Below are 72,089 nucleotides of genomic sequence, written 5' to 3'. Positions count from 1 at the left end.
CCCTCTTCTCTTCCCATCCGCTGCTCCCCTTCTTGTATTTTATTGGTCGTCCTTCTAATCTAATTATAGATTTTTAAAAATTAGTGAGATATATATATATATATATATATATATATATATATATATATATATATATAAAGGTATTTTATTTCTTATGTGGAAGGTAGACCAAAATAAGGAAAATGGGGGGATCCCATGAAAACAGAAGGGAGAACAGTGGAGTAGAAGAAAATTGTGACTTTTACACAAACGCTTGGCTTAAGAATCACTCAAAGATTCTGACTCTATGTATCTATCAATCATCTACCTACCTATCAATCTACCTTTGTGGCCTTTATAGCTAGAAATTTTGATTCAAAATTAAGAGTTTGGGATTAAGAAATTTGTATTTTAAAAATATTCCCCAAGTAATTTTCAAGCAAAGATAGACCTGGGAATGACTGTTTTAATAGAAAATGAAGCATAGCACCACATATTTAATTTGGCTGTAGGTTTTGTCCTTGGAACTTATTGCTATGATTCATGGTAGCCAAGGCAAGGTCAACAGTGTGGAATATGTCATCATCTTTGTTAAAGGAAAGCAACATCTCATATCAGATAATTTCATTTTCTTTTATAGTGTTATGGTTGATTGTGCTCAGTCCCACCAGATCAGACTCACTGGGAAGAGTCCGGTCTGTTTGATCTGAGTTTACTACATCCACCCAGATGTTATAAGCTGCCAATTGTTTAGTTTTCCAAGCTTCTACCTAGTATATTGCCAGTTTCCCATCAGTCCCTGAGTAGCAGAGACCCAGCATAAATCTGTATCAGAAGAGCATCAAAGCCTTCCCTGAATGCTCTGAGGCATCTGCTATCAATTTTATTTTTCTGATATTTCAATCCAAACTAAATAACTCAGCTCCAACTGGCAAACTGAGTATTCAGCTTGCCATTGACCATGAAGATTCGGAAAATGGCTTTGTCTGGGAAGTGCTAGGATCTCCTGACTAAAGGCTTGTAAGGTCATCCCTAGGCTTCCTGTGAATCCCATTTTATTATTGCTGGGAGAGGTGAGGCAGTGATCAGACAAAATTCAGTAGTTTTGGCCTCTAAGTGTGAACCCTCAAGTGTTCTGGAGGAGCCTGTGGCTCCCCAGTGGGAAACACCTGCTGGAGAGACTTCCCACTTGCAAAGAGCACTTTTGAAATTGGCTGCAGGGCAGAGTTGCTGGCTCTGGCTGTGTTAGGCTCACTGCTGGGTCCTGCTGAGGATTTTCTGCACATTCTCTTTAAGTGGCTTGTTGCAGTCTCAGTTTCTCATCCAGGTCTGAGAGCCCAGCAGCATCAAGTGCAGGAAACATCTCTGCCAGTTACTGCTTATATCAGGGGAGTCAGCAGAGGTCTTAGAAGCTGTGTGACAGTGTGCAGGTTTGTCACTGGGAGCCCCTTTCCGAGATCATTTATCTGAGCTGTACAATGGGACTCTGAGGTGAGATGGCCATTTTCCTGAGTGTGTCATGTTGGTAGATGAGATGATTTTGTGTGGTTGAGGGATGGTATATTCTTTTTCATTGCTATGTGTTTATTTTCATAGCTATTCCTATTTACAGTAAGTTTTGTAAATTGTTAATAATTAGTGGTCTCTTTAAAATATATTCAAATTTACAATGTGGACCTTTTAAGTGAAAAAAAATCTCAGACAATCAAATGAATTATCAGAGATAGGCATATGTGGAAAAAATATTGAGGGTGCCCTGAGAAAGATTGCCAAACAGAAAGCAATGAACTGAAGGGCCGCTGAGAATTGGCTCACCTCCTTGACATTCTAGAACATTCACCTCTCCAGGACTGCTTCCTTAGGTATAAGATGCCAAGGTTGGAGCAACTGTTCTTCCCAGAACTTCTGCTCTATGACTAGGGGTGTAGCCCCATCAGGCAGGTGCTCCAGAGCCTGAACTCATGGTCCTGGTACGTTAAACCTCATGATACCATGTGACAATAGGAGAACCCTTAATGGAGTGGTAGTTTACTAGTGTATTAATAATTTCCCCCAGTTTCCAAAAGGGATCTATTTAACAATTCAGTGGAGAAGTTGGAGAATTGGCTGGGGCAAGAACACAGAAGCAAGAGTCGAGTCTACTGGAGAGTAAATTGCCTCCACCACCGAAGGTGTTTAACAAGGCAAGTCCCTGGATCTCCTTGTCCCATGGTCTATTTCTTTGTCTATGGGGTGAGAGCATTTATGAGCCACTTCTCTGACAGCCTTGAGAGTCCAATGGGATGCAGGATTCAAGAAATTTAGGGGGTGCTACGTAAATGAGACATGTTTTTAACTGTCTGGATTGAAACACACACACACTCCATCCCAGGAAAGGGGCCCTCTATTGCCCAAGCGTGTAATCACAAGGATTCCTTCCATCTTGCATATGTATTTAAAAAGCTTTTAAATGAGTCTACATGCCATTTTTAAAAGATTCTCCTATAGTTTAGCAATTTATATACTTGGCCACTTTGAATGATCTTAAAGAGAAAAATGCAGCTTGTCTAAATCCAAGCACTTTTTGGACTAATGCTCGCAATTATCCTTCTTCTTCCCCACGCTTGACATTTAAAGCGATAACTTGCAGGTTTCTCCACTGCTAGCTATGCAGGCGCCATCCGACCCCTCGTGCCTCTCACCATCTGTGAATTCTTGTCAGTTGAGAGTAAACTCTGCATAAATTTCACAATTGGAGGTTGGTAATAGCGGAGACCTCTGGCTCCTCCTTCCTTCCTGCTTTCTTTCTTTAAATGCCATCCATGATTGTCCCTTATATCACTAAGGGGCTGCTATCATCCCTCATCCATATGCCACTGTAAACAGCCACCGAGGGTGCACTGGAGGGCCAGGCTGCCAGAAGTCATAGGCCCTTCCCTTCCCTAACAGCAGGGTCAAGCCGCTCCCTTCCTGAGCTGTGGCACCTGCCTCTAAATCACTCTTCCTTCTCCGCCAACTGAACTCTCTGTCTCGGCTCTTTCCTCTGCTCTGGCTCCCACGCAGTTCTGAAGAAAGCTCTTCCAAATCACTGAAGCTCCGTTCTGTCACTATCCTAACTTGTCTGCATGTTGCCACTGCCTTTTTTTCTCTGCCCTTTCTTCATTGGGCACAGAGTTGGTTCTTCACTCGTAACTTTTGTGTCTCTCTCTGCTTTGAACTGTCAGCATTCCTACTTCCTTACTTTTGGGTGTTCACTCTCTCTGAGCTTTGCCTTCCCTTCTTATCGGTGAACCCCATTAACAGCTTCTGCAAGTGACAACGAATGTGACTTCCTCTCTTCTAAAGTACTGGGGCAAACGTCAGCTCTCAGAACCAGACAGATCTGCGATCTGATCCTAGGTATCGCAGTCTGTGTCTCGTTTGACTCAGCTGTAAAATGGGGATAATAACATCTTCCTCTTAGATTTGTTGGCAGTTCAGTTCAATAAAATTCTCACTTTCTTTTTTTTTTTTTTTTCTCCTAGAAAGTTGTCTTCATTTGGTTCATCTTGCCTCCTACCATTTAGGGAAAAGCCACTCTGTTGCTAGTACACTGTAAGGTGCATGAAGTGACAGAGACAAATGACAAAACATTCCCTTGAAGTTGTTGTGAAGTTCAGATTTATGCTGGCAGGGAGAAGCGACAGAGCACGTGTGCACTCACACATGCACGCCTTTCACCCAGGTGTGAGGAGCAAACAGAGAAGGCTTTGCAGAGGAGACAGTGTTGAGCTAGGAATTTTTTAAAAGGGCAGCTTTGCAGCTGGACCATGGTAGAGGATGAGGAAAGGGTAGCATAGCCTTGACCTGAGAATAGCAAGAACGAATATGAGAAATCTGGGAAAGAGCAAGTCTAAGAGCCTGTCCGTAACAGTGGAGGAAAGGGACAGTATAGTTAATTGTGTAGATGCCAATAGTTAACTGGCATTAACTGATGCCAGAAAAGGCATTTATCACAACTTCGTCTGAATTTGCTTATCTATCTGTTAAGGGTACTGTATTATGTGAATATTTACACAAAGTGATCAACACAGTGCAAAGCACCAAGAAATAACTCAAAAACATTATTTTTTTTAATGGTTCCAGAGACTGAACCAAGGGGCACTAAACTACCAAACCGCATCCACAGACCTTTTCTATTTCATTTTAAGGCAGGGCCTCATTAAATTGCTCAGACTAGCCTTGAATTTATGATCCTCCTGCCTTAGCCTCCCAAATCACTGGGATTGCAAGCATGTGCCATCACACTCAACAAAACTAGTAATTTTTTGATGTCATGAGGTAGAGAAGATGCAACCTGAATCAAAGCCCAGGTAATTTCTTAGTACTCAGTCTGCTACTTTTTGAGGCCTGGAATTGAAGAGGCCCAAATTCTTATCCTGTTGTTGATGCCAACTTGCTGTGTGTCCCCAGGGATAACTTCCCCAGTGAGTCATAACTCAGCTTTGAAATCCTATCACTTGCTATTTGTTTTGCTTTAAACACTTTCCGGGAATTGGGGTAACTCCACCCTTTCAAGAAATAGGCACACATCCTAGAATGTTACAACATCAGGATTGAAGCACAGTTTTTTTAAAGCAAGTGCCTTATTGGCTGTAAAATCATTGTTAGTTGCAGAAAAGGGTTATGAAATTCTCCTTCCCTATTTTTAGGCCAAAATGTCAGAGATCTTGTGACATGGCAGTTTGCTCCCCAGAGTAAACAGCCCAGTTGAGCAGAACACCTGGACCTTTGCCTCCACTGAATCAGCAGAGATTATTCCTTGAACACAAAGTGCTACTCCAGACGGGCTGAAGGTTCAAACAGAAGAGACCACTGACCCCCACTCTCCTAGAGATGCCACGAGATTTGCAGAGATAATGAGAAACACCAGAAAAACAAGCCGGATGCAGTGGGGCGTGCCTGTAATCCCAGTGGCGTGGGAGCAGAAGGATCGCAATTTCAAAGCCAGCCTCAGCAACTTGGCAAGGTCCTAAGCAACTTAGTGAGAATCTGTCTCAAATTTTTTAAAAAAGGGCTGGGGATATGGCTCAGTGGCTAAGCACCCCTGGGTTCAATCTCTGGTACCAAAACAAACAAAAAACCCCAAACAAACAAACAAATAAAATCACTAGAAAATCAAATGTTGCAGGTTTTTCTATATGAGGGGGACATTGGTACCACAGTCTCCGGCCGCCCCCTGCCTCTCTCAGCTAGCTTCCTGTGCTGCCTCCTGTCACAGGGGCGGCAAGAGGTATGGCCTGGACATCAGGCAGATCTGCCTGCTCCTATGTGGCAATGCTGGCTCTGTATAAAAGGGACTCCAGGGTAGCAGTGACGGTGAAGGCAGAAGCAGGAGAGCAGAGATATTAATACTGTTACTGCTGACATTAATAATGGAAAAACAGGGAGACGGAGGAAAGGGGAAACAAGGAGGTGTCTGGAGCTGTTCTGCTCAAACCTACTTTGCGTTTTGAGCTTCTTGTTAAGTGTTTAGCACTGTGGTCTGAATGAAAGAGTAGAACCTATATGTGCCTGATGGCAAAGGCGGGGCTCTTCAATCCCCCAAATCCAAAGGCCGAAAGTCCTTTCTGATAAGTGGATGCTGATCCATGATGGGGGGTGGGGGCGGTTCATAGGAAAAATGGAGGAACTTTGGGCAAAAGGGAGGGAGAGGTGGGGAGGGGGCATAGGGGTAGGAAAGATGAGATGGACATCATTACCCTAGGTACATGTATGACTGCACATATGGTGTGATGCTACATGGTATACAACCAGAGAAATGAGAAGTTGTGCTGCAATTGTGTACAATGAATCAAAATGCATTCTGCTATCATATATGCCTAAAGAAATAAATACATTTTTTTTAAAAAGGCAGGGCTTTTAAATCCTAGCCTGAAATATCAGATCTCACTAATTAAAACAACAGTAACAACAATAACAACAACAAAAAACCAACTTTTGCCCTGGGGTAGGGATACTACAACCCCGTTGGGAAAAGTTCCCTGCGGAGTTACTACCTTTTCTTTGTCTTTCTTTCTTTTTTTCCTTTTTGTTACCAGGGATTGAACCCAGGGGCTCTTAATCACTGAGCCACATCCCAAGCCCTTTTCATTTTATTTATTTATTTTTTTTAATTTTGAGACAGGGTGTCACTAAGTTGCTGAGGCTGGCTTTGAACTTGTGATCCTTCTGCCTCAGCCTCCCAAGTAACTGGGATCACAGGTGTGCTTCATCGTGCCTGGTCATAGTTACTCCCTTTTCTAGACTGGCTGTTTCTCCCTCAGTAAGGAACACTTGAGACTCCCTCACCTGGAGGTAGAAAATGCTACACAAGTACCCAAGTGGGTCCCTTCCTCTGGAAGCTCCATGAGGAATGTGGTCACCTGGGTTCACCAGTGTGTCCTCAGTACACTGGACAGCTGTAATATGTTTCCATTAAACAGGCTGCCCTACAGCACACACTCAGCACGGTGCTTGGCACTGGGGGCCTGTACCATCCTAACATGTGATTAGTGTCAATAGGTTGCCACTGAGAAAATGTTGAACAAGGCATGGGGAAGCCCCAGAATGTCATTCTGATATGCACAGACACTAGAAATGTAACTGTGAGTCTCTTTCTGGTAACCTTCTTGACCCTCTAGCCCAGATGGCAGAATAGGCATAATGCAGGACACTGTGGTTACTAATTAAAAAAAAAAAAAAAAAAAAAAAAAAAACAACTTGACTGAACTATCTGCCTGGCCCTGGAGGAAACACAGCAAGAACCTAAATATAGCATGGCCTCCATGCTTAGGAGGGTCGGTTCATGTCAAGCAAATGGAAAAGCACTGTGAGGGGTACATCTATAGAAGCATGTGCAAAGTATTTTGGGCCATCAGGCAGGCAACTGTCAGTCATAGCTATATCTGTGGAAAGTTTCCTGCATGCCCAGCACTTTATAAAGTGTTTAATTGGAGGTAGCTCATTTACTCCATCATACAGATGGGAAACCAAGGCAAGGCATGGAGTGGCTAAGAATTTAGCTCTGGATTGTTATAGATCCAGAGGTTGCAGAAGCATGATTTGAACTACTCTGGAGCTATACTTACACTCCTAGCATGTCTCTATTTGCTTTTAGGAAATAGAATATAATATCTCATAATTTGATAAACATTTATTGGCTGATTACCATGGCTCTGTTCCAGCTAAAGATGAAAACAAGAAATAGCTCTGAAGTTGATGACTGAGGTAGAGAGACGGACATGCCAACATGTGGTTACATTATGCTGCGATATGAACAAGATAATGTTGAGTGATTTAGGGTTTAGTGAGAGACAGCTAGGCATAGTGGTGCAAGCCTATAATTCCAGTGACTTGAGAGGCTGAGGGAGGAGGATCTCATATTCCAGGCCAGCCTGGGCAACTTAGTGAGAACCTGTTTCAAAATTAAAACTAAAAAGGTCTGGAGATACAGTAAGTGGTAGAGTGCTCCAAGGTTCAATACCTAATATCACATTAAAAAAAAGAAGAAGAAGAAGAAGAAGAAGAAGAAGAAGAAGAAGAAGAAAGAAAAAAGAATTTAGCAACAAATCTAACTCTCATATTCATCACTTAGAAGCTGTGTGACTGACCTAGGACAAGTTACTTAAACCCTCTATTCCTAAGTTGCATCATCTGGTCTGGTAAAATGAATATAATACAGATACTTGCCTCAGAGAATTATATTTGGAATAAATAAATAAATAAGTATATTGAATAGAAAATAATTGGCACACCATCACATAATTTGCAATATCTATTTATTACTGGCACACTGTCACATAATTTGCAATATCTGCTTATTACAAGTATTTTTAATAATGAAAATCTGGATGAGATAAAGAGGAGAAAATACAGGAAAGCAGATCCAGAAAGGACTTCAGTGTCTCTTAAGGTGTCGGGAAATGGTGAAGCTCTTTGTGTTAGGGCTGTAGTGTGAGCATTGAGTGTCCCCTAAATGCCCACATTGTAAAGGCTTGCTTCCCAGGGTGCACTCTCAGGATGAACTTTTAGGTGGTGAGACCTAGTGTTGAGTAACTCTAATAAGTCACTGGGGTTGTACCCTTGACAGAAGTTGTAGAACCCTGGGCGCTTCCTTTCCTCTTGATTTCTATCTCTTGAGAAGAATGTTTTGCCTGGACACATCTTCCTACCACGATGCTCCACTCTCAACAAAGGTCTAGAACCATTAGGTCATTTGATTTTGTACTAAAACTTTCAGACCATGGGACCAAATAAACATTTTTTTTGAGGCAATTGCCTCAAGCATTTTTGTTAGAATGATGGAAAGCTCACTAACACAGATAGAAAGGGACAAAATAAAAAATGAGTTTTATGTGTGTCACTTAAGAGATGGTAGGGTGGAGAGATCAAAGTGGGGGAAAGACTGAGCCAAAGACCCGTCGGAACACAGTGAATCTGCTACTGCTCTGACTGTCACAGAGACTCCTGGTCTTGTTACAGAAGGAATTCAAAGATACAGAGTCGTGGAAACCTTAGCCTTGTTCAGCTCTGCCCATAAAGCATAGCATGGGAACTTCAGGGCCAGAAACACAATCTGTTCTTTCTGGGAGGAGGTAGCAACTGGGATGTCTCCTGTGGCCTGACCCAACAACTTGGGCTCAACTCATTTATCTCAATAGTTCAAGCCCTAGATATATATATATATATATAGAACCGTGGTGACAACAGACAGAAGGTAATTTAATTTGAGCAAAGGCCCCGAGTGGGAGAGACTTGGGGAATGCCTCATATGCACGACTTGTTTTTTTTTTTAATTATTTTTATATCCCCCAGCAAAGGCTTATCTTGTCACATCTTTGGTTGCATTTGGCCAAACACCAGAGGGAAAAAAGACACAATCTAGGCCAGTAGTTATGAAAGAAACCATTTTTGGAAAAGTATAAAATAAAAAAATAAAACAAAAAACTTGTCTCTCGGTCCCTTGGAGGATGCAAAGAGGAGAGTGGACTTCTCAGTAATTTTCAAGTTCTTGTTCCTTCCTGTGAGCTGACAAGTCATCCTCTCCTGTATCTCCAGGACTTCTCCCAGAATATATTAGCCAGGGGCTCCAGGACAGGCTCGCTTAGATCATAATAAAGGCTTGTGCACAGTCCTCTGGGTGTTTCCCCCACCCCCACCCTTTTATCCACATATTCTCTTTGTTTCTTCTGCATGGACTGTTGTGTAGATATGTGTTTTTTTTTTTTCTGGGAATCAATTACATGTCTCAAAACTCCTGAGATACAGAGGCAGGCCCACTTTCATCCAAATCCTGATCTTTCCTATTTTCTGTACAGGTGGCCTTGAGGAAGTCAAAGGACCTTTCTTGTACTCAGCTTGGATTTATACATGCCAGATCTCCACTCAGTGACAGGATGCTTCCTATTACACCCTCATGGCTTTAAAATCCTGTTACCATACCATGCCCACGGGCTTCTTCCTGTTTGCCAGGCCTTTGCAGAGGTGACTTCTTGACACCAGGGTTGTTCATTTAATCCATCTGCCACACCAGGAGGGTCCAATCTACAACTCATTTCTGATCTTGTCTCTTTCTAGAGTAAATGGCTTCACCATTTCTCAACACCCAATTTCCATCTCCTTAAAATCTTTTAGTCCTTTGAGGTTGAGGTAAAACTTCACTTCCCTGACCAGAGCGGCAAGTAATGTGTGCTGGGACACTGAACTCCAGTAGGATTTCTGGTCTCTAAGGTGCTCTTGGGTATGTTCCAAGCACTTGCATGATGCTAGGAGCTGACCTGAATTATAGTCTATTGTGCTTGACCCTGAGAAATGGGCTAATGGTGACGGATGGACATTATGGAAGGACAGGCACATATGGATTCAGCATAAACCAGAGATTTCATGGAAACCAGACTTTATCAGAGTTGGAATGAATTTCCTTGCAAGGTACTGATGTCCCAAACTGTGCTTAGCCTTTATTATCACTGATCCCAAATGCAGTTTAGGGTCTGGCTCAAAAAACACATCCAGGGATAGGGCTGGGCCTGCAGTTGAGTGCAAAATCATCTGAGTTTGGGCAGATACAGAATTTGGATATAATCTGGAAGTCACCAAACCTCAGTGCTGGTCACCAAGATCTCAAGGAATGGGTTGCTTTGAAAAAGATGCATGGATCCCTAATCCATAGGGACTGAATAAAACTTTTCGAAGAACAGGAAGTACCTACTTTTTGCAGCTCCCAGAGATTTGATAATTAAGCATATTTGAGAAGAACTTATAACACCCATACATCTTATTCCACAGGAAGGAGACTGAGATCTCCATACTGCACTGTCAGTCCTCTTCTGTTCTAAGAGGAGATCATGTATGTTATGTTCAAATGTTCCAGCGTTTGCAGTATTCATGTTAGTTATTATGGTAGAATAATCAGAAAAGGGGGCTTTGCTTCCTCTAACACTTGCCTTTTCTGTTCAGGCTGGCACATGCATCTGGTACCAATCCCCCAGGCCCAGCTCTTAGCTAGCTGTAGTTATAGAAGGCAGTATGCACTGAAAAATCTCTGTGTCCCAGGTCCTACACAAACCACTCAACCTGCATTGCTTCACTGAGTGCTCCTGAATTCCTCTGAGAAACTTTGCTATTATCCTCATTTTACAGATGAAATTGCAACAGAGAAGTTAATTAATTGAACTAAGTTCCTTGTAAGGGGTAAAGCCAAAATTTATAAACCCTGATGTATTTGTTCCAAAATCTATTCTCACAAATTCCAAATTTTAACACAAGTAGCTGAATATTTGTTGTCTGAGATCATGTTTGGACATGTAGCTTCATAGGTTATACACAGCCATTTCCCAACATCATGTTTTTCTCTAAGACAACTTAAATCTTCTTCTAAATAAATCCTTTGTACTGTTACAAGAAAGTATTTATACAGCTATAATTATATGTGTGCATGTGTGTTTTGGGGAGAGCTAAATATATTTTTTAAAAATGATATTTTCCCTTTTCCATTATATAACTGAGATCAGACATTTTCCACCCAGATGGAGTACATCTGTTGGTGATCTACTGAATATTTACAACCACTATTACAATATTACAACCAATATTCTGGGATGAGAAAGGGGCAGTAGAAAACTTGGACAGTGTTTGCCCAGTTCCGTGGTGTAGATATTCCCACCGTGGTTAATTTCAAAGTTCTGACGTGATGTCAATGAACATGGAGTTGGCAAAAGATGCTTACAGTCAGCTCTCAGAAATTATAGCATCTTTCCTTCTGTCTTCTGAAGTTTCTATTCTTACTCACATAAATCACATCAACTTTCCAGGTCCAATTTCTGCCTACGTGTAATCACAAAGACGAATGTTTATGGAGTGATCCCTCTTCCAGAGGCACTGTGAAAATGACTTGATAGAGTTTAACATTGTCACCTGTTGTACTGTAACATCAAAGAGGATGATAACCAGAATTTCCAAACTCCTGTTGCTCTTCTCCTGGGACTGGTAGAGAGCCTGCCAATGGTGAGAGAGGCAGGTTGAAATCGGGGTCAGCGAGTGCTCTGGATTTAGGCACACGTCATCCTTGTCTAAGCCCCAGCTCTATAAGAATGTTCTAATAAAGAAGGTTCCCCTTGAGCCTCTGGAATCATGTCTAAACATGCTGACTACACAAGATCATTAGGAGTATTGGATAACAGGCCCTGCGTAAAATACCCGGCCTGCTCCAGATGATCAACAACTATTAGCTACCAGCCCCAAGTTCCCTCGTGAATCTTTAATGTCTTCTCCATCTCCATTGCTACTTTCTTATGAAAGTTATCTCCACTTGCTGTTTGCTCAGAGCCCCCATCCTTCCTTTCCTTCTTGTGTTGGACGCTCCTGACGCTGTTTCTCTGTATTTGTGCGATTCTATTTTCATCCTTCAGGCCTCCCTTTCTAAGCCTGTTGGCTTTTCTTCTTTGTGTTTCTGCATTTTTCCTCCCATCAGGCTGTAACTTCCTCAGTCACACATTTCTCCTTCTTCTGGGATGTGTGCAGAATCACCAGTGGGACTTTTAGTCTCAACACTTTGCTTTTCCCTCCATTAATTTCTTACAATACCCCTCCCCATTTCTCCTCTGTGGGTTTCCGACAAAGCTCTCTTCACTAAAGTGTGTTCTGTTTGCCTCTCTATACAAGAGCAGTCTTGGCTGTCTTCTTTATTTCTAGCATCTTGTACATCCCTAGCTTTTGCCTACCCTCTCCCTCCACTCCTGGGCTTGCTCTGCTTCAACCTCAGATCCACTGCCTTTATTTTCCTATTTCAATCCCAAAGGACTTCTGTTTCCTTTTCCATCAGCCCATTATTTTTTCTTTCCCTTTCATTTTTCCCCAAAACTCCTCTGGCTGAGCACATTTTCCCTTTCATGATGCAAAAGACTCAGAGGCAATTTGTATTGATATATCTATTCACACCATAAGGGTAACATTATTTAACTATAACATTCTTTTTCGAGGCTGCAGAGCTCAGTTCTTGTCACTGACTTGTGGAAAAACAAAACAAAACAAAGAAAAACACTTCTGTCTCTACCCAAAATCTCTTTAGTGAGTTCCTGTGCAGAACGACAGTGTGGGGCAGTGGGAAGAACACGGCTGTGGATCTAGTTTCAGACCAAGTCGCAGCTGTGTGATTTGAGGGCATTGGAATTCACCCTCAAGCCCTGTTCTCTCCATCAACCAAATGAGGGGCAGCAAGGTAGAGTCTGAGAGAGGGGCTTAGGGATGGACACTGTTTATTACTAGCTCATTTTATTAGCTATGCAATCTAAGTCACCTGTGTCTCCATCACAAGAGCTTCTTCTTTTAAATAGTCAGGTATTCTCAGAGATGAAGGGAGGATTTGGTGGGATGGCAGGTGTACAATACCTAAGCCATTGCCTCACTCATCACAAGCGCTCAGGGCTGGGATTTATTATTGGATTTTCCTACTTTTCTGAGAAGTGACATGGGTCTGACATGTCTGACTTTGCTTATGCCATTTTCCACCTGCTAAAGTGACTTTCCTGACTCACTCTTGGCATCTTTGGTAAAGCCTTCTCCAATCACCCCATTGCTCCAAACAGCATCAATCCTACCCCACTATCTGTCCTCTATGATTTTGTCTGGGTTATGTTTATAGGTTTAATCACCTTACTTTGTAGATATGTTTATTTAATGGTCCACGTCTTGAACATCAATCTCATCTTTGAACTTGTAGAAAGGTAGCTATATCTTTTTTTTTCTCTTAAATTTCTAATCAACAGAAACAATGGCCAACAAATAATAGATGTTCAATATATATTTGCTACTATGTGGAAGAAGTGATAAGGACAAATGATAGTTGGTCATTCTAAGTTTGTATTGAGTAAATTAATGAGGAGAGAGACCAATTCCCATAATCAGGCCACAAGATGAGGGCAAAAGCACAAGCCATCAGCCAGCAACCCACAGAGTAGGAGCAGATCAGACTGGGCCCCACATCCTGATTTGCTGCAGAGGCTCAGAGCTGCTGATCTGGGACCTATTACATGTCTGTGCAGGAGACACCAGACTTGTTTCCAAGTGTAAGCACAGGGTTAAATGGCTCCAGTCTGGAGTATGAAAGCAAGTACAGAGAGGCAGGCAAGTCAGCAGAGTAATCTAGTTTATTTGGCTCTCTCAAGCAGTAATTCCTGGACAATTTGGAGACTTGACACAGTATCATCTTTCATTTTATTTCCTTATACTTCTACTTATTTTTTCATACTTATGAAAATGACACAGGGGAAAAAATAAAGTATAATGGGATTTTTTTGAAAGTGAACATAAAATTGCAAGGCCTCTCCACCCGCCATTCTTTGCTGACACTTCTGCGGATAAGACCGGTACCATCTGACTAAGATGTATCAGGCTTTTATCACATGGGTTGTCTTGTTTCTAAGAACACAATTTAATCTAAGAAACAGAATGGTTCAACTATTCATTCCATAAGCATTTATTGAATGCAAAGTAGGATGCAAAGTATGTACTAGGTACCATGTGACATATTGAGAATAATAAAAAGTGATGGCTTGGGAGACAGTCCTGAAAGAGAAGTCAAGGGCTTGAAATTCTGTTCTGTGGCTCTATCTTTTTATTATCTCTGTAGCAAGTCATGTGGGCCCCTTGAGTCCCCGTTTTTGCATACAAGAAATCAATATGATAAGAGTTGCCTTCTCTCTGTCTCACAGCATGGTTGTAAAGGTTGAGAGAAACAATGTATTGAAGAGCTTTGAAAACTGAAAAGTGTTACAAAATTACAAAGAATGACATGAGGGGCTTTGGTTTATTTTCCCATCATTTATCATGGGCGGCACATTGAGGAAATTGGTGTAAATCAAATGTGAGATTCAAGAATGACGCTGGTAAAAGGAGGCCTGAGATGATCCCCCATGTTCTGACTCTGGTACAATGCAGTTCACTCCCCCTGTCTTGGCCTCAGTTTCCCTCATCTTAAAAAATGAAGTGGCTGGAGAAGCCCAGCTTTGAAGTCCCCTCCAGCTTCCTTCTGTGATTCCATGACAATGTCTACCATTTGTCTGAACTTACTAGTAAGTTATCTAACTCTGCTCACCTGGAAAGAACAGATGGCAAGGTTGAATTCTTTAGGCCTGGGAACCCACCTGATGGATGGAGGGCTCAAGAAAGTAGAGGAGTCTCATGTTCAAAACCCAACATGGCTGCTGGGTTTCCAGGTCATATTAAGAATTCTGGAGCCCTAGGCACATTTAACTTTATGGGTTTCTTCCTCCATTAAACAAACAAACAACCATATTATATCACTGCATTGGTATAAAGGGGAATATTATGCAGCAACAACTATTTTTTTTTCTTTTGACATAAAGAACATTAAAATATACTATGATCCTCTAAAAAGCATCATGGACCACAGACACCGTGCCTCCTGTAACTGATGGATAAGATGGCTTGCTGGCACCTCATAAAAATGATGGTAAGTTTTGTTCATGGGGCATGCCAGCCACTGCCAGTCACTGAAGTTTGACTCTCTGCTGGAGCAGGGTTGCTCAGACTCAGCACTATGCGTATTTGGATAATTCTTTGTGGTCCTGTTCACCCCTGAATTCTATTCACTCAGGGCTAGTGACACACCTGTCCCAGCTGCAAAAACCAAAAATGTCCCAGACATTGTCAAGTGTCTCCTGAGAGATATAAATCTTCCCCAGTTGAGAACTGCTATTCTAGAATATTCTTCTATATGTTTTTCTATTTCTAATAGCTCATGATCTTCTAACAGCATATATCAACATTGGTGAAAGTTAGAGTCCTTATGTGGAACTATAATGCTCTTCCTGACCTCTCCCAACTTCATTTCCTACCATCCTTTCTATTACCAATGTGGCTCCAACCTGTGTCCCCTTGGCTCTGCCCTGGGCCTGATGGACACACTATGGCCCACTGGGAACTTTGAAATATTTCTTCACTCTGTGGAACACACTTCCTTCAGCTAATATACTTGTTACCTCTCTTACCTTCTTTGTTTTCTTTGTTTAAATATCACTTATTTGATGAGGCCTATCCCAGCCATCTTCTATAAAACCTACAACCCCAACCCTTGGCATTTCTCTGCGCCCTTCTCTCTCTCTTCTTCTGCTTATCTGACTCTCTTTCTCTCTCCCTCCATAGGCATTCCATAGGTTTTCAACTATAATTTTCCCCCCAGATTATAGTAAATGTATGTAATTTATACTATTTAACTTATTTACTTATCTTTCTCTCCCTGTTAGAATATAAACTCCATGAGGACAGGGATCCTTATGTTCTCTTCTTTGTTCATAGTGTATCCCAACTGCCATGTAGTAGGTGTTCAATAAATATGCATTGGATTGAGTTGAATAGAACTGAATCAGAGTTGCCCATTCTGTCTTTGAACATGCCATGAGAAACTTCTTCCTTCTTTGACCCCCAATTTATGTCTGTGTCTCCCTTGCTGTGTAACCATTTCTTCTTCAGGGGAGTTTGGTGTAGATTTTTTTTTCTCACTCTGCCTGACCATACTTCTGTTTGTGCCCCCATCTGCTCCCACTTTGTCCCCTGGGCTGCATGGAACAGCAGAAAGGAACCCTGGATGCCCAAGATTTCAAACAGCTGACTTCTCACTGCTGATAGCTATTCTATCTGTAAAAAGGAAAGATTGAAAAGAGACTTGAAAAAGCCAGACCTTGCCACCCCCATGAGTGCAAAGAGTGACCAAGAGAGCAGAGGAGCCCCTTTAAAATCTTTATGTGGGGAATTATTTACCACCAGAGCTGCTGAATAGAAAGACCAGGCAATGGGGTCATAATGTCCTCCTCTCCAAGCTGCCTGGGAGAGGCAGCCAAGGTATCTTGCAACCAGGGCTGGCAAGTGGGGACACCAGGAGCCCCTATCTTGCCTGAGAGGCAGCCCTTGCTGACCCAGTTTCAGCACAACATTACCTGACACAGCACTGCAATCCGCAACTTTAATAACTTGGTGACATACAAAGCAGTTTTGATGCAAAGTGGAGCTGACAGAGCAGCAGAGGAAAGGCTTTGCTTCTCCCTGAGCTGCGTGGGGAATCCACTCAAGGTGACTGCAACCTTCGAGGCCCGCTGACAGGCTCAGCCTGCTCTTGCAGACAGGGAAGCCTGGCTTGTTTGCTAGGAGGGCAGACAGAGGGGCAGCAGACGGTGAGTGGGACCTGCTAGGAAGGACCTGTGGATGCAGCCTGTCTCTTCTGCTTTGATGCTGTGTCCCTAAAACCCCTGCTCTCCATCACCCCTGCTGCCTCTGCCTTTATTCACGCCTCTATCACTTGGCTAATGTAACAGCTGCAAAATGTGTTTCAGGCTTGTCCCTCTTTATTCCATTGTGTTCAGAGTCAATAGAGTGATCCTCAAAAAAAAAAAAAAAAGCAACGATATCAATGATCATGTCACTTTCTACGTCAAACCTTCCATGCCTCCATTCCTGCAGAAACACTGCTAAAGCAGAACAGCTGATACCTGTGCTCAGTCTAAAAGCTATAATTTTGGCTTCTCTCACTTGATCCTAAACATTCCTTAATCACTTCTGGCAACCACCACCTCAAACTTCAATTTCCTCTTTGCAATAGTTTAAACATACACCAAAACTTTCATTGCCTAACGTCCCTGGGTGCCCGCTCACGCAACTCTCGCTTGGATGCCTCCTATGCTGCAGGACTCACTTTCTCATATGGCAGCCTTTGCTAATATTGAGCAGCTATAAAGCTCTGCATGTCTTTGCTTATGAAACACAATTCTGCTGCATAACTATTATTTGTTGCTCCTGCACCTGCCCTGCAGAAAATGTTCTGTCTCAAGACACTTCTCAGAAGTGATTTCAGGGAAACACGATTTAAAAACATCTTATCTGAGCCAGAAGTTCCAGGGTCCTCTAACCATTTTTTTCATATGTATGATTTCTCCCATCCTCACCCACTCTCTTCTTCCTTCCCGCACCTGCCTAATACATCCAGACTCCTCTCAGAATCAACATGGGGATTTGTACAATGAACTCTTGAAGATAATCATAATAATTAGAAACAATAATAATAACATTTAGCAACTGTTCTTGGCATATGGAAATGGGTGTTTTGACCTGGGTTGTATGATTTGAATTATTTATTCTAGTATTTATTCATTAGCAAAGAGGATATACAAAGTAAAGCACAGCCCCTGCCTGCCTATGTTTCAGGGTCTGGAGGGGGTGCGTAATCCTGGAAGCAGCTATTACAGCTCAGTGTGATAGAAGCATGTGGGCTTCAGGGAGCAATGAAGAGGTGTCCCTAAAACAGTATGGGGAGATGGAAAAACCCAAAGGGATGGAGAAAGTCCTGCAGAGAAACTGCTGTCTACATGGAGATTTAGCACATAATAAGAGATAACCAGAAGAAGGGAGTGGGCAGGACATTGCAGGTGGCACACAGAGCAAGAACGAAGGTACAGAAACAAGGCAGCATATACTATTACTCAGAGGCTTCACAGGTTTTAACGAATTCTTATCAGGGCAATGTGTATTAAGAGGTCAATTCTGTGTCCAAACTAAAGTTCAAATAGAGTTCTAGAAGAGAGAGATTACTGGAGCTTGAAGTTGTCAGGACAACCTTGATGGAGGGGGAGGGTCCCAAAGTGGGGCCCGAAGGAAGAACACATTATAGATAGCAGAGAGGAGGAGAGATAGATATCTATATGCAAATATGTCCGCACACATACATCTGCTTCATATGCATTTAAACCTTAGATTGACTTTCACTTGCCTTCCACTTTGGTTTCCATAGTAACCCTAGCCACTTATTTTTCTTTTAACCTCCTTTTCATTGTTTCAGGATAAGGTGGGCTCCATGAGGGTTAACCAGTCAGGGAAAGACAAGATATTTTAAAGCAATTATTTGGATTTGAAAAAAAAAAGATAGAAAATCTCCAACTTTGCAATTTAATGCAAACTGTCTCTGGTATATTTGCCCTGAAGGATGCTGTAGGGAGAAACAGGAGCCAGAATTCTTCTCGTCCCCTCCTCCCTGACTTCTATTATTACCGTGCACTTACTGCTAATACAGCATCTAAACTTGCAATCTCGGTAACTATGGCAATAAAATGGGTGAGATTCCCTTCCATTATGACTTGAATTGTTAGGACTTTGCAAATAGCACGTGCGTTTGCACAGGGGAGGAGGAAGACACACTCTGGGGAAAAATAGTGATTTCAGCTCCCTGTGGGGAGTTGGAGATCGTTGTCAATCATTCCACATCCACATGGAGAATTATCACTGTCCCCATGTCAGAGGATGCAGACACAGTGCCCGGTGGGTGCAGTGTACATCCAGAGCTAGCAGAACTCCTTTGCACAGCCAATAAGGCCAGGAGGCCAGGGCTGCACTGAGCTTAGAAGAGTTGGTAGGTAGCAGGCAAGAGAGGAGGATCTAATCCAGGGGCCAGCAAACTTTCTTTATAAAGGGGAAATCTAAGGCTTGAAGGTATTGCAGTCTCTGTTGCCACTACTTACACTGTTGCATACAAGCAGTCACAGACATAATGCAAGTAATTGGGTAGACTATGCTCTAGTAAAATTTTATTTATGGATACTAATATCTGAATTTAGAATATGCTTCACATACCATATTTTTTCCTTTATTCTTCCCAACCATTTAAAAATGTAAAACATATTCTTAGTTCAAGGATTCTACAAAAACAGGTGGTAAGCTGGATTGAGCCATAGACTATAGTTTGGAATTTCTCATTCCTCTCTGCCAACAACTGTGCATACCACACAGGCAGGTTTTGTTATGAATTCATAACCTTTTAATTTATCATTATTATAACATTTGTTATTTTAGTAGCATTAGATATTGCTGCCACTATTGGCTATGATTTTTATTATTGAGTCTATCAAGAATTGTCCTAAGTTCTGCGTATTTCATATTATTTAGTCATTACCAAAACTCACTTCACAGATGAGAAAAAAGATTGAGATGCTTAGGCTGACACTTACAGAAGTATTATTGACCTGCCAGCCTTTAACCCAGGAGAGTCTCTGCATCCACCACGTTTTGGGCCTTACTCTCAGAGGGCCGGACCATCAAACCTAAAAATTCCACCTGTGAGTACAGCCCAGGACTGTCAAAAACCTTCTTTTGCAATGAGTGCAATGAGCTGGGGTTCATGGGAATTCAGTGGGAGTGGGACCTCTGCTGGTCCAAGTCCCTGATTTGCCTTTTGCCTTGGCCTAAGTGACAGCATAGTCATGTTCACCATCTCCTGACTCTGGCTGTCTGTCTGGAAGAGCCCTCAACATTCTCACCTGCCTCCCGTAGCTTTGCAGCTTCTGCTTCCTCGTTTCCTTGCTGTGCTGCCTTGATGCTGACAGCGGAGCCCCTGGGTGCACAGTCTTCCATCACTGGCCTGCTATTCTCAGTCCTCCTGCCCCACCTCCATCCTCTCCAGGCACTTTGAGGAGAGGCTCTGTGGACTTGGAATGCTTAGTCAGGAGAGAAGAATGCCCCAAAGCTGGGGAAGAAGATCACTGTCTTCCAATCTCTAAGGAGGCAGGAGATGTTAACTATTCAGGACAGTCGCAGAGAGAAAAACTAGGAATCCTGAACAGAATTTATAAAGTAGCTGATTTGTGTCTTACGGATATTATTCTAGGTCACTAAATATACCTACTGCTACAGGCAGCTGTGATGCCGTGGAGATAAGGTTAGATGGGGTCTGAACTTCAGTCTTTTCCCAGGACTTTAGTCTGTCCCATTTTAATAGTTGGGCCCAACTGTTCCATTTCTGCCTTCTGCCCTGAGCAAAGTGTCTTTATGACTTTGTGAAAAAGTTTGGCTGCAGCTGCCCTTGATCTTCTTGGCAGGTGATATGACCTTGGAAAGTCAGGTCCCTTTCTGGGCCTTATTTTCCCATCGGTGCCACGTGAATGACAATGCTCTCCCACTCCAAAGATCACCAATGTCAGGCCTTTCTGCTCAGCTCCTGAGGAGCAGGCACATCTGGCTTTTGGATCCATTACTTTTCATACTTTTATGAGATTTCCCCCGCCCCCAGTCCCTAGGAAATTACTGCTGTTCTTTCTTTGGAAAGAACATTCGCTGGGACCTGTGCTAAGCAAATGCATTCGGCTTCTCTCTATCTGATTTCTCTTTTTCTCATTTGTCAGCAAAGGAGAAACCTCCTAGCTATTAATCAAACTCCTGGCTGTGGATAGCTTTAATTGCAGAAACCATCGCTGGATGAGGAATGCCCAACTTTTCCAAAGAAAGCCGACTGCCTAACACAGAAGAGAAACAATTAATTACCTGCTTCTCCTGTCCCCAACAGAGATGCAGATGAACTAACAATATTGCTGCTGGCACCAAATTCTCCCTTCCCAAGGTGGAGGAAAGCTAATGCAAACTCAGACAACATTCATGAGAGTGGAATATCGAAATAGTTCAGCTATCAGGCCCTGGTGAGAGCAAAAGTTTTGCATCTGGCTGGCATTTTTAAGATGGTCACAGACACACTTGAGATCTCATTGACAGTTATTGGGATGTGTTTAAAAATCATATTCTCTGGGGAAAGATCTTGCATATGAAAGATATTTGAGAGAAGCAAAATGTGGAGGGTAAAATTTTTTAAAAGTCATAATTAAACAGATCAACATATTTTGTATATCACAGCTGACTGAAGTAGAATTGTGTGTGGAATTTACACTATCACATCAGAAGAAATATCAGGGAGGTGGACTTGCAGAAAGAGCTGCTTTCCCAAATGAAGTTAGATTTATCTCTGGTGGTATTCAAGAATACTTTGGGGATGTTATAAATAAATCTTTGGATTGTACGGGAGGTTTATTTAAATGATTTTGAGTAGCTAACTTCCCCTCCTTTGAGTCTTTCTTATAATGCCTTTGGCTTACTTCAAAGGCTATATAGAAAAACCAGTGACAGAGAGAGAATTGAGCTTAAGTTTAGAATTTGTTTGAAAAAAAATAAAGGTTGGTATTAGAGCACTATGGAAACTAATACTAGAATACATTTTTTAAAATCTTTAGTTGTCACAGGAATATGATTATATATATATAAAGCCAGGCTGGGAACTCTGTTGCCTTTTGTGCATTCACAATATCTAGCAGATACCTACACAAGGGAAGGATTAATGAAGTGTTTGTAAGCACTGAGTCAAATTAAAACTTGCATTCTGATTTGAGTCCTCAGAAGTGATGTTGTCAAGTTATAAAGAGAATGAGCCCAAGTTAGACTGCCCCAGGTCTAGACCTTAGTTCCTTGTTTGCTAGATGAATTAACTTGAGCAGGTGGCATAAACTCTCTGTGCCTCAGTTTCCTCAAAACCTTCTCCTGAACTCAATGAGGTTATAAATACAAAACACAGCAGAACTTTTGAAAGGAATAGCAGGCATTTATTCAGTACATGAAATGTTTGAAGCACTGTTCTATGCATTTTGCACACATTTATTTTAATCTTCATGCTAACTTTATTGCTGAATGAATCTGAGGAACTGAGTGGGTAACTGATGTGCCCAAGGCCACTCGCTAAAGAGATGGTAGCACTGGGATTCTGGGTCAGTGCTCTCCATTGCAGATGACAGCTACTTCACAAGCATCACAAAAATGATGATGACCATCATTTTTGTCTTACTGTAACTCCAACTTTTCTCCCAACTGGTTTCTATCCATTCCTCTCTACCTGTGATTGCCCGTACTACTTGTCTACTGCACAAAAAATTGCCTGAGCTGAGTTTTTAGGACCCTGTTTGATTTCTTAGAATTTTTGCCATAGAGCTTTATGTGGGCTTTGAATTTGATAGATGCTGTTTCTTTGTTGGCTGAGTTGATGACTAGTATAATGATCTCATTTACTCAACAGGGCCATGTTATCTGGACAACAGTCTGTGGATCTGCGTAACTGCTCCAATCCTTTAGTGTGCTAGGTTAGAACTCCATCATGGCCAGCTTTTCCGTTTTCTTTCTGTATTTGTTTATTTATGTATTTACTTATTTATTTCCAGGTAGAGTGGCTGTGTTCACATAGGTAAGTGACCTAATCTCTCTGGGTTTTGGTTTTGGTTTACATAAGTAAGTGACCTAATTTCTCTGGACTTTTGTTTGAGTTTCTTTTCTTTTGGTTTTGCCAACCTGCTGTGGGGGGGGATTCAGCAATGATATTGGGGACGTGAATTCTTTGGAGTGCTTTCTCCCAAGTTAGTAATTTGCACATTTACTTGTCAACCTAAAAAAGCTACTAAGGGGGAAGGTCACCGCAGTTCCGTTGGTGATTTACCTCTTAATTCCTCTGGTTTGGTTTATCTCCGTTCCTGGTAAGACCAAGACCTCCTTCTTTCACGGAATTAGCTCTTTTACTGTAGTTAGAATGTGGTAGGTCAGTGAAGGGGGTAGTGAAGCTCTTGGTTCTTTTCAGTTGTTTGAGTTTCTTTTCTTTTTGTCTCGAAGTGTTTTCCTTTTCCTCACTGCTCTTTTCTTCTCTTGCATCTATCAGGCTCTCTCAGCAGCTTCAAATGGAAAACTTTGAAGTAAGTGAACTTAAAAGAAGACTGAAAGCTCAGTAAGATGTCTGGCGATCCCTCGGGCAGCCTTGCTACACCGCTGTTGGTGGCAGAGCTGATCCTGGGCTGTCAGGCTCGCCCCTCTAGGCTCCGGGCGCCCCGGCCTGGAGCAGTCAAGGGCTGCACTGGCGGGGGGCTGGACTCGCCACCAGGCTGCAGAGCAGTCCCCAGGTCTGCGCAGCCCCGCGGGGACTCAGCGCACGGCGTCGATCCTGCAGCCCGCGAGGCCCCGCGAAGGACTTCTGAGTAGCCTTTTAAGCTGCCGGCTGCTTTCAAAATGGGTCTTTGAAAGGGTGGGCTCCGGTGACTCTGCACTGGGGGACGGAGCTCCGCTTTTCAGGGAGGACCTGCGGGCGCACACGTGCCCGCCTCGGTGGCGCTCGCCTGCTTTTCCGAGAGAATAAAAGGAAGTCAGGTCTGGTTGGTGTTCGTGCGCACGGTTGCAAGCCTTTATTTACGGAGGAAGCCTTGACTCCTGGAGTTCTCACTGGCCATCGGGGATGAATGGAGCATTTGAAGTGAAAATAGTGAAATTTTTTTCTTTGGGATATTTCCTTTTTTGTTCCCCTCTCTCTCCCTTTCGCCCTCAAAACTCGGTGATATCATTTTACTTAGTGATTCAATGAGGGAGGGAAAAAACATACAGACATATGTCTAAAATTAAACGGGATAGTTCAAACCTTGCTCCAGGCGGAGAAATTAAGTGTCTATTAGTCAGAGGAGGGAGGGAGTAGCTGCCACCCCGCGACCTTGCCCTCACTTTCTCCTGCTTTTCCCCAGGCCTTTAGCCCTGGGTTGAATGATCAGAATTTCCAAGCCACAGGAAAGGAGGTGGTGCGGTGGTGCAATCCAGTGGCGAGAAAACTTGACCTACAACCAGACAGTTGGGGTCTGCATTTTCTGCAGGCCACTTAATGTTGTGAAGGTGCCACCCTGTTTTTTTTGCGTCAACAGAGGGCGGAATTTTGCCTTAAATGTGTTCCTGTTTCTTCTGGCTCATTTTATTCTCTTTGTCTCTTTATTGAGGTGTGCATTAAAAGGCTGCTAATGGTTCATATAAATGCCTTGGTGAGTTTGGGGATAGATAAACACCCGCAAAAACATCACCACCATCAAGGTCAGAAAATTATCCATCACCTCTCAAAGTCTCCTCCTCCCACCTACTTTATGGATATTACTATTATTTGTGGCAAAGCATTTAACGTTGATCTACTTTCTTGACATATTTCGAGGTGAGGAAATCCTTTCATTTCAACCCCACCACCACTGTGGAACCCGGAGGGCATAATGCTAAGGGAACTAAACCTCTGACTCCTGTTTGGGTCAGTCCTTCCTTGCACTAAACCTGAAGGTATGACAGTACCCAAATCTCTCCTGAGTTCCTTAACACTGACTCCCACCTGTGATACCCTTTTTTTGGTACAATTGCCGGATCATCCTTACCTGTACTTTTAAAAACCCAACTTCTTCTAAGTTATCCCTGTCCTACCAGGGCACCTCCAGCTTCTGTTATAGAAGCATGGTCCTACCTGTAGGGCATACAAAGCCATTTAGCAGATGGTACTGGGTTAGAAATATAATGCATGTACTCGAAGATGATTTGTTTGGAAGGATCATTACTTATTCAGAGTTCCATAAGAAGGTTATCAGTGAATCAGTGTGAGCCCAGAAGAACAAATTGAAATAAAATTTCCCAGAAAGGGAATACAAAAGTCTCGAGGGAGGTTTGATCTTCCCCATCTCACATGAAAACAGGATTGAAAGATCTCTATGAATTCATAGGCAACACAGACAGCAGGGAAACCAGAATCCAAGAAAATGCAGATTTTTTGACTTCAAGGGATGCTCTTTCCAGTACATCACACACAGTGAATTGCTGTCTTCCCTATCCTTCCTCTTTCCTCTCTCTTCTGGTTAAAACTCTATCTCATAATTCCTTACCTCCGACTTTCGTGTCCTGAAGCCTTATCAGACTGTGACAGGCAGTCTTGGGCAGGCAGCCCACTTGGTACCCTGTGAATAGTACATTTTCCATTCTCACACACACACACACCATGTTGTATACCGAAACCCTATCCCCTTTAGCAGGAGGGAACTGTTAATTATAGACACTCATGGGCTCTGTGTTCCAAAAAGACCCAGTGCATGTCTTTGTGTCTGGCCCAGCCCAGCAGAGAAAGGCTAAATTGTGTTTGAAAGCCTTACAAGCAGAACTTTAATTGAGGCATAAAAGCGTGTGCCTTGATCTTCCTGGGCCCTGTGGTTCTCTCATCACCTGCATCCTGTTCCTGATGACACAGTTTGGAGCAAAGCCCACAGTGAGACCTGTGCCAAAGGCTCCAAGCAGGATGCTGTAGCTGCCACCCTCCCTTCCTCTTCACCAGGATTGAAAGCTCTGCCTGTGTATATTTATCTCTGCGATACATGTGAAGCAGCCTAGCCCTGATCTCTGCATTCATCTCCCTGTCCTATAATTCAGGCCTGTGTCCTCAGCCTTCAAATACTTCTGTGAGAGTTTCTACTTTTCCCTTAGCACTGCCCTCCCCTGCTTGCATAATTCTCCTGGACCTGTCCTGAACCCCATTTTGACGGATTCACTGACTGAGCTGGACTTTGGTGTTTTGCAGTATGCCTCCTGCACGCATTCAATCGTTCATTCACTTAATATATCCTTCCTTCATTTATCCATGCATTTCTCCAATCATTCACTCATTCATTCGTCCCATTTTCAGTCTTTAATTGATGGGGCCAAAGGGAATGAAATGTGTAATAAGTTATTAGACTCATGGTGAAAATATAATATCTACACAAATATCTCTAGTACTATATGTAAGTTGGATCTTCTAAGTTTAGGACAAGCTACTGGTGGGCCTGGAGAGAGGTTTACTTTAAGTTGACCCTCTCCTACATTGTGTGTCTAAGATAGTTTTAAAGTGTTATAACCTTTTTACTTCCTTTTCTTCCCCATAGCAACCATTCTCTGTTCAGTAGACATTCTGTTAGGAAATACAATACATAAAAGGGACAAGGGGTCTGTGTTGGATGGAGTTGAGGCTGTGCTCAGAAATCTTGCTCATTCAGTCTCCACAAACCTGCCCTCTCATCCTATGTAGCTTTGCAGGGATGGTGAAGAACCCCCTTCAGTATAGGAACTAAAGAACTGAAGACATCAGAAGGCTGCCCACAATGCCCAAGGCAACTGTGTTTCATCAGAAGTGTGAAGTATGAACCAGCTGTACCAACATACTCAGCAGTAAGGATCGGCATATTTATCAGCTGCACATAGGAGTCAGTTTTGGTGGAGGGAGTGGGATAGCATCAGGGGTATGGGATGAAGCAGGCATATGGAAAGTATCCAGGTGCACACTGTCAGACCTCTTACCTTATTGAATTTTTGACAATCCAATGACATCAGGAAACTTGAATCACTACATTAGCATTCCCATTTTATGGACCAGGAAACTGAAGCACAGGAAGGAAAATGATCTCAGCACCCAGCTTAGACATGAACAAGCTGAAACTTGAATTTGGGCCTTTGGATTGGCCTTCCTATATGTGCCTCTCTTGTCCTGCACTTTAAAGGATGTTGCATCACCTGTCCCTCTTCTCCAGACATGAATGGGGGCATGACCCCGAGAGTATGCTTCCTGTCCATTAAAAAGACTAGTTCTCCTTCACTTCTTGCTTATTATCCCCTTATCGTTACCTGTGGCAGACAGATTAGTGTGTGTCACTGGAAGATAAAGACCCCCCTCAGATCTTCTGACAGAGCTGCCTCACCTTGGGAAAACAGATTACAACATCCCTCCTAGATATAGCCAGAAAACAGGATCTGGAGGCCAGGCCCTTCCCTCTCCCCCAGGCTTCAAGGATGAGGCTGTGCAGAAGCTTCCAGAACAGGGGCAATTTCCCCCTTAGCCATCTACAACTGGGGTAAGGCAAGCAGGGACTTATCTGAGGAACTTTTCCCATCTCTTCTTTGTCACCTGTGTTTCAAAGGAGGAAAGAGTCTATGCAGAAGGAGGGGACAGTTATGGTTTCCTATAGTCATTGAGAAGGTCAACAAACCCTTCCAATGAACCTAAACCTGCCTTGTGAGGCGTGAGGCTTTCCTCCAGGGTTTGAAAGTATATGCAGATCCCCAAAAGAAAAGATCTATAATGATGCAATTGCTCCTTGTCTTTGGAATAGCATTTTAAATTAAAAGGAAAAAAATAAAAAGCTTTCTTGTGCATTATCTTATTCATTCCTCAAACTAATCCTCTCAGACAAGACATAATCATTCCCACTTTACAGCGGGAGAAACTGAGGCCTAAGTGAATGTGAATCATACAACTAAAAAGCTGCAGAGCCAAATTTTAAGTCCAGAACATCTGATTCAAAGGCAGAAACATTACTATTCTCATCATCATTCAACCTTATGAGTATTTATAGTGTTGGGATATAAATTTGCCAAGGATGGAGTTTTGAGATTAAGTTCCTTACAGGTTACTTTAGTAAAGCTTTAATAGGACATTCCATGTAGCAGTTTAGAAGGAACAGGGAAATTAAGAATCTCATCTGCAACAGTTTGTCTCAGTCTAAGATGGGGAAACAGAAAATGACACAGAGAGAATTTTAAGGAAGACTTTAAGGCAGTCCACCTTCTGGGGCATTAGTTTCTCATAAGACAATCTCCTGAAAGAGATCAGAAATTCTGTAAATTGTGGGGTGAATTGCAAATAAGAAGAGGGAAAGGATTTAAAATAGCAATGGTGCACAGCAAGCTCTAGTGCCAGGTCCTTGCCAATATTTTTCAGAAGAATTCTCTCTTAGTGTGTGCTATTTGAGTTCTGTAGGAATTCATGGCCCCAACTTTTTTCCTGTCCAGTCCCAATTGTGCAAATCAGCACCAGATTACTCTCAAAGTGGGGTCCAGGCACATGACTACCAGCCCTGCTCAGACACTCAGCTTAGCTCTGTATTGCCTGCTGGATAAAGTTGGAGCATCTTAGCCAAGTATTCGAGGCACTTAACAGCTTGAAACCCTGGTTAGCCTTTCCAATATTATCTCCTAGAACCACCATTCTTTTTCATGTGAAACTGCTCTGCTTATTTCTCTACCCTTCCCTGAGTTCATGGATATGCTCAACCAGTCATGCATTTCCACACATCTCTATATCCCAGCCCGTTCTTGCTTTTGCCAGCCCTTTTCACACACCTGGGGAAAGTGAAGGATGATATACAGACCCAGCCTCAACCTATTTGATAGATCACAAAATAAGGGGATGTGGAAGAGTAAAGGCATCCAACATTTAATTTATATGTTGTTCCCTTATGACTTACCTATGGGGCTCCTGCATTTTCTTAAGAGAAAGACCATCACTTGGGACCTGAGATATTGTCCAAATGTCCTGGGTTCTAAATGTCCTGCCCATTTTGACATGACCCCAGGGCTGAGCCTTGCTTGCAGTCTCAGAGTCTGCCTCCTCTTTTCAGCGATTCCTTTTCTGGAACATGAGACTGCTGATTGGTGTGGTTAGAACTGCTTACCAGGTTGTCCCATACTGACTGCTTTTTGAATACCCTAGTGCTATTTCTAATAACTAAGCAGAGACTTCTTTCTGCATCATCTCTAAGTTTGACTGACTGAGTTCCTGCCACTCTTTGGCTGCTGACTTGCTTTCTGGATGCAGTGTTCCAGACTTCTGAAATGGACACTGGTTTGTTGTCATCATCAGCCCCAATTCCATCTCTTTTAAGAAGCCTTCTCTGACCCAGTTCAACTGATTCTTCTTCCAAGGTTCTTTCCTGGCAGAATCGCCATTTTAAGGGGAGGAACTCTGCAATTGTGAGCTGGTAAATAATGGTATAAAAAATAGGAGTCCTGTATGAACAGTGTTTGTGAATCCCCTTGGTCTAAACAGTCGCTTTAGGAGTGATCTCAAGTTCTTACCCTAATCCCAGGAGATGTGTACAATGGGTTTTGTTCCCCAGCAGAGGGTTTCAGTATAGCCTGGTTCCATGTATCCTAATCCTTCCCTTTTTCTGTCTCTATTCCTCTGCCAAAGCTATACTGGACTCTGACTCTTGCCATAATATGCTCTCATACACCTCTAGGAACTTGCAAATGCCCAGGAAATCTTCCCAGGTCCTATTAGTCTGGGTTCGGTAATACTATTATTTGACATTCCCTTGGATAGCTGAAATAGATACATATTATATCTTTATACATATTATAATATAATTAATATATTTATATAACATTATATCTTAATATAATATATTATACTATGATTAATATTAATATATTCACATGATATATTGTGTTATAATATACTATATATAATATATATTATATGTATTTTTTCAGTGTCATTTTCATACTAGGCTGTGGGTTCTAAGAGGCAGATACCAGGCTTGTTTCGTTCCCCTAACACATTCCTATCTTCTAGCTCTGTGACTGGCATGTAATAAATTCTTAAAGCTTGTCTGTTGACTATACTGTCATCCTTGATGGGTGATAGCTTGTGCTTCCTCTGAAGAACTGGCATGCTTTTTCTTTGTAAATTCTGATCATCAAACAACCAATTTTCTTTCCCTTTTCACTTTAGCAGATAGGATGCTCAAAGCTGTTTAAACTTAATAACTTTCATGGCTTATCTCAGTTCCAGTATTTTTTTACTTTGGTCTGGATCTTTTATGTTGCTTATATTTGTAATTTTCAATTTTACTGTGGGTATTTTGGAAAGCTGCCTCAAATTTGCTGGATCACAAAGTAGGATATAGACAAACATAACTTCTTCCCGTCCTCTGTTTGTTTCATCATTGAGCAAATGCCCTCACTTTGCTCTCTAGTAGAGCCTTACACCAGGCCACTGAGTAGAAAGAAATAAGGTGAAAGGATCAGGACCCAAGCTTTGGAATTGTAGAGACCCCAGTTAGAGTCACAATTTATCACCAGTTTGCAGTTTGCAGTGTGACACCAGGCAAGTTAACTGGCCTTTCTGAATTAAAGTTATTATTATTAATTTTTAATCTGTTGCCTGGAGGTGATAATGTGTTCCTCCCTGGGTAGTTATAAGGACTACATTTTAAAATGTGTGTAAAGTTCTTAACACAGTCCCTAGCACTTGCAAATGCAATAAATGGTAGGAATCATTATAAATAATGGTACTGAAGAAGACTTGCATCATGGTAGAATCATAAAGTCAGAGATTTCACATAAGTCAACTTATAGGCAGCAAGTTCTTCTATTTTTTTCCCATCCTCCCAGAGATGCTTTGTTTCCCCACCCATCTCTAAGCATCACAAAAGAAAAACAAACAAACAAACAAAGATAATGTCTGATTTGCTAAGAGTGCATCAATAATTGCCCCAGGGATCATGCTTGCTTAGACTCCCCCTAATTTCTTTTGGTGAAAGAGAAACTTTAATTCAGCAAACTGAAGAAAATGCAATTTGGTACGTTTCATTAATTTACTGCCACCTCAACTTGCTCAACTTGTGCAGGGAGGGACAGGTAGAGCTTGAATGCAGGCTGAAGATTACAGAAGAGCCCAAGCAAGCCTAGTCGTTGGCCAGCTTCAGCTGCAAGCTCTTCACCTCTGTTTCTCTGGACAGTCAGTGCTTGGTATGTGTGACCTCCACTCATTCATCATAGGTTGTGTCTGCCCACTGGGGAGTTCTAGGGAATCACACAAAATGAACCCATTTTGTAGCTTGTCCTAAGAAGAGTTTTCAGTGAATTTGACTCAATTTCTTATAACCTTCTTCTACCTTGAAACGGCTTCCATCCTTCTCCAAGGCCCTAATCAAGAGTTATCATTTTCATTGACAGAACTAACTAACTGAACTGCTCTCTGTTCATTCTTCCATTTGTTCTTCCTCTTCATGATAGTTTATTAAACATCTACTATGTCACCAGTCACATTGTTTGGAGATGGACATTCATATATCCATGATTGATGAGGTCATAGGCTTCAATGCTCTCTATTAAGTGAAATAAAAGAGCAAACAGAAGGAAAATATAGCAGGATTTTCTATTTATGGAACACCCACTCTAGGTTAGACATTAAAAGTTCTTTATGTTACCTATTCCTTGAAAAAGTTTGATAAGGAGATGTAATCAGTCTCTTCTTGACACAGAAACTGAAGTTATAGAAGTTCTGTAATGTGCCCAATGTTCATCGGTTGTAATGCAATGGAATTGGAGACCAGGTCTCTGTCTTTGATGCGCATGCTTTTTCATTCTGCTTTCTTGAAGGGTGTGTGTGTGTGTGTGTATATATATATATATATATATATATATATATATATATATATATACACATACATACAATGCATGTGCACACATATATATTGTACTGCTATGACAATTGCTTGACTTAGGGGGTCTTTGTGATGTGTCAGAGCCCACAAATATAATGAATTCACATACAGGGGGATAGAGACTGTATATAGCTAATGTGAATGGAATCCTAATCTTCACTGGTATAGGGAGAGCCAGCCTCAGGAATGGCCTGTTTCAGACAATGAGTCCGTGCAGAAGTCAAGGCCAGGCATGGGCAGGTACCAGATTCTGAGGACCTGCCAGATGCATTTTTCAACTTTGCTAAAAGGGTAATGGTTAAATTTCACTTTCCTCATTTAAAAATGTTTGAAGGGGAAACAGAAGAGCTGATTCTTGGAGAAGTTGACTTTGAGGGATGAGAGAAGGAAGAATACTTCTCTTTTTTAGCATTTTAAATGCTTACATTTTAATATATTCATAAATTATATATATATATATATATATATATATATATATATATATATATATATATATACACATACAAATGTACCTACATACACATATAAGTTATATTATCTCCCATTACATCCCAAACACTTGCTATAGTGTACTGACCTATCATTCAAAGGATTTACCTCTGTGGTAGACAGTGGACTTTCAAAAAATAAATACATATGTAAAATTAAATGTTGAATTAAACAAGAATCTTCTGAGGTGGGCTTCAGAATCTCAGGAAGCTGTATATTAAACATGGTATTTGAATCCTGTCCTTCACTGGGATAGGGAGAGCCAGCCTCACGAATGGGCATAGATTCTGCCTCTCAGACCATCTTGCTGCTCGGTACAGTATGACAGGGCCTGTGATCTGGGAGGTCAAAGCCAGTGTCAGGGACCAGCAGTAACAATCAGTCTGCATCCCAGGGTGGAAGCTGTTTTCACAGTATCTTGTGACCTTTTTTGTGGGTCGCCAGTTGAAGCCTTCCAGGTGTTTGCAGCCAAAAGCCGAGTCGCAGCTCAGGTGTGGATCATGTTGCCAAAGAAGGCAAGCTACCACCCTGGAAGGCAAAGACTTGAGGGAAACTCTTAGATGCCCTGCCTCTCTTCGGGGTGCAGTGCCGGAGCTGTTGCCATAGGGGGTGGCTTCCTCCTAGCAGCCAGGCTGTTGGCATTGGGTCTTTTTCCTGTGACATCTGCTCTAGCAGCCAGGAGCTGGGTCACAGTCTTCCTTTTTGTCTTGCTTCTGTGTGGGTTGGTCCTTAGGCCACAAGGAAGAGGAAGCAGGGAGGGAGGAAGTGTGGAGGCAGAGTTTCCGTGATGGCTTCAGGGCTTGGGAAAATGGAATTCTGTTTGAGCAGTTTGCTGGCAGTTTTGCAACTCATCCCCCTGAATTAGGGGCCGAATGAAGTCATTAGGCCCTAATCAAAAGCAGCTAATCAGGAATCAGTGGGAGCTCTACCAATTATTCGCGGCTGGAACCCAACGAGCTGAAGTACCCAAGGCTGGATGAATAAAAGTAATGAAATTAAGTATCAGAGCCGTGCAATACCGCACAGCCTCAAGGAGGCCGCTGGGCTGTGCAGCCCTTCCTGCCCTATGAGAAGTAGAGCCCCGGTGCCAAAGCGTGGGTGAGTTGCAAGTGGTTTTGGAGCTTGCCCCAAGTGTTCTGGAGATGTGTGCAAGCCAGGGTAAGAAGCGGGATGATGTGATAAAAGAAGATGGAGGTTAATTTTTCAGATATTCAAACATGGCAATAATACCTCTGCCATGGTGTGGAAAAAATCGATACCCAGATTCTTTGTTGAGGTCATTCTCTCCACCTGAACAGGACAGAGGCGTTTCAGAAGAGTCTCTGAGCCCGTACTCAGCACTGCACTTGGCATAAGGTAGCTGCTAAGTAAATATTGATAGAATCATTAATTAATTCTGGGGAGAGCAAGGACTCGAACAGAGGGTTGTCTTTTTTTTTTTTTTTTTACTTTAAATTTTGCACGGTTTTTCTTACAGTACTTAAGCAGAAAGATTCAGTGCCTTTTAAAAAATCTAAAGTGCTCTTACCTGCTAGAGTTTTCTGGTTCAGAAATATTCTCATACTTGAACTCTAGCTTTAAGGATCTGAGATGGTAGACATGAAGTCCCAACCTCTAATTTTTGCAGGTGAACAGAACAGTGCCAGAGACTGACAGAAACTTGTTCCAAGCCCCCTGCAAATTTGTAGCACAGGTGAGACTAGCACTGAGGTCCCCACTCTTGGACCGGGTTTCACTAAACCCATGGCCCTTTTGCTTTCTTTATTAGCAGCCATCCTCCTTAAGTGTTATTTCTTTGTCCACTGAGATTTCCAGAGCTATTAGTTTGTCTAGATCAGGATCACTTAAAGGACTGAGAGTGCTTCCAGAGGCCATGCTTGTGGCCAGGGCACTGACTCCAGGCCAGGAGGGAGGCAGGGGCCATCTAGGGAGGGCGATTATCTGCACTAGGAAGTCTTGTGTTTAAAAACAAGAGGACGCTCTGTTTCTAGAGAGATTTCTGTACTGATGCTCTTCTGAATCAAGTCTGGGCTTTGAGTTGAGGGGAGAAATAAATAGTTAGAGGTACATGTATGTTTGTATGCCTGATTATGCATGCATGTGTTTTTCATTCATTATATTCCACCTGTGTTGTATGCTATATGTTGTATTATTTGTGTTTTAAAAACTGATGCACAATTTTATTACCATTGGGGGGAAAAAATCATTGCTGGTACTTTTCTGTAGCGTGTGTATGGACCTGTGAAGAAGTTCATTCAAACTTAGGTGTTTTTTGCGTGTCCCTGAGTTATCTGCAGCCTCCTGGGACATGCTGTCAGTGTTGGGAAAGTTGAAGAAATGTGTTAGTCTACATTTCTCTGTGTATTTTCCTTTTCTCTCTGCCATCATTTTCATTGATTTCTGTTTTGCATGTTGGTGGATCCAAGAGTCTGTTAATATCTATGTGTGGATGAGTATGTGCTGTCAGTATGAGGAAGAGGGTTTAAATGATGATTTGAAGATGTGCATTTAGAAATTGAGGGCATCTGTGTTCTGATGAGTGTGTGTATGTGTGCACACGCATTTCAGAGTGGTTGGATATCTTTGCGTATTATTTTTGAGAGGGGAATTCAATGTGTATGTATTTATATGTTTGTATGTATATCTGCAGGTGGTATGTTTTGATGTAGAGTTTACAGGGCATGTTTGAAAGTTAAGGGAACATTATCATTCATAATATGGAATAAGAAAATGTGAGTGTATATCAAAATGAGGCTGTGAATGGACTTTATGTGTATTTAATTTTGGGTGTATTATTGGTGTCAGAAAGTTATAAGAAGAAAAGAAGAACAGGAGAAGCCATTCAATTATTTAGGTCTTTCTTAGACTGTAGGGTTATAAGAGAGACATTAATAGAATTAACAGGTAAGAACAGGTCAGCTCAAAGTGAATTTTTTTTTTTTTACCAGATCAATGAACTGAGAAAAGAGGCCATACATATCTTGTGTCAAAAACTCACACAGTTAAAAAAAAAAAAAAAGAGCACAGTCAGTAAGGAAAGCAATGTGAACTACATTGTGCTAGAAAGCATCTTTCATGTACAACATCTGCTTTGCTGTGTCCTCTTTATGCCTCCTGCCTTGTTCCCCATGAGTAACTCTGGCTCGTGATGACCAAGATAGCTGAGCCCTTTCATCCTCTTACCTCTACAGTTTAGAAAAATAGCTCAGTGTGACCTCCATCAGGAAAGAGACAGACAGAGGCAGGAAGAGCCAGCAGTTGCATTTCAGATGAGTTAGAAAAGAAATCCCAGGGGGTGCTCCCAGCATCCTCAACTACTGCTAAAAGTGTAGCTCCTGATGTCCTGGTTTGTATGTGCACTCTGGGGCTGGGAAATCTACTTGCTTAGTTCCCACTAGCTTTATGGGGTGCTGTGGAGAGATGAGATGTGGCTTCTCCTTCTACTTGACCACACTGGTGTGGTCATTTCTCACTAGATTATCCCTCAATCTGATGCTCATTGTAGTGGAATATCTATTACTGTTGCTTCTAAATGTCCCAACAGTACTAGCAGCACCTCTCACAATATCAGTTGTGTGTAGAATCAAAGATGGCTGCAAATTCCTAAGTAACCTCCTATTGAAAATCAGGCCTTATTTTTTCTTTGAAAGTGGACTTACCTTGTGACTGATTTGCCCAAGGCATTGTTCTAGAAGTGACTTACTATCTTACTTCTGAGCTATCTCCTATGAAGCTTTATGGCTTCTGTTCAGACCTCTTTCTCCCCTGGGAAACTAGTCTCAATTATGGAAAAGCCCAGCCCCTTGGAGACACTACTTTGGGCTTTCTGGGCTTCTAGGCACTCTGCTTCAACAGCCTGAGCTGAGTACTCACTGAAGAATGGCATCCCTTCCTACACAATTGACATCCCAAGTGAATGAAGAAGTCCTCTTGGTATAGGACTCCAGTTAATGCCCCATGAGTCAGAAAAAAAAATCTCCAAGTAGAACTCTCTGATGTATTAAGAAAAATGGTTGCTTATCAGTACTAAATTTTGGAGCAGTTTCTTCCATACCAATAGATAATTGGAATAGCAATAATAGAAATAGCTACTGTATATTGCACATTGCTGTTTGTCAGAGCATGTTCCTTGGGCTATTTATTTATATATCTGTCTACTTACCTATCTGTATCTATATTTCTATCTTTAAAATTCTACCTTCACAGTAGCCTAAAGACCGTGGAGCTTTTATTCTCATTGTACATATGAGGAAGGTGAGTCGGGCAACTGCCTCAGATCACACCTGGCAGTTGGTAGAGATACACTCAGTATGAATTTTTCTTAGTTGTCTTCCTTCCCCATAGCCCTGGGCCTTTGTTCACAGTGAGGTTGAGGTTTAGGAGCATGCTCCTTGTTTTTTTCTTGGAATAACCTTCCCACATACCTCATTTCACTCCAACCAACAAATTCCTTCTGATCCTCGATAGCCTAGCTCTATAACTCTTAAACTGTTTCATATGAATTTACGTAGATGTCCTGCGGCTAGCATTCACTGCCTTCTTGTAGCTACATAAAATAAGCATGGTACTTAAACTCCTTGAGGCTCAGTTTTCTCATCTGTAAAATCAGTTAAAATGAATTTCTTACAGGTTTGTTTTGAAGATTCAGTGGATGGCAAATGCTAAACATATCACATGTGGAAGGCCATGATACACACACTAGCCACTATCAAAGCTAAGCTGCAGGCTGAAAGATGGGTTCCACTATCAATTACCCTTTCCTGCATATGTCTCTGGGGTACAGAGTTGCCTGGGGCACCATTCTTGCCTTGGAGGAGCTTATAGTTCAGTGGGACAGAAAACAAGTTGAAGAACAAATATGTTAATGGGATGCACGCCAAGGGATGAGGAGCAAAGTCAGAGTCTCTGAAAAGTGGCCTTAATCTCTTTGAGAAGGACAAGCAATGAAAGAGTTCCCAGGATGAAATGATACCTGCAGAATGAGAAGGTATTAGAGAAAGAAAAGAAAAACCAGGTATTCCAGGCAAGAATGAATTTGAGGAAAGAGCTGTAGGAGCCCAGGAGTAGGGTATATTGAGGATACAGGTGACATTGGTTGAAGAAGAAAGGCATGACAGGCATTGGGAGAGCACCTTGATTCCAAATGGAAGATGATTTCAAGGTCAGTGGGATGCTACTAAAGGGTTGAGAGCAGTCAGTGCAGTTGATCTGCCTTTTAGAATAATTAATTTGGGACTGTTTTGGAAGGGACAGGTCTGAAGATAGAGAGATGGTCTTGGAGGATTTTTTTCAATATTGTAAAACAGGATGACAGTACTGTGATCCAGGAGCAGGGCATGAGCTCTGGGGTGATGGCAAAAACAAGAGGGAAACTGGTGATTGGTTGGCAGTGAGGGGTGCAGAAAGAATTGGAATTAGCACCTTGGTGGGAGTTAGGTGGAGTTCATATTGGTACCCCACAATCAAATACGAAGAGAATGCAAAAGAAAGGAATCCTTTTTCCCCAAATAGAAGAGAGAGAACAATAGGTCCTCAATGTGCAGATCACGGGTCTCCAGGAGCATCTAGCCAACCAGACCATTGCTGGCATATCAGCATGGATGATGGAAACTGAACTCTAATTGAGCCGAACCCACTCTGGCATAATAAGTGTGGTTTTTAACATAAAGCACTGCTAGAGTGAAGTTGTCAGAAAGCAGGGGGCGGGAGGCAGTAATCTGTGAGATCAAAAAGAGAAGATTGAAGCCATTTTATGTGGCTGGCAATGAGTCATTTGTCAGCAATGCCAAGAAGCTGTCAGCTCCTGGGAGAGATGATGAGGCACCCTGGGGAGAGGGCTGGGGAAGGTGTCAACCTCCAGTCACGAGAGGCCAAGTGGGGGGTAAGAAGTGTCAGTCACATCAAAGCCCTGTCCTGACCTGGGTTAGAGGGAACCCAGGGTCACAGCAGAGCTTCAGCCTGGTAACCAGTGAAACTTGTGACCTGCCTCTGTCGGGAAGGAACTGATGTACTCAGCATTCTAAAGACAGTTCAGAGCTTTCCTTCCCCAGGGGATTTGCACTTTAAAAGAACAGTGGAGGGCAACACTGAGGAAAAAAGGGTGGATCAGTGGTACAGGGAAAAGAGGTTTTTGAGCAAGGACCTGCCCAAGGTCACTGAAAAGTACTCCTTAGGTGAATAACCCCCGTTTCTATCCATTTGTCAAGCCTAGGGGGCGGAGGATCTCCAGAAATGGGAAGTAATTCCATGAAGACCTGCTCCAGATGCAGAGATTTGTCCGGTTTAAGAGTGATACTTACTTAAGTTATGGCACCCGCCTCCACACTACCTACCCTCAACCTGTCTCCCTGCTTCCACTGCTCTTTTGGGGTCCATTGACTTTACTGCACCCAAGGTGACCATCTTAAATGGAAATTCCCCTGGTCACTTTCCTTTCTCAGGCTGCATGCTTTGGTTTCTACCAAACACACTGAGATAAGTCTCTTCTCAGTTAATGTCTATTCCTCTTTGAGCTCAGTTTAAATCTCACTTCTTCAGGAAGGTACTTCCTGACTCTTATTAAGTTGCAACATACCCAACACATGCAGGCTGTTCTGTCTCCTAATATTTTTTTAAAAGTTTTTATTGTTTTTGATTGTTATTATTGTTAATATTCTGACATCCCATTTCTGAATCCATAAGAGAAAGGATCATGCTTATTTTTTGTTGTTGTTGTTGTTTTATTTTTTATCCCTGCATCTGCATGTCTGGAAGAGTACCTAATAGTTGTAGAATGGCTATATGAAGGAGTGAATGAATGAACAGCTCTTCAGTAATTCTAGTGAGCAAAAACATTTGGAGCAGACGATATCATGGAAGTACCAACTAACCTGTGTATGGAAGCAGATGTGCAGGAAATCAAGACATCGCATCAATAATCTTCCAGCCATTTTCAGTTCTCCTTTCCATCCACACTTTCTGTTCCAGGGTAGCTTGGAGAGTCTGAAGTTACAGAACACTTTCCATTAGAACAGTGGTTTTCAAAAATCTCCCAAAAGGCTGATTGAAGTACAGATGACTGAGACCTAACCCAATGCTTCCAAATTAGTAGGTCCAAAATCGGCTTTCAGAACTTACCTTTTGTAAAGTTTCTAAGTTATACTGATGTTGCTATGGGTAAAGGGGCCACACTTTTAGCAAGATTGAATTATATATAATCTCTGGAAGCAAGGACTCTGCTTTTATTTTCTTTTTTTTTTTTTTTTTTTTTTTTTTGGTACTGGGGACTGAACCCAGAGGTGCTTTAACCATGGAGCTACGTGTTCAGTCCTTTTTATTTTTTATTTTGAGACAGGTTCTCACTAAATTGTTCAGGTCCTTGCTAAATTTCAGAGGCTGAACTTGAACTTGTGATCTTCCTGCCTCAGGTTCCTGGGTTGCTGGGATTACAGGCGTGTGACACTGTGTCTGGGAAGACTCCACTTTTCACATTTGCTATTGTTACATTCTAATGCTATTATATAAACATGTATACTGCTATAAAATATAGATCCAAATATACATTGAATAAATGAAAGAAACTTTGTAGTCACCTGTGCCACCATATAATTCTGTCCCCAGAACTAACTCCTCTTTTCTGTTATCATGTGATCAACTGCATTACAAACTTTCAGCCCCACTAGCCACTTGACCTTCTCTGGGTAGCTTTTATGTTCCATATACCCTCCCCAAGAGACATTATATATACTTGTTTTTTCAGTTTCTACTTAGGTCTTGAGGATGCTTGATAAATCCCTTTAAATTACGGTGTTAATGAGTAATGACAGGTCAACAAGTTATGTTTCCAAAGAGAAAATTTATTTCTAACATCTGATTAGACATTCATATCCAAAGAACATTGAATAATAGTGGTGAACAACCTGTCTAAATTGCTTGCTGGTTGAAATAAGCTTTCATACACATTATTTAAAAGTTTTATTTAGCAAATAATACAACATTGTAAAAACTGTGCAATAAGAAATCTGACCACTTAGTAGTGGAAATGATTTCTCTGTAATTTAGAAGTATCTATATGTATGGAATATAGATACTTGGTATGCTATTTGCTAATTATATTGTTTCTTATCTATCCTTTAAAGATCTTTATTGAGAAAATATTTTGATATTGTAGATAGATTTGCTTACATATGAAAAATAAACGCCTGAATGCATACATATCTACTTATATCAGACATGGGTACAGATATAATAAAGATGTATGTGTCAGAAATCCTAAACTTCCAGTTTTCATCATTGAGTCTATATGAATCTAGTTTTATTCTATGAAATAGTGTCTACTTTAACAAGAATGGTCTGTTTTCATACATATTACATTGTGGTACAGGCCTCACTCTCATGACACAAATAACTATTAGGGACCTAACCTTTTGGTTTTTTTTTTTTTTTTTTTGGTGGTAATGGTAAGGCATCAAAATTGCTGAGCAATTTACCTGGCTGGTTTAATTTAGAATCACTTCCATGCTTTCCTATAGATCTATGTTAAATCTACAGCTGAACAATTTAAAAATTGGTGGAATGTCCCACCCTGTGTCACATGTCCACTCACATGGGCTTTCGACACTGATCAGTTCATCTGCAGGCTTGGTTCTACTTAAGGAAAGTCAAATGTTTTCTTCCTCTTGAGTCAGATAGGTGCTTCTGACCGTAAGAAATGAGGAGAAGAACAAGTTCAGAAGGTATGTTCCAGGTGCCCTTCATAGGTTGTGATGAGCCTGTACCACCCCAGAGTGGTAGAAATCATTATTCTTTCCAGGAAGATTAGGCAAAAGGGAGAAACGGGGTGGGTGGAGAAAAGTCTGAAAGTGAATTTCACGTTTGAGGTTACATACCTAGCCAGTGAAGAAGAATGGATTAAGACATGGGTCTGTTTGTCTCTAAAAACCATGTTGTCTGTCTGAGCAAGGGCAGCACCCACGGTGGGCTCACATTGGTGACCACATGTTAGAGAAATGACAACCAAACAGAAGCTAGAGATAGCCTACCAATGACGTGCCTTTGTTTAACGCCAAAGAACTGTGTAGTATCTCTTTTCCTACTGAATTTCAAGGTAAGGATTTTATATTACTGTTAGGAAACTTTTGGGGACATCTTTTATCCCTACCTCCCTATCTCCTTCGTTTTGTTTATCTTAAGTTGAGTATCAACCCACGTCCTTCTTATCCACGGATCTTCTCTGATTCTGTCTCTGGAAGTTACTTTCTTCATTTGTTTGTTCTAGAATTCTGTGTCATTCATCTAGTATTTAATAATGTGCAATTATAACTTTTAAGTGTCCAGGGATATTAGAGATGGTGGAAGAGAAATAGGAGGCTGGAAGTTTAGATAAAGACATTGACATTAATTTATTAATTTGTTCAATTAATTAAATTGATTAATTTTCAATTAACTGATTTTCTGATTTCCTTTTCAAATAAGATGGGGGGTTTAATTTGTATTTCTAACCAATTATCTTGAAATTCAATTTCTTCCTCTGTTAAATGGGAATAAAAATTCTTTACATGCTTCCTTCATGGAGCTAAAGTGATAGCATTACACCATAAAATGATATTCTGAGGGTTTCAAAATCCCCAGATTTTAAAACATAAACACGTAATAGCTATCATTAGTATTACTGTTAGGGAAAAAACCAAAATAATAACAAAAATCCATGAATCTATGAACCACTTCAGAACAAAACAAAATAAGCAAACAAACAAGCATAAAAACTCCTATTTAAGTTTAAACTGTTAGAAAGCTGTCCATGTTAATCATACATGCTTTCTTTGCAGGTCTGGTTTATTTATGAACTCTTAGTAAAGTCCAATATATCTGTATACTTTAAAAATATTTTAGAACCAGTAAAGATTTTAACAAGTGTCAGCCTATTTTTAATAGGTTTTCTAGGCAGTAAAGATTAAACACAAAGTTACCAGTGGGAATAAGGAAAAGACAGTTTAAACTATTCATGGAATGACATTATCCAGGAGTTCATAAAATCTGTTTAGCCATATCCAATTGCTTGCCGAGAATACACAAATCATTCTTATTTATATTCAGTTCTTCATATGTCAGTAAATTTGCATGTACTAAAATGGAATTTAAAAAAATGAACATAGTCTAAATCCTTCTTTCCCCAGTGTAGGGAATTTGAGAACATCTGTAACATTAAGAAGTTGGACTAGATTAGGAATAGAATGTGCATGGCAAGCTGGTCGAATGTTGCCCAACTCCTTGCCCATGGCAGACATCACTAATGGATTACAGCACTTTGCTACTGAGATAGAAGTAACCTGAGAATCATTATCTCCTCATTGCTCTCAGCAATGGCTATTAATCAACTGGAGCTTTGTCATTATAGAGTGTCTTAGATTTCATCATTTAACTCTGACATTTTCAGAATATATAAATGCAATGAATTTGCCTAACTCCTAAAACTCATTTTGCTTGAAAACAAACAAACAAATATTTTTTTTTTCCTATTCTCTGGAAGTTGGTCACAAATTTCAGCATTCTAGTGGGTATTTCTCATTTAGCTGTCTTCTCTGCTCCCCATTCTGTGAATGGTACCAGTGTCTCTCAGTAGGAGATGCCAAGTAAATGAAGCTACCCAGCAGGAAACCCTGTTTGGTAATTCTAACAAGGCTTGAAGAATTGGTTTCCTCATTAGAAGCAACAAAAGCTTCCTATATGGTAACTTCAAAAGTTCTGGGCACCAATTTGATGGGGCACTCTACCTGAACAAAATATTGAAGCTTAAGGAATACAAATAAAAAACAAATACTTGGTAATGAAGCATTCCCTGTGAGTATGGGGGATAAAAATTCCATTTTCTTGTAATGCATTGTCTAGGCTGACAGACTTTAACCCTAGCAAAGGAAGGACTTTATCTTCTGAATGAGAATCACCACTGGATGACTCCTACCAGGTACTGGTGTCCTTCATATGCCATTTCATTTAAATCACAATAATACTTGCTTTTGTCAAACTCTCCTATGTGCCCAGGACTGTTCTAAGCATTTTTCTTAAATTAACTCATTTAAGCCCCAGCAACTCTCTAGCATATTATTAGCGTAGTTAACAAATGATGAAACAGAAGCAAAGAGATGTTAAGTACAGGATAAAAGTCACACAGTAGCAAGGGACAGAGCTTCCATTAGAATCCATGAAGTTGGGTCCCAGGATCTGAGCCTTAACCACATCATCTCCCCCTCCTTCCTCCTCCTATCTTTTCTTTCTTCTTTATCCTCCTCCTCTCCCTCTTTCTATCCCCCCTCTCTCCCCACCTCTCTCTCTGCTTCACCTCACTACCTCACAGTATTCTTGGGATCTCTTTTTAGCTCTTAATAGAATTCCGTTCTTTAAGTGGAGTTTTAAAAAATTGTGATCCTTAGTTTATTTTAATCCCATTTCAGCATTTGACATTTGGCAGTAAATTGTTCTTATGTTCATTCCTGCCACATAGACACCCTGGCCCCCATTTTGCCATAATTAGACTTGTGCTTTTCCTCTTCTTTTCTGCCTTATATGTGTAGTGTGTGCTCATTTATGTGTGTGCATATGTTAAACACACAAATAAAAATGTGTACATATATAGGTCACACACATTCATGGCGACTTATGGTTTTGGGGTTTGGGGGTTGTTGGGTTTTGTTCCTCCATCATAAACAATGTTTCCATTCTACCACCATCCTTTAGAGAAGACCAATAAAATTTGACTCAGGAAGAGAGAGAGAGAGAGAGAGAGAGAGAGAGAGAGAGGAAAAAAATTCAGGAGGCGAAAGTAATATGGGGAGAAAATGAAAGAGATTTAGTGCAGCTATCAGCCGACCGTTGTGCTGCCTTTAAGAGTCCGTTGAAACAACATAATAAAAGGTAATAAAGGTTGGATTTATAGCCTACCTGGTGGAAATGGTTTCCTGTTTGTATCTTGCAGCCCACTGCCTGTTTTTGTCTTGGGAGTGTGGGCTCAAAAAACCTCAGGGCATTCAAATCAGGTTGGCAGGTGAAGTAAACACCCTTCTGGCTCCTTCTCTTCCCTTTTTTGGCCTGCAATTTAATGACCCAGTGATGATCTCTTAAATGCTGCATTTGGACCAATTTGCCTAGGAGAACTCTCAGTCATCACTGAAATAGACAAAGGAAACTTTAGACCTTGATAATGGTCACACAGCCCTCAAAGGTCCAAAGGCTTGTTATTTCACCTTGAAGTTCAAGTAATTGCCATAACTTACATCAGTATGAATCAGTTTTTTTGAGAGAAAGATGGCATGCATGACCCAAGTAGCATGGGGAAGTCGAGCATCAGGACGAAGGAGTGGCATTTGCCCTCAAAAGGTTTAGATATATTTCAAAAGGCAGTTGGGACAGAGTTCAGTCTCCTGAGTTGGTGGTGTTCTCTGATACCATTTGTTCCTTCCTTCATCAAACACTGATTCAGCATCTGCATTATGCCAGGTCACATACCGGTGGCAAGGCTCCTAAGTGAGAAAGACCATTCATGCTGACAAACCCAGTCTAAGAGATATCTCGCCACACGGGAAAAGTCCATGATATTGGTGCATGGGTACAGGGTTCAAGTGGGACAACATGAGGTGGAGGCCCAGCTAACAGGATGCCTGCAAGTACAGAAGGCCCTGGATCTAGTCTCAAGGACTCACTTGAATGTAATAATGAATTAATAAATTAAAAGGGTGGAGAGGAAAGAGGAATCTGAAGGTACAAATTTAAGATCTAATGTGCATGTGAGCATACATTTCTTTCCCTCTTTGAAGCTCAGTGTCCCTGTCAGTGTGCTGAGGCTCTCTCTAAGTTCTCTTCCATCACTGAGATTCTAGGTTACATTAAGGAAGGTAAAAAAGAAAAGTAACTTTTTTTCAGGTCTCGGATCTTTAGGAGCAGGTGTGAGGGTCCCCTCATTTCTCCCTAGAAAATAAGGCCATTTTCTTCAGACTGTACTCTTTTTCACTGCTTGATTTTAGTCTTGGTCTGGGGGGGGGGGGGAGTTGGAGGGCTGAGATTATTTTGCAAGATAGAAGTTACAGCGGTTACTCCCTTTCCCCTCCTGAACACTGGTTGAGGCCAAGAGGAAAGCCAGGAAATTCCAGGGGAGAAGAGGAAAAGGAGCCTCTGGAGGAAGCAAGGAGCAAGGGTGCCAGCAGCAAATTGCTGAGCCCCTGGAAGACAGACCTAATTATTAGAATATGAGTCATGATAATAGGCTGAATAAATCCCCGGAAAGTCAGGGCTAATGGTGTCTGCTGCAGCCACATCATCTACACCGAGGTGCATCCCAGCCAAGGCTGCGCTAATTGTTAGACCCAATCAGAGAGGCCAGGAGCATGAAATGAAGGATTAGTTCAGGAGGGTGAGTGCCAGCCTCTCTGGGGACCCTGGCTGGCTACAGCTCCTTGTGGGAGGGCTGGCGAAGGTGAGGATGGCCCCAGAGAGGGCGGATGCTCTTGCAGTAGATTCACAGGTTGGATCTGGGGGCTGGTGAACTCTGCACCCTGAAGTTACTGAGGGGATCCTGGGATCCTTCTACCAGAGAGAGTTTCATCCCATAATCCCCTTCTCCCAATTGCTTTCCATCATTTTCAGTTTTCTCTTCCTTGCTGTTTTCTAGTTTCCTTTCTCTCTCTCTTTTCTCCTTTCCTTCCTGCTTCCTGTGCTTCTTGTCTTTTTCTCCCTTCCCCACTCTCCTCCTCAACCTTTTCTCTTCCTTTTTCATTTTTCCTGATTTTTTTTAACACCTCCTAGATGGCCCATCCTTTTCCTTCTACTTTCTCTCCTAGTTTCATTTTAAAATTTCTTTTCAAAAATGTTTCTCTTTGGGGCTAGAGATTTAGCTCAGTTGGTGGAGTGCTTGCCTCACATGCACAAGGCCCTGGGTTCAGTCCCCAGCATCACCACCAAAAAAAAAAAAAAAAAAAAAAAAAAAAAAAAAAAAAAAAAAAAAGTTTCTCTTTATTCTATCTCCTAGACTCTTTCTTTTTCTTGTTTATTCCCTTATTTTTTTTTTCTGAATCTGTTCTTATTTTTCTTGTCCTTTTCCTTCTCTTATCCAAGCTTAGGAAAGTAATCTTGGATTTTTTTCCAACTGGATGAAGGAGGCCACCACCTCATTCTCAGCAAAATACCTTCATGGTTTTTTGGATCCTCACAACAAATGAAAATATTTTTTTCCTAAAAAAGCTCCAAAACACTAAGTGACAAGCCAATGCCACACAATTATTAAATAGAAATTGCATCTCAAATTTGTCTGAAGTCAAATTTTCCATATAGAATATGAAATTGTATGTGTGTAGCTAGAAACCAAACCTTGGGTTCAAAGATTATATTATAGGGTTAGAAGTACCTTCCTAAGAGTAGGAAAACAGTCACAGTATCAGACTTGTCTGTCACCTTTCCTGTCCCTAGGGACTCATTTAACATTGAGTGGCTGCCTTATGCAAGCATTGTTCTTGGTGCTGAGGATGTAAAACCAAATGGTTCACCATAGGGCACTTGCATTCTCCTGGGAATGATAATCCACAAACAACTAAGTAAGTACATATGTAGTACAAAGGGCTAAGATGTAGGTGCCTGCTGCTGTGGGAAGTTGTGAAGTAGGTAATGGGACTGGTGAGAGAGGACACAGGGTATTGTTGGATTGTTAGAACTTTGGTGCTCATAAACTTTTTTTTTCACTGCTATTTTCCCCCCATTTAAAAAAATGTGTGTGCTCAAATCATACCTTTCCTACATGCTAATACTAGTTTCAAATACATTGTGCAAAAACTATTCTATCCAAAATAGTAACACAGAGGACTAATATTGTAGTTTCACCGGGTGTTTATAAAATCTCCGTGAAGATTTCTTCCTTTATGTTTTAAGCTTGAACCTGACTTTTTGCCTGACTCTCATTTACAGGATACACCACTGGCCCAGAAAATCCCCCAAGAATCTCATTGCCAATGTTCTCTGAATTAATTTTAGTTACCCAGAGGCTCAAGAGGCCATTGCAGCTGAGCAATGGGTCCTAGCTACCATCACTCTCTATCTCATCAGAGTATTTCAGCCTTCCCTAGGACTTCTAAATTGAGATATTTCTCCCTTTTTCTTCCATTCTCTTTCTGCCAGTGATTGGCTTGTGTCACAAGCTCAGTTGCATTCCTGATGGGCGGCAGTCATTAGAGGATATTACCAACTGGCAAACAATGTGGACTTTTAGTTGCAAGACTTTCCAATGCTTTGGGTTTCTCTTTACTGTTGGAGGAGAGCACTTATTTATGTCCCTTTGGAAACAAAAATCTCTCAGAGACAGTGAACATAACGCATGATGGCTGCCCCAGGCCTATCGTCACACTTTACCTAATTACCAGAATGCTACTTGCCTCCATATACAAATGCCGTCCCTCCTTCCAAGCCCAGTCCAAAAGGTACCTCCTCCATGGTGCCTTATTGATACAATAATTATATCCCCATCTTCCAAAGTCCTGATATTTATGTGGGAAGCTGACTGACATCTTGAAGCTCTGCTATCAAGGACATGCAGGAATTTGATTTGTGGTGTTTATCCTCTATATTCTTAATTCTACCACTGGATATTTCTTCCAGCACCAAAGGTCTTCAAATTTGCAACAGATCTTTTGACTCTGGTCTTTTTTTTTTTTTTTTTTTTTTTTTTGCAATTTCTAGGTCAGTGAGTTTGAGTGATCTGGATGGGGAACTAGCAAGTACAGCAGCCTGGAGTGGGGACCACCTGGGGTTAGCCCAGCAAGTGTATTTCAATGATTCAGAGGAGAGGAGTAGGACTGGGGCAGTGAAGAGGAGTATTGATCAGGGACTGAATTTTAAGTGCACCTCCAGAGATGATTATAAAGCCATGATTAATGGTCTAGAGAAGCTCACCAGCAGAACAAGAAGTGTGGAGAATGGGAAAAAAAAAAAAAAAAAAAAAAAAAAAAAACAACAACAACCTCTGGAGAGTGCCAGTACAGAAACCCTGCCTGAGGAAGGCTTCAGAAGCCAAAGCATAGGTCTGCAATACTTCATAGCAACATCTACATTTATCGGAGGAGAATGGGTTACCTCACTTTAATAAATGAACATGAACTCCAGAAATTTTAGGATTAAAACCTCAAAGGTTTCTTGCTCTTTCTATTCCTTTCTTTAGGGCAGTAGCTTAACTATTCGGGCAACATGATTTTGTGGCTTCACTTTCCCAGGAGGAAAGAAGGGAACACGTGACCTCAACAGGGAAAAGGAGTGCTGGAGACCTCATACCAGCAACAAATTGCTTTTGTCCCTAGATACCTTTTGCTAACAGCTCATTGCCCAGAATTAGTAGCATGGCCTTTCCTAAATAGAAGAGGCCAGGGAAGCTAGTCTTTCTACGTGTGCAATAGAAGGGAAGGATGAGATATTTGTGAACATTAACCATCTTTTTATTGGCAGCTTAGCCCTGGGACCCTGCCTGGATTCCAGCTGGCTGGATTCCACAGCCTGCGCTCATTAAGAAAAAGACAAAAGTTGCAAAAAGGAAAAGTGAGCTTTATGCCATTTGATCAAACTGGAAAGAAGCAGGTAGTTTGCTTCTCCCTGGTTCCAAATGTACAGATATAAAAGCTACGTGAAAGACATGGATGGTTTTAGTTGACCTAAAGAGGAGGCTACAGGACAAAAGGCAGGAAACACATAAATGCAGATTTAGTTAGTGATGTGATTTGGATGTGGGGTGTCCCCCAAAAGCTCACGTGTGAGACAAAGCAAGAATGTCCCAAGGTGGAAAGGGTTAGATTAGGACAGGTAAAACTTAATCAGTGGACTAATCCACAGATATGGATTAACCAGGTGATAACTATAGGCAGGTTAGGTATGACTGGAGGAAGTAGATCACTGGGGGGTGTGACTTTGGGGTATATATTTTGTCCCTGGTGAGTTTGTCGAATGAAAGCATAAAATGCTAGATTTCTACTTCCTGCTTTCCATGTCCTGAGTTGCTTTCCTCCTCCATGCCCTTTCTCCCATGATGTTCTGCCTCACCTGGGGCCCAGAGCTATGAAGTTGTCCAACCATGGACTGAGCCCCTCAAACTGTGAACAAAACAAACTTTCCCTCCTTTGAATTGTTCTTTTTGGGCTATTTTTGTCATAGCCATGCAGAAGCTGACCAAAATAATTAGCCTCTACTAGATAGGCTTGGGCAGGGGGCGATCTCTGCTCCCAGCTTTCTTGGCACCTGTCAGGCTAGGGTTTGCAGTCCTTCAACTTCCAATCTCAGGAAGACGTTTCCACTTCTCAGGAGGAAGTTGTTCTGAATTTAGGGGATGGGGACAATTTCGTTCTCTACTATAGGAGAAAGTGAATGATAGAGGAAAGGAAAACCCTCAAAATGAGGAGCTAGGACAAAAGAGAAGTAAATAATATCCCAGCATCTCAGTTGCTTCATCTCAAAGAAAGATGGTCACATCCACAGCACTAGGGACATCAAAAGATTGCATGAGCAAATGCACATGATGTTGCAAAACACTAGCCAATGGCAAGACACTTTAAAAACTGATATTGCCTCATCATTGTTTGTCGTATGAAAGCATAAAATGCTAGATTTCATGTGATCTCCAAGTCTAGCCTAGCTTTTTCTTTCATTCAAGGATCCTCGCTGCAGTTGAAGATCCTAAATAAGACAGACCATCAGGATCAGCTGGGGTGCTACACACAGGAACCCCCTCCTTCAGAAGGATGAGAGCAAGTATTTGCTCCCATCCAGATTTGGGGGTCCCATTGCTTTTTGGATGAGCCTTAAAGAATGTACCAGTTGCAAAATGGGCAGCATGATGGAGCATTTTCAAAACGCATGGCTCCTCAACTGCAAGAAATCTGATGCTGCTTTATGGGAAACTGTAGGCTAAAAATAGTCCTGGTTTTCCCGGATGTGGTATTATTTTGATGTTGGTTTTTGTGACCTATCTGCTTTTGCCATCTCTGCCCTGTTCTGGTGGGGTTTTTTTGTTTTGTTTTTTTTTTTCTTAACCTTCTCTCCTCGCTAGTGCCTCTTGGAGCTATAGTTGAAACTCATGGTTGCATTAGCTCACCTTTCACTTATTTGCTGGTTCATTTATTGATTCATCCATTCTTTCCTTTCTCTCCATACTGTCATCTCATTTTCATGTAGCAAGTTCTTTTCTCTGGACCTAATGTTAGGCACCAGAGAGAGCCTAAGAGGGTGGGGGGAGTAACAACAATAAAAATTACAGTTGAGGTGGATGAACTTGGGGGATGTAGCAGGTGGACTCATTGCTGAAGGGGTTGTTGGAGTGGGGAAGGTGAGGTGGGCATGGTGGATAAATGAAAGAACCTGAGCAGGATGCCAATGCAGGAGAGGCTGGCAGGCTTGGGGCCCAGCAGATACTCTAAGAAGCTCTTGTCAAGTGTATGCATGATATTGCTTCTTCAACACTACCTCGCAAATTAATTGTAAGGATTATATGTGATAACTTAAGTAGTGTCGAACAGAGTGCTTGGTGTAAAATAGGAACCAGAAAAACCTTAATTCTCAACTCTCACATCCTTGCTTTTACATTTCTTTTCTTTTCTTTTTTGGTCATTCCAATCCCTGGTACCTGATAGGAAGTAGCTGTTCAATCAAGTTACGTTGAATTTAAGTCAATTCCTTGCCATGGGTCCCAGTTTTAACTTCTTTATTTGTCCTATGAATACCCCAAAGAACAGAAACAGGGCAGCCTATTTTCCAAGCCTCCCTCTCCCTCTCTGCTTGGGGAGATAGCTTGTGTCTTCTCTGCAGTCTGTTTCTCTGCCTCTGGGGAATCTCCTCTCATGTAAATCCTGCAATTAGAGGCTCCCACCCCCTCCACTAGAGCCGCATCTGCCTCCCTAGATATGCGCCCATTTGATTGTGAAGAGATAATCACAGGGGCTGCTGCAGCCTACAGCTTGGTGAAGACAGAAATTCTGAATAAATTTATGGTTTCACGAGCAGGGATCCCCCTCTCACATCATATCGTTGCTTCCTGTCTGCCTGCACTTTTGGGTTCAAGGCGCAAAATCCTGATTATCATTTTATTAAAAAAAAGAATATATAAATTAGGTTAGAAGTACAAATATGCCCTTTTGGGTAAATGAAGACTGTGAGGGTCAGAGATAAAGCTTTTGACTGAGGTCATGATTTTGAGCAGCCCTACAGTCTAGCACAGCCTTCGGGTTTTTACTGCCCGAGTTTATGGCATGGGTGGGAGGAAGCGAGACAGCCAAGCAAAGGAGTTGTTTCTTGAGATTATCTGGTTTTGATTTGCATATGTGTGTGTGTGTGTGTGTGTGTGTGTGTATACATCTATATTTATTAATTTGAATTATATAGTCAAATTGACTTTTAAAAATATTAGAGACGTGCATATGATTAGAAATGTCTAAAATACATGAATGCATTAAGAAAAATCCAAAGTCACTCATTATATCACCATCCAGAGGTAATTTTTGGTTGACAATATAATGTGCATATACATCTATATGAAATTTTTATGAAACCAAGTAATGCACATGAGCACACATAGTGTGCTTATTCACTTAGCTTTATACTATAAATGTGTCCCCAGCCATTCAATATTCTTCAAAAACACAATTGAGTTGACTCCATTATTACTTGAAGCTATGTCACAGTTTCATCTCTTTGCTTTTTAATTTGAGGAAAAGAACAAAACAAAAAGAGACTGGCTTCAGAAAAAGGAGCTGTGTTCTGGTCCTAATTCTTCCACTTATGAAGCCTCTGCCCTGTGTGTTTCTGTTTGCCCATCTGTGAAATGGGAACGAAGTTTTCCCTTTAACCTGCCACACAGCCTCCTTTGGAGTTCCTGTGACACTGTAGTGACTCCATTGATGGGTGTACCTAGGAATGTGGGATTGCCTGGTGCCGCCTCGATCATGATGTGGGAGGAGCCCTACTGTTCTTTTTAATCAGTGAAACCCCAAAACCTCCAGGAGGGAGGTTTTACCTCTACCTGCTTCGAGGGGTAGGACAGTTCATGGGCAGCACTTCTGCTCCAACTGTCCTCTGGCTTTGTCTGTCATGATGAAAGATGACCAGTTATTATTTCCTACCTTTGTGTTTGGGAGGCCCAAAAGAAATCAGTAGCTGCATCAAAATAGCTGCTGTTGTTGTAACAGCTTTTTCATTGATGGATTTAAGAGTGAGGTGTTTGGTATCGATTGTTAGCATCCGTCCAAGGGATGCTGCACTGTGGGGAAAGAACTGGGAACATCACCACCAGACCCTGCTGCATGCTGAGTGGTGTCCCTGAAGCTGGGCGAGAGTGTGTTTGGGCTACAGAGGCATCTTGCTTTTGAGAATAGATGTGCATGTATAAAAGGTGTTTTCAAAGGCATGCCTTATAAAGCAAATACTGCCCTCTTATTGGATTATTTGGTAATATAAGAGATTTGAAAATTTCAGCCCCCAATTTGATATTCAGTTGGCTTCTAAGTCTTTGTCTTTCAATATGTTTGGTCATCCTCAGCCATCAGTACCTATAGGCAAAGTGTGAACCTATAATGAAGGTTCTGTCATGTCTTAAATTAATCTTGTAAAATGACAGAGGACTTGTTAATATTTTTCTCCCCTTCCTTTTTTTCTTCTTGCCTTTTATATTTCACTCTCCTGGCTTCCAGGCTTGAGTTACTTCCTCCCACTCTTTCTGTCTTCAGAAAACAAAACCAAAAACTTAGTATTTCCTACATTTAGAAGAATGAGGTGCTAAGGCATTGTGAGAAATCAAAAGTTTTTGAGAAATGCACTGATGTGGAATTTATATAGACACATCGAGGTTCTCATAAAGTAAGGAAGAGAAAAAATTGGAAAGACGTCAGAGAAAGTTGTGGGTAATAGATAGAGGGACAGGACCTTCATCAGTTACAACTTAAAAGACCCTGGAATACAAGCCCTCTGTTGTATCACTTATGGAGGAATTTATGCCAAGAAGTAGAAACTACTAGTCAAGACTTCCTCCTTATAATAAAGCCAATGCTTTTCATTTATGTTTCTGAGTTTTTTCTTTTTTTTTTTTTTTTTGCATCTGAACATCTCAGGTGTAAACCCTGGTCCAGCTACATACAGGTTATTAATTTACCTAAGCTTTTCAAATCTTGGTTTTCTTATCCAGGAAACAGTTGACCTTGGAGGGCAACTGCAAGCACGGCTGTGCCATGACTTTTGCAGTGTGGCTGGCCTGGTAGTGTGGGATGCACACTCTCCCGTGCTACCCTCAAGCCAGTATTCTCCTTTGGAAAGTCACAGGCACTACCGGGAATCACATCCCCTCCGTTTAACAGATGGATGGAGATACATTTTGGGGAGGTTGTTTGGGTGTTGAATCAGATGCTAATGACAGCTCACTTTGGCAGAGAAACAAACTCAGACCAGTGGGGTTCTTGGAATATTAGTCCTATTTGTCAACAAAAGAATCAATCCGTCAGCAGGACCCACTGAGCAGGCATCTCACACACAGAGCTTTAGAGACACAGATGTGGCAAGTGCTATCCTTTCATGGTGAGTCTGAGACCATGACTCCCTTCTTGTTTCTGAATGATGCCCGAGCTCTCCAATGCTCTCACCCCACCTGTAGTCCCCGTGATCCCTATAGTTTTAAAAATTTGTAGCTCTAAAAGGGATAATTATTTATCACATCACATCACAGACTGAGCTGGTAGTGAATGCTGGAAGTAATCTAACTTTCTGGAGCTCAGTGAACATGATTTATTTCTCAGAATAACCCTCTTTGCAAAATGCTGGTCACCTCAGGTCTTCACCGAGCCTGACTACCTCCTCGTGAAATGAGCTTAGACAGGAAGAGGAACATTTGGTGGGTTTCTCTACAAAAGAAAACATTTTGCCAGTGAGTGTGTGAGGGTGTGTAACAGAAAACAAGACAGAAACAGGTCCCAGGAATTGTGAGACAGGGACTGAAATAGCGGATTGAGGGCAGAGAACAAAATCAGAAACTGAAATTGAGAGAGAAGAGAAGCTGAGAGAAAGGTGCGGCAGAAAAATTTGAGAGGACACAGAGGCCCAAAAAGATGGTGAGAAAACAGAGCCAGACACTTCAATAACAAGAGAAAAACACAAGAGAAGAAAGAACTAGCACAGATGACAGGAAGGCAGGGAAACCTGGAATGAAAACCTAGCAGCCAGAAAAATGTGTGCCTCTTGCAGCCAACAGCCAGCAGCAGGGGGCATCAGAGCTCCATGGATCTGAAAAGATACAGCAGGAGAGCGGATTAGAAGAGACAGACGGTGAAAGAAAAATTGGAGATAGAGAAAAGGCCCGAGAAACCCACCTTGTGACTTTGAGACTGGAAAAGAGTGAGTTTTGATGCTTGGGGGGACCCGTTTTCAGTGGAGCAGTCAGTACTCCAAGCATCTTCCTGGTCCATATTGACACAGAAGGTATAGAAATGGTTGTTGGAAATCATATTGAAGGTTTTCCCAAAGAATAAGTCCAAAGGACATGGTCTGTGCTTAAGGGAAGTGCTTAAACACTTAGGCACTACATTAGGCAGAATTTATCCAGTAGCAAATGGAATATTTAATTGGTGTTGACTTATCCAAACATCTTCCTCCACTTCACCTCCCCCAAAGACAAAATTATTAGGAATCTACTCGAAAAGCTCACGGATAAGGAAGTGATAGAAAATAAATGAAGGAAAGACCAAAGGTCTGATGTCAGGACAGTGTTTTCTTTGTCTTTCCTCCTCATTCCTGCTGCCAGTCTCATTCCCCCAGCCTTCTCTCTCCACTCCCTGTTTTTGGTGGTGCTGGGGATGGAACCCAGGTTCTCCAAAGCATGGTTTTGCTACAAATCTACATCCTCAAGCCCAACAGCCTTTTCTATGCAGCTTCCATTTCATCTGGTATCTGTTGTTCTATTTCTCTAGAAAAATTAAGACAAGAACTCACTTCCCATTTTAGTTTAAAAAAAAAAATTCAGAAGAGGGTTCTGATTGGTTCAGCTTGGATTATGTGCCCAGGTCTTGGGCCAATCACAGTCATGAGAATTAATCTGATTGGCCAATTTGAACAATGCACTGTTCTTATTAGGGCCTGAAGAAGGGGGTGGGGAGCATTGGGGAACAAATGGTTTGTTGTTAGAAAGAAGGATTAGAATCATGACCTCTGACGTTGCACCAATTTATACCTACCACTAACTGCATCTTGAAGAAATGAGTTGCCCAAATTACTGCCTTGTCAGCCCCCAGGAGTAGCTATGGTGGAAGACACAGCAACCATCATTCTTCCTAACAGGTGTGCAAACTAGCTTCCAGGTGAAATGGACCAAAGGCCAGGGCAGGAACTTACTTGGGTGTTAGTTTTAATGACTATATGGATTTGGGTACATTTTTTGGTACCTCTCTAGACTTAAATATCCCCAACTATAAAATAAAGATATTTGACTAGGTTTGCTTATTATTTTTAACCTCTTTTGTAGTCTTAGATATCTTTGGAGTAAATATAGATACATTTACTGCCTTCCCTATGTGGGGAGTCATGAATCCTCTAGAAGTCCATCCCCAGGTCCTAGGATAAGAACTCATGGATTAGATCATCTTCAAGGTGGTATCTGACACTATTCAGTTGATTAGAAAGGGGCACTGCATTCTCAGTTGGAACAGAAAGTGCTATATTTCAAGAGGATGTATTTCTCTCTTTGGATTAAATCCCATTCCCAGATAAATCATGTATGTTTCTCATTACCTCCTCAACCTAGAGGACTCCTTTTTTTTCTCTTCCCTTTTCTCTCTCCACTACCTCACCTCATCTTTCCTGGGCTGCAGGTAGTCAAGTGTGGGTGTGATTGAAGCTTCTTTTCCATCTGGGTTGGCTGTAGGAAGTGTTGCTATCGGGGAAATAGATGGGACATATATCATCTCTTATCTGCATCTCCAAGAACGTACGTGATTTCTCTCCCCCAACCAAAATAAATCAAAGGAGAAGAATTTTAATTGTAGTCACCAGGTGGTGAATTCAGCACATCCACACAGTCTCCACATTGGCGGTGATGTCAGATGAGCTTGTCTCTCCAGCAGGAGGATAATGGGATTGCAAAAGTCTGGAGAGGGAGAGCTCTGGGGATTATAACAGCTGCTCCCTGGTGGGAAGGAAACAGCCAGGCAAGCCCTGTTAAATATAAAGGCTAGAGAGAGAAACATTGCCTGGTGTCAGGGTTGTCTCTGCTCATGCTCCTTTTGAATGGTTTCACCAAGGGACCATGGAGATTGCCCACACAGGCTCTGTTCACACCAGCTGCGGGGCATAACCTGTGCATCACAAATCCCCCACCGTGGGAGATTGCCCATCAATTTGGAGCAGTGACCAATGTTCTTACTTCGGCTTCAAAGTGATCTAGAGTTATGTTCACTGGTCATTATTGAAGTTTTTCAATTAACGGATATGTAGTGAGTGCATGGCAGGCGCTACTCTGGATTGTGGGGGGATATCAGAAAAAAAAATAGAAATCTAGATCCACGTTAAATGTGTACTTAATCTACTACCTAATGGTTCTATTTCTATGTGGTTAATAAAAATGAAACCCACACGCACAAAAATGACTTAACTCATTCATTCATAGCAGATCATTCATTATAGTCCAAACCTGGCAATAGCATAATTGTTTATCAATAGGTCAATAGATAAATTATGTTCTATTCATCACAATGAGGTACTATTTAGTAATAAAGCAACAAAGAGGTGATCTTCAGAAGGACATGGATAAATCTCAGAAATATTTTATTGGCTGAAAGGAGCCAGACACACGAGAGTAAATATTGTACAATTCCATTTAAATGAATTCTAGAAAAGGTATGAGTAATCATATTGTAGAAATCAGATCAATCTGCTTGGGATGGAGAGTAGGTCATAGAAAACTATTTGAGGTGATAAAAATGTTCTGGGTTAGATTAACATGTATTCGTTTGTAAAATATCATCAAACTGTACATTAAAATAAATACATTATAATTTATGCAAAATTTAATTTGATGGAGCTGGGAAAAAAAAAAGAAGTTTTATTCACAGTCCATATGGAGCTTCCAGGGTTGACAAAAAAATGAACAAATTTAAAGCATACCTAATAGTACAGCAGGTAGCAATAGGTGGTAAGAGGAAAAACAGAGTTGGAAGGTTTAGTGAATGGCAAGAGAGCCCAAGTTGCCTTTTTATGGTGATAGATCAGGGAAAATTTCCCTGATCAGCTGGCATTTGAGAAGACATGAATGAGTTTGAAAATGCCAGCAGGCTGCTCTGTGAGGGAAGGCATTCCAGACCTCAACAGGAGCAAGTGCAAGGCCCTGAGATAAAGTGTCTTTGTCCTAAAGAAGGAAGGACAAATACATTAATATGGCTGAGCAGAGTGGCTAAAATGGGCATAACCAAAGTCTTAGAGGCTGAATGGTATCCAAATACGCAAGGCCTTGTGCCATTGCTTGGACTTTAGCTTTTGTTAGGAATACAATAGGAAGCAACAGGATGTTTTAAGTTGTAGGTTAACACAAGCTCACTAGGATTTCAAAACTGCTACTTTAGAAAATATACTTGATGGAGGATTAAGGAGACCATACAGAGGAATACCTGGTCATATTCTGTTTTTTTTTTGTTTGTTTGTTTGTTTTTTGGTGGTGCTGGGGAGCAAACTCATGGCCTTGCACATACCAAGCAAATGCTGTACTGCTGAAGCACACCCAAGAAAGTATAGCTGGGTTTTAGAAGAGCTTGATATGGGGAGGAGGAGAATAAGAGAACTCGGGGATGATTTCCATGTAGGGCAAGCAACTGAGAGGCTGGAGTAAGTACGTGTGACATTTAGCAAGACACTTTTCTCATTTTCAGTCCCTTTGTCTCTGTAATAGAGGTACCAAATGCTGCTTTTTAGTGTCTTGTATGGAGTCAAGGGGACCATAAGTGGCATGCCCAACACAGAGGAAATTCTTTACCTTAAAATGCATTTGGTCTTCATTAATGAATTGAAAAAAGATTCTCTTTGGTACAGGGTTTCCAATTTGATTTTCTCTGTGATTATCCTTTCCAGATATCTGACAATATCAGTATACCCATTTTGCAGAGGTATCTGACACTTAATGAGATAAAGTATTTATGCTTAATGTCAGACATTGTTGCAAAAGTGCAAGTCACCATTCTGGGTCTATTACTGTAACATAAAGTAAACCCTGTGTCCTGATTCCAAATCCCTTTGCCTTCTCTGGAGTTCTGGGGTCTTATTTAGAATTTAAATTCAACTTAAAACACATGTTTTTTGAACATCAACTTTCCCAAACATCAATAGTAGGGAGAAGATTAACAGACTGTTGTACTGTGCTCTGTGTTCTCTCTCATTGTCTTCTTCAGAGGAAAACCATATTGATAGCAGCTAAAAAATTTTTAAAAATCTTTAATGAAAAAAAATACCTTGTGTTTTTTCATCTAAAAGTCTCAGCTGCACTGTAAAGTTGGTTTTATTATTGCTGTTTATAGATGAGAACAAAGCTTTGGAAATTCAGGTAATATGTATGATCTACCATATAGGTATCACAAGGTTCTTCAAGTTCATTTAAGTAGAAAACTGTTGCTTTCACACAACAGTGTCTCTGTCCTCCTTCTGATCCATACTCATGGTTCAAACACAGGAAAAAAGCACCAGCAGCACATGATATCATTAGGAGCATTGCCAGCTCTGAGTGTTGGAGACCTGGAATGTTGGGGAATTCACTGAGTCTTTTAGGTCTGAGGCCCAGGGTGCTCTCCTGTCTGCAGCCGACTGCAGCAAGGTCAAGACTTGGAGAAAAGGCTTATCCAGGGACTTCTGAACCTCCAGCACAGATGCCAGGGGAATTTTTGCAGCTGGCCCAAAGTTAGAAGTTGCTCAGCTCAGATTTGGAGCTTTCTGCTGCTTTTGTGGAGTCACCATTAGGCAAATGAGCGGGTGTGAGGGAGGCCGATAAGGCTCAGGGAGAAAATATGCAAGTCTTTCCAGAGAAGGTCCTTTGAAGCAGCCACAGAACAATAAAGCTGCTGGCCTGAGATAGGAAAGGCCTTGAAAAATAACCAAATGAGGGCCTCTTCCCTAATTCTGTAGAGCTGAATTTTATCAGGAAGGCCACTTGTGCTTATAGAAAGCTGTAATCACTCATGGTAGGACACAAATTCCTAGGGAGACGGGAGTTGCTGATCAGGTCTAAGTGTTCAGGATCCTGTCTAAAGACAGGCTTCTCCCTGTGAGGCCTGTGGGTTCTGTTCTTGCAGTTTTTTGTAAAGTTCTTGCAGTTTAGTAAAGATGCTCAGTCTCCTGAGCATCTAGACCATCTGAGAATCATGCTTTCCAAAGGCCATTCCTTGTTTTCTCTGAAGGACTAAGCTTTGGGGATCCCTTGGGGAGGACAACATTGGCTACACCTGCCTTCATCATGCCACCTTCCAAAAAGATGCAGGAAGGGCACAGGAGTACTTGCTACCCCGTCCCCAGGACTATGGCTACAAACCTTGGTGTCATAGCTTCTTCTCTTTCCAAGTTCTTTATTCTCTTGGACAGTGGGAAATATTGGCTTTGGAACCAGAAGACTTAAGTTCCAACCCTAGCTCATTCTTTTATTTACACTTGTGTGAAATCATGACCTTTAACTGGGATCCAGTTTTTTTCACTTTTGAAATAGTCATTATAATCCTAAGTATAAGACTGTAGAAGGATCAATTTCAATAATAATTTAAGGTGCTTCAAATAGTGTCTGATACCTATGAGTACTACATTTCTTTTATTACTCTTATTGGCTCTGTTTCCAAAGCTTCTCTCACACCTGAGCTCTCTCTGTTCCTCTTACCTCACCATGTCAGTTTCATCTACTCTCATTGACTCATCTCTCAACATAGGTATAGACATTATTTCCACTGGGAAATCTTGCTTGGTCATTTCCCTCTCTAGGATCCCCAAACACTCTGACTTTCTCCAGAATAATTCTTATTAAAGTGATAATTTACTTGGTCATTCCCTCTATGAGTTGTAATCTATGAGAGCAAGGGCCAAATCAGTTGGAGGCTGATGCTAAAGCTACCTTTTCCCCTAGATTACAGAACTTGCCCTTGCTTTGTGTGCTTTGCCAACTTGTGAAGAATTAAACCATCAACATCCCTTCAAGGTAAGTTGTATTAATCAGATCACACAAATACAGAATTGACATTCAAAGAGGTTAAGAAACTCAAATTATACAAGTTATTAAATAAAGCCTACAATCTGATTCTGATTCCAAGCTGCTAATAAAAATAAACATCCATTAAGTTGCTTTTAAGTGCCTTGCACTGTTCACTAAGTGTTCACAGTCATATAATATTGAAGTATCCAAATCTGTATCTTACAGATATGGTTGCATAGTCTTAGAGAAATTAAAGAACTCATACAAGGTTACATGGAGAATAGATCATGGGGCCTGGATTAAACTCAGTTCTATCAGATCCTGAAGTCCACTTTCTTCAGCAAAGACTCATGCTGTCTCATACACTCTTCAAAAATTTGGTAGGTTCCATTGTACCACAAACCTCTTTTTATGTTTCAGCTGCTTTAAGTAATAAGCTCATTTTCTCTTATTCATTCTCCATAGATATGAATTGTCTGCTCAATACTCTAACAAACAAAATCTATAACACTTGAATGTGGTTGCCAGGATATGTGGAGGTTTTAGTAAGAATTTCATGAAATTGGACATTTTTGGCCAATGAGGGAATAACAGAGAATAGACCTACCATCTCTGTCCAAAAGTAAACTTTCCAATTTTATTACAATATTATATTCATAAAAGAGCATGACAAAGGGTAACCAAGAACAAAGGATAACCAAGAATTCTTTAACTTTTACAAAGGAAGAAATTTTTCTTCTTATTCCTCTTGTTTGTTTGTTTTTTGGCAGTAGATATTGAATTAAGAGGCGCTTAACCACTGAGCCATATTCCCAGCCCTTTTTATTTTGAGAAAGGGTTTCATTAAGTTGCTTAGGACCTCCCTAACTTGCTAAGGCTGGCTTTGAACTTGGGACATCTGGAGAAATTTTGAAGGAGTTAGGATTGCTAACAGAGAGAAAAAAAAAAACTGGTTTTATATGTATGTATGCATCCTTGTATGAGAGTGAGTCTAGTGAGAGGGTTAGTCAAGACGGTTGTCTTTAAATTTGAAAGACTAATAAATGGAAGGTATAAGAAAGTGGGTCTTAACCCAAGCAAATGCTTTAAGTCAAATACTCTCAAATGGAATGGTATTGGCTTCTGAAGTCATGATCATCCCATAGCTGGAAATTTAATGCAGAAATTATCTGAGATACTGTAGGTGAGATTTCTCCAAAAAAGTGTGGTCATCCTACATCTTACTCAAACTGGAATCCCTTTGAAATGAGAAGAGGGGTTCATATAAGTAATCATGTGAGGCAAATATATATATATACTAAGGGATTTGAGGTCACCCTGTGCACACTTGTTTTCTTTTCTTTTTTTCAGATTTCTTCTAAATCTAAGACTCCATTGTATGAATGTAAGTTTATATTTCCTAATGTATTATGATCATAGATTTTGAGGAATTGGCTAAAAAGAAGTGATGAGTGGTGCATTTTTTTAGAGCTTCATGGAACCTTAAATCCCTAAGGTCTCTTGATTTGCTTATTGGCAGGTTGGCTGGAGGGCATCTGATGATTTCCCTTATATGTCTGAGAGTTCTTTGGGGCTGTTGTCCTAAACATCTCCTCTGTGAAACCTTCCCACCTGGCTTGCTCACATGGCAGTTGGATTTTACAAGACTATAACAAAAAGCAAAAAAAGCTACAAGATTTCTAGAGGACATTTTTAAAGAAATTGGATATTGTCTGGTCTATTGGTCCAAGCCCATCACAATGCTCATACACATACAAAGGTGTTCAAAATGTCAAAGGTTAGGGAAATAAACCTCACATTTTTATAGAAGCCATCCAATGCCACATTGCAATGTTATATGCACAAAATGATGAGGGAGTTTGTGGCCATATTTTGTTATCAACCACACTTGTGAAGGGGCTTTTCTTTTTCTTCATATCTAAATCTGTCCTGACCTTTACCAATCAAAATACTGACAACTTATGCTGGAAAAGAATATATTTTCTTTTTCCCCCCAATTACTCTGCCTTTCTCCTCCTTCCTCCTCCCAGATGCTAGAAACTACCATTTCACTCTCTGCTTTGACTCTTTAGATTCCTGATAAAAGTGTTATGCCATAATATACTTAACATAATGTCCTTCAGTTTCATCCATATTGTTGCAAACAGCACAATTTTCCGCTTTATTAAGGCTGAAAAAATTGTATGCATCATATTTTCTTTATCCATTTATCTGTCAATAAACATTTAGGTTTCTTCCACTTCTAGGTTATTTTGAATAATGTTACAATGAACATAAGAGTGCAGAGACTTTTGAAATACTGATTTCAACCATCATGGGTGATGGTACATGCCTATAATTCCAGGGCTCTAGAGGTGGAGGCAGGAGGATCACAAGTTCAAAGCCAACCTCAGCAACTTGGTGATATCCTAAGTAACTTAGTGAGGCCCTGTTTCAAAATAAAATATAAAAAGGGACTAAGGATGTGGCTCAGTGGTTGAGTGCCCCTGTGTTCAATCCCTGGTACCAAAAAAAAAAACAAAAAAGGCCCTTGAAATACTGATTTCAATTCCAGTGTGTTTGTATTTGGAAGCAGAATTGCTAGATAATATGATTTTTTTGTTTTTAATTTTATATTCCCACCAATAATGGGCAACAATTCCAGTTTCTCCATATCCTTGTCAACACTTGCTGTGTTTTATTGTCTTGATTGTAGTTATTCTGAAATATATGATGTCATATTTCATGGTGATATTGACTTGCATTTCCCTGAAGATTAGTACTTGAACATGGCCATTTGTGTGTTTTCTTTGAGGAAATGGTTAAACCCCTCCCTTGCCTATTTTAAAAATCAGATTGCTTTTGCTATTGGATATCAAATGTCAGGCATTTCTTATATATTTTGGATATTAAACATTTATCATAGATGTGGATCATGTGTATTTTCTCCTAGGTTGGTTTTTAGTTGTGTGGTTTGTTTTCCTTTTTAAGTTTGATATAATTCCAATTGTCTGATTTTTTTTTTATCAGCTTTTTTTTAGGTCTTACTCCAAGAATCATTTCCAAAACCAATGACAAGATTCTTTCCCCCTCTTTTGTTCTAGGAGTTTTATAGTTTCAAGTCTCAGATTTATTTAATCCACTGTGAGGTGATTTCTGTTCTTGCATAAAATGAGTATCTAATTTTTCCTTTTGCTTGTGGATATATAGTTTTCCTAACATGATTAATTGAAGCAACTATTTTTTTTCCCCTGTTGTGTTTTCTTAACCCATTTGTAAAAGATCAGTTCATTGTACTAATGTGGGTTTATTTCTGGGCCCTCTATTCTGTACCTTTGGGCTGTGTGCTTGTTTTCATGTCTTATTGTTTTGATGACTGTAGCTTTATAATATATTTTGATGTCAGGAAATACAATGTTTCCAGCTTTGTTCTTCTTGCCCCAAATTGTTTTGACTATTTGGACATTTTTGTTTTTGTTGTTTTATTGTATAAATTTTAGGATTGCTTTTTCCTGTTTCTGTAAGAATCATTTAGGATTGGTTAACAGTGGGCTGTATTATGAGGTCTATGTTGTTTAAATTATGAAGAATGTTTAGTTCTAAATGATCACATTTCCTGAATACCAAATCCCTGCAAAAGTTTTGTGAACTCCTCCAGTGGGTGAGTTCTAGAGTAGTTTAGATTTTGAAATGCTAGATTTTGTGGAATATGGTATTAGTGAACTAGATGAGAGAATGAATGTGGGAAGTTAAGATTGCTACAGAAAATCCAATTAGTTTAATTACTAATTGGTGGTAGAAAGAGTCTACTGTATTCTGCGACAAGCAAAACCAAACAGCAAGAGAGCACTGAGGTGTTGTTTAAGACTCATAACGTGACCCATGGTTTGTCCACTTACCCATTTTCTATTCTTTGAACTGAAGTCTTTTAGGAAGTGTTAAATCCCTTGGGGAAAATATTTCAAGGACAGCAAAAAGTGATGGTAGAGAATTATCATTTATCATATTCCTCTTCTGTCCCCAACATAGTACATGTGATGGCTCACTAAATCTTCCCAGTGAAGATCTTATGAATGAGGCTATTGAAGCTCACTGCCACTTGCCAAAAGGCTCAGCTAGCTAGTGTCAGGTCAGATTTATACTTAGTTTTTCTAACATCACAGCCCTGCCTTTCCATTAGACAATGCAACTTCTCTGAAAAGCAAGGATTTTTAAAATCTTATTGTCTTAGAGAAAAGAAATTGCAAAAAATGGAGTATGAAATGATCACTACAAGAAGAAGAAATCATATTGAAATCTTAGGGATCTGCAGATCAGGTTTTTATCACTGTGGCCAAAATACCTGACAAGAACAACTCAGAGGAGGAAATAATTAATTTGGCTCATGGTTTCACAGGATGCAGAAACCTCATGGTAGAAAGGGCATGACAGAACAGAGGTGCTCAGTTCATGGTAACTTGGATGCAGAAACCTCATGGTAGAAAGGGCATGACAGAACAGAGCTGCTCAGTTCATGGTAACTTGGAGGGAGAGGGGGGGTGGAGGGAGGGAGAGAGAGAGAGGGAGGGAGGGGAGGGAGGGAGGAAGAATATGAATATGAATATGAATGAATGAATGAATGCAAAGAAGCAGCCTGAAAGAAGATAAAATCTTTCAGGGTACACCCTCCATGACCTACTTCCTCCAACTAAGCCCTACCTGCCATAGGTCTATCCATGGTCAGAGCCATCATAATTCTATCATTGCCTAAAGGCTCCACTTCCAAACCTTGCTGCATTGGGAACCATGCTTTCAATACACGAGCTTCTGAGGGACATTTTAGATCCTAACCATAATAGAAGGTAGGTGGAAGGTGCTTAGTGATCTACTATGAGCTACAGAGGCTGATTTGGGAGCAGGGAAGATAATAAGAGGTTCCTTCCATTCCTTGGAGCAGACTCTCATTGATAATACAGTGACTACACGGATGAGACAGAAATCTACACAGTCTGTAGATTTCTCTTTCTTTCTCTGTGAATTAGAGAAGCAGAAAAGAGAAACATTTCTCAACAGTGAGCTCCCCTGGTTCTTAGGCTTGCATACATATTTCACTTCTTAAAAGCTGCTGACAAACAATGAGATTCATTTTAGCACTAGCATCCCATAAATTTATTTGCTTGTTAATGCAGTTTCCCTAGTTTATGTTTTTGCTAACTAAGACAATCAAAATGTCAATCTGTCCTCAGGGGTGTATCAACCTCATGATCTGACCTTGGTAACAAGATTAGAATGTGGACTCCTCAAGAGCATGCATTGCCTCAAGAAGCCTCGGAGTCCTAATATCAGAGAATTCTACAGCTGTCCAACAAGTGTAGAATCATGGACTTTTAGAGGGAGATAGAACATTGGGTTTATCGTATTCTTTCTTGCTTCAGCTGCTTCTCTTCCTCTTTCTCTTTTTCTTTCTCCTTCTCCTCCTTGTTTTGTAAAGCCCCCATAGACTTAGCTTCCTTTTATATGTCACTGATATTGAATGATGGAAGGATTCAAAATCTGGGACATAATATGGACATTCTGGGCCATGCAAGATGATAAGAGGAAGGGACGAGGTACAGCTGAAAAATTCACTTTGGCACTGCAAACCTCTTAGTATAACGTGAAGCCACAAATATTAACATGATTTTATTGCAATCACTTTAGCAGGGTTTTCTTTGTCATGGTTTAATCGAAAGTATGTTAGTCAACTTCTCATTGCTAAGACAAATTTTCTAAGAAAATCATCTTATAGGAGGAAAGACTTTTTTGGCTCATAGTTCCAGAGATTTCTGTCCATGGTCACTTGACCCTGTTGCCTTTGGGCACACAACAGAGGAAACTGCTCCACTTACGGTTTCTGGGAAGCAAGACTGTGAGGGCCTGGCCAGGGTTCAGATACCCCTTTCAAGTTCAGCCTCCCATGACCTGACTTCCTTCCACCAGGCCCCACCTCCCTAAGGTTCTGCCACCACCAAAGCACCACTGGCTGGAGACCAAGCTCTCGACATTTGGCTTCGGGGAACATTTAACATCCAAACCACAGTAGTGTGTTTGCCTGTCTCTTCTTTGTTTTGGCAGAAGGCTCCTGCCTGTCCTTTGGACAATCATTTCTCTCCAACTCTCTGACAATGTCCTCTAGGGAGGCTGATCTGATCCCCTGACCCTAAACTGAGGATAGGCTTACTTTATGTCCCTGCACAGTTCATGAATAAGCATGGACCCTAGTCAGTCAAGAAAAAGTAGACACTGGGCTTTGCTAAGTCATGCAGGAAGGAGGGACTCTCTTTTCCTTGAAGCTGCTGACCTAGTGAGATGGCAGGCTGATGTGGTAGTGACCTTCTGAACATTTTGTGATAAAAGTCTGCTTGAGAATGAAACTATCAGAGAGAAAAGCAGAAACCCAGGTGCTGAAAATCAAAGGCATCATAAGGCCAAGAGGGGCTTCCCCATACTCCTGAGAGTGAGGCAAGTCACTGCGGTAGGTTTAGACCAGTGCTTGACAAGTAGATGCCCTCTGAAGAGTTGATTAGTCACTTCTTTACTTAGATGTGAAGCTTAAGTTACAATACAACTACCTGGTGACCTAGCTATTTGACTTCTAGGTTTACTCCAAAAACTTAAAGCCTATGACCATAGAAAACTAGTTTGCAACTTTTTACCTTTTTAATTTCATTTTTATTAGTGCATTATAGCTATACATAATATTGGGGCTCATTTTGACATAATTATATAAGCATGGAATATACTTTGCTCCAAGTCAGTCTTCTTCCTTCCCCCTGTTACCACTTTGTTCTTAATCACTCCAAACTGGAAACATTACAAATGTTCATCAGTAGATGAATGGACTAAAATAGTATGTGTTTTTGTAAAATACAATATTGCCAAGCAATTTAAAAGAATATAATACATATACAATGGATATTTCTAGAAAAATCTCCTGGAGAGTACATACTGATCAGTAGTAGCAGAAGTTGAGTCAATGTTTACCTGAAGACAGAGGTGAAGGATCAGGGTTGAGTTAGGGAGGGATGACCAAAGCATTCTAAGCTTAGTGGTGATGGTTTATTTTCTTGATAGTTTTGATACCTATATTAACATGCCAAATTGTACAATATAAATACACATAGTTTATTGTACGTCAATGGTATTGCAGGAAAAGCTGTTAAAAAAAGGGGAAGACCATGCCTCATTCTGAATGGAACAGAGGCCCCTTCTCAACAAGAGCTGACCCATATCAGGTATAAATCTTGCCATAATAATGCCATATAACAAATCATCCCAAAATTCAGTTGTTTAAAAATTGATCACTTATTATTATATTTATTACTTTGTGGACTGGAGACCACTTGGCTGGGCCACCCTAGAATCCAGAATCTAGGCAACAGGTCAGGTTTTAGTCTGTTATTTTTAGTACAGGCAATGAGTTCTTCTGTGTGTCTCCCAATTTGGGGCTAGGTAGATGCACAAAATCTACCTGAGCCAATTATTTCCATGTGAGTCTTGAGAGTATTGTAGTCCAAGCCAAACTGTATGAGTGTGTGTATAGCCACACTCATGTGATGCTTGCCAATGTTTGATTGGCAGAAGCATGTTATGATTAAGCCAGGTTCAATGGGGTGGAGAATGAACCCAATCATAGCTGGGAGAGAAAGGGAAGTGAATATATGTTGAACAATAATTTAAACCATCACAGATACACAATCATAAGCCAAAAAGCAAATCTTTGAATGTTAGAAAACTAAAATCTTGGGAAGTTATTTGCAAGAACACATAATTTTATGCCCCTTCTATAAAGATAATGACAGATGTGCACCAGAATCCTATGACCTCTGGAACTTTTAGTTTACCACACATACATTTTACATGTATGTCATGCATGAATGAAATCTCTCTTCTGGAAGAAGTGTCCTCACTAATAGAACTTTGTGAAATTTTGACAGCTAAGAACAGAATCTAGTCAAACAAATTCTACCTACCAGTAGTTGAGCATCTACTATGTACCAGGCATTATTTCATGCAAACCCCATCACAATACAGCAAGGTTGGCATTCTACACTATTCAGCAGGAACCAAAGGATGGCATTTCAAGGAAGAAGTTTCAGAAGAAAATCTAGATCTGTCAAGATCAGTACCTATTCTCTTTTAAATGTATCATGTTTTTGTTCATGAGACAATCAATAAAACATGGTATCCAAGGCATTTATGATATTTTTCTGTCTCCAAATAAAGCTGTAGCTAATTCCTTTCTGAGCGATCAATCTCTATTCAATATTTTAAGATGATTCCCTACAATATCCTTTATGCTGCTTTCATTGCTTAACTACTTTGACCTGAAAATCTTTCTTCTGAACCATATCACACCCATTGAGGAAGCAGTGGATGTGACCAAAAGTGTGACTTGCTTCCCCTCATCTTTCATTCAGTGGCTGTGAGACCCTTGGAAAATCATACAAACATTAAATACCTCAGTTTCTTCCTTTATGAAATGAGAAAACAGTGCATCTTTTACCTGTCTGATTTGATTGTTAAATATCATAAAATGAAAAGAGTCTAGAAAGTATTTTAAAATGTTAAATTGGATTAGTGTTATCCTTGTAATAAAGTTGCTAGTGATGATTTGGAGGCGTTAATCTTCATTGGAAGAATTTTAGTTGTTGTAACAGGAGAAGGTAGGGAAATTTATGGCTAGAGGAGAATATTCTTGCCAAATGGTTCTTAATTTAAACCATACAAACTGAAACTGCCTAGGTCTTCATATAAGACGGTGACCACTGCTCCATCTGTTAGACCCCCAAATCACACCCTAAGGTCTATAATTACCCAAGGCTGTCTCCAGCCATCTGCAGTACACCCCATGATCATCAAAGAATCTCCCAACCCTGGCTGCAATTTTTTCCCCTCTTCTCTAAGAAGTCTTTATTAACTCCTTTGCCTCTTCTGGGCCCTGGAGGTCAGGTAGGTGATTAATGGTCCCTGAATTATGATCCAACCAGAAAGGCTGTTGGTGGAAATTTATACTCAGTGTGCTAAGTCAGAATTCTTTCAACCCAGGTACTCGACATTCATTGCACAATTTAATTGTAAAGAGTAGTAGTTAATGAGGGCACAGGGGAAGAGGGTAAAACAGGAGCTGAGAGTCTGGGCTGAAGGCCAGTGCTCTCAGCAGTGAAGTTACATCTGGGAGGGATGAATCATGAAGTGGACAAATTGCAGCATTCGAACAGAGTTTTTATCATTATCATATTTTATCAAGAAAGAAACTAATGTGCCCAAAGAATAATGAATAAAGATGATGGTAATAATAATAATAATAATAATAATAATAATAGTAATAATAATAATTCCTTTTTGTTTAGTATCTTGCATGAATCAAGTTCTAGATAGGAAACTTTACAAGCATCCAAGGTAATCTCAAGAGTGAAAGGTAGTCTAGTGGACTGAAGGAGAACAGGGTGGGGTGGGTGGAAGGGGAAGAAGGGAGGGAAAAGGGGAGATCATGAACTGAATTTGAATTTCATGCATGTATGAGTTTGTTGGGAAGAACCCAACTACTATGTATAGCTATAAAGTTCTAATTAAAAAAGAAAAAATAGGGAAGCTAGAAATGAAAGTAAAACCAATTCTAAATGCTGAGCTAACATTTCAAAAAGAAAAAAATAGAAATTAGATATTATCAACTATGCTTTGCAAATGAGAACAATTGAAGCTTAGAAAGATCACAGACCATGTCATAACTCTAGGACTGTAACAGAATCTATCTGAATTTCAGAATCCTTCCCCCTTCTGGTATATCATGATATTACCTTGTCATTACTCTTTGTTTGCGCCTCCACAGTATAGTTTACTATCCCAGACACGCACCATGTAGACATGTTCTCATCATTGTCCCCATTTGCCAATGAGAAAGATAAAGTGCCCAAGCCACTGTGGCAAGCATTATGCAGAACCTGGATTTGAACTCATATCTTTCTGACTCCAGGGATAATTATCTTAGATGCTACCATACCTAACTGTGGCTGCATTAATATGAAACACTGTCACCAGAAAACCCAATGCTATGATTCCAACCTCATCTTTTAACATACACAAAGCTACTGATAAGCCTACCTGACACAGTCAGAAAAGCTGGTCTGTTTGCAGATAGTAAGATGAGATAAATTGTGGGCAATAGAGAGCAGAAGGTAAAAAGGTATGCATGCATGATTTAGCACTCCATCAAAATATTACATCCAGTGACATGAATTAGACCTTGTGTTGGTAACTGACCATGACATTTATCAATCCACAGAATCAGCAGGGATCACATATGCAAAGTTTCAGAGTCACCTACTCTCTACACCAGAAGAATCCTGTGCTTAATGGAACCATATTGTCCTAGCTGATTGGAAAATTAGGTGAATCAGGCTGCCAAGTTGCATGAAAACTGATCTCTGTTAATTGTCCCCGAGTAAACAAATGTTAAAAATTAAGTGTCATTTTTTACTTGCATATAAAAGCAAGAAAATGAATTCCTTTTGCATGATTGTCACAAAGGTCCCAAACTGATCATTCTCATTTGCAATTTCATATTTCAATAAAGTTTTATATATTTTCATTTGCAATGAATTTGCTGTTGTGAAAAGATGAGTTATTCTGATTGGTGCCAGGTATTTGGGAGGAGCTACTGTTCCCAGTACTGGCCTTTGTGCTGGCCAGACCTCTGAGCAGGTCTTCCTGCCTTCCCTTTCCCAGTACCTCTGCCTGGCTCCTAGTACAGCTATAATTTTCTCTATGTCTAATTGCCAAATTGCCTTCTTTTCTAAATAGAAAATAGAAATGTGTTCATCCATTTGATAAATATTTGTTGAGTACTCCCTAGGTGTCAGGAACTGTTCTAAATTCCAGACATGCAGGAATAACAAAACAGACAAGAATGCTTGGCTTCATGGATTGGAAGAGCCAAAGACTTGTGTGTTTTTGCTGGGAGTAGGCCTTTTGGAGGAGGAAGGAAGCAACATTGAAACATTCCACAAGAGTAGGAAAAGCATGCTTGTCTTGGAGTTCTCACATGGGAAAGATGTTGGAATCCACGTGAAATAGGGGGAGTGTGTGGCTGGTGTGGAGTGTGCAAGGGGAGAGGGGTGAGAAATGCATCTAGAGAAGGAAGCAAGAGCCAGGTACCATGGGGGGCCTTGTAAGCTCTATCAGGTGTCTGAGAGATGGCATGTTGCAATGGAACAACAACAACAAAAAAATCCAAGAATAACAAAACAAAAATTCACATACTTTTGAAGTTTTGGCAAGGCAAAATAAATTCCTTTGAAAAGATGTTTGGATACCAACTAGATTCCCAAATATGTATTACTTGTATACTTACTGTTTACTCCCCCAGTGTCTGAAATTGTAGTGAGGATGGTGGCAACTGAAGTAACCCTGGATTTTTGATTGCTCAGATTTTATCTTGACCCAGCCAGAGCCCATGAGAGCACTGAGAAAAGTATATTCATAGAAGACAGAGAGAAAACAAAGCACACTGTGGATGTTCTTTATTCAAAACCCCAAGGCAATTCCATGGTGGGCTAAGCTGGGCCACCTAGGTGACTCCTTTTGCCCATACCAATGTATCACTACCGTGATGAGAAAATGAAAGTCCAAGGAGAAACTCAAGGAAAGACAAATCAGAGATAAAGAATTTTCTCCCTAAGGCTAAATGTCTAGCTGTTTTAATTTGTCAACATATGGGATTTCCTTCATTCTGCCTCTTTTTCTGTTTGGTGAAGGGTTGTGCAAATTTAACTCTAACAATTTTAAGGAAAAATGATACAAAAATTGGAAGGGAGAACAATTAGGATAAAGAGAAGACTTGCTGAGAGAGACAGAGACAGACAGGAAGATGCACAGACAAAGACAGCTCATTTGGTCTCAGAATCACAAAGAAAGATGCTCCCCCCTGCCAGTTCTTCAAGAATAAATTGATAGCAAAAGTCCCTGATAAGTAGTTCTAGATCCATCTTATACCTTAGTCTGTCTTTTTAATTTGAGACACTTGATCTTTTATAGTTTTTGGTCAAATCAGAAGATGA

General features: G+C 40.9%; 1 long non-coding RNA gene across 1 annotated transcript; it reads left to right on the top strand.

Moving 5' to 3' along the window:
• Positions 1-16,435: 16,435 nt before the first annotated feature.
• On the top strand, positions 16,436-24,093 carry LOC308642285. The gene is made up of 4 exons (XR_014020520.1): positions 16,436-16,664; positions 19,447-19,592; positions 22,506-22,528; positions 22,994-24,093. It is a non-coding gene; the product is annotated as an uncharacterized lncRNA (long non-coding RNA).
• Positions 24,094-72,089: the final 47,996 nt, after the last annotated feature.

This window comes from Spermophilus citellus, assembly GCF_964194105.1.
Source record: "Spermophilus citellus genome assembly, chromosome: 2".
Lineage (NCBI taxonomy): Eukaryota > Metazoa > Chordata > Mammalia > Rodentia > Sciuridae > Spermophilus > Spermophilus citellus.
This window is presented reverse-complemented; position numbering and strand designations above follow the sequence as displayed.